Source organism: Barbus barbus (assembly GCF_936440315.1).
Source record: "Barbus barbus genome assembly, chromosome: 25".
Lineage (NCBI taxonomy): Eukaryota > Metazoa > Chordata > Actinopteri > Cypriniformes > Cyprinidae > Barbus > Barbus barbus.
Window position 1 is genome coordinate 8,459,887 of NC_136753.1, and position 72,089 is coordinate 8,531,975.

The window sequence follows — 72,089 nt, forward strand, 5'->3', positions numbered from 1 at the left end:
GAAAAAACAGTAACATGGCATTTATTTTGAAACAGTATTAAGAATTGCAAACTTATTGATATATGTCATACAGTATGAATGCCAAAGTAACATTCTCACATGCATATTTCTCACATTTACCTAGAAGTAGTTATATATATATATATATATATATATATATATATATATATATATATATACGGTGGCAACAATTATTAGAACCCTATATTTTCACCAGCTAAAAATGGTTTTAAGTCAGTTATTTCTATCTTTTGCTGTATGTGTCAGTCGGAAATATCGGTTTACATTTCCAAACATTAATTTTTCCATTAACTGTAATAACCCAGGGAGATTTTTGTTTGCACAATGAGTCTGACAACAGCCAGTGCTCCACACAGAGATCTGATCTCATCATCATCCAGCCTGTCTGGAATAACATGAAGAAACAGAACTCTGTTTCGCTTCTGTGTGGAGCACTGGCTGTTATCAGACTCCTTGTGTAAACACAAATCTCTGGATTATTATAATTAATGGTAAAATGAATGTTTGGTAATGTAAACTGATATTTCCTACTGACACACTATAGCAAAAAATAGAAATAACTGACTTAAAATAATTTTTTAGCTGTTGAAAATACTAGTGTTCTAATAATTTTTGCCACCGTGTATATATATTATAAGTGTTCTTATAATTTTGACCGCCACTGTAGGACTGTACTGGGGGTCCCATGGGCTGGTTGAGAGTCTGGGTGGGCTCCCACTGTTTTTTATGAAAAAGAAACAGAAACAATTCAGTTGGCAATACATGGCGATCTTGTATATTGCCTTTTGCTTTTCGGTCACGAACAGTGCTCGCCCAGGGCAGTCCAGCCCTGGCAGCGGTGACGTCATCGAGCGCTGGGCTGAGCAGCAGAGAGCGCGCGCGAGAGCGAGAGCGCTGCGGTGGAGTTCCTATAGGGCCTGCCTGCGAACGAAGCACTAGAGGACAACGAAAAGCACGCTGAACAGGATTTTCCATCGCCCTCTTCTGAATGCACACACACACCGAGGCTAATCGGGATAAAGGTCGTTTCCATCCGCATCCATTCGTGTCCCCCGAACTCTCCAGAGGCAACCTGTTAAGGTAAAGAACGGCGAGCGCGTAAACTTGGTGCGTGAGCGTGTGTGGCAGCTTCACGGGAGGTGTATTCGGTGTTTAGTTGTTCACTGTAATAGACGTTTCGAGGGAAAGTCTAACCGAGAAGCGAAAGCTTTTTTAAATCGCTTTAAGACTCTTAAAGTCACACACAGTGATTTTGTCTTGTGAATTTGCCGCTTACTGAATGAAGCTTTTGTGTGCCCACACCAGTACAATAGCAGCGAGGTCAGTAAGAATCGAGTCTTCGAATCTTTCTTTGCGAATTAGAGCGCGATGTGTTGTTATGGTACCGGAGCAAGCTGACTTTTTTGCTACATTGTTATTGTTTTTTCAGAGACATTGTGCAACACCACATGGCGGAGTTGAAAAGATTTTTTTTCTTGCAAAGAAGCATATATATATATATATATATATATATATATATATATATATATATATGACAATCAGCCCTAATAATTATGGTACAACAAATAAAACGTATAACATAGCTTATACATTATTATAAATGTTTTAATCATTTTTTTACTTAACCTGTTTGGTTGCAAAGGTTGCATACATTTTCAGCACAGACTAAACTATTTCAAATTAAATTATGTATTGAGTCTTACCAAACGATTTGTTATTTAGTTGTCAGCATCAATATTTTCATCAAAAATTGAGGACACCCCAAAATAAACATTCTGTAGTCATTCACACTGTCATTTCAGTCCTGTATGCATTGATCGTCCTGTTGATATGAATGCTCTTGCCTGGTGTTGTTGGTGTTTATGGACAAACCAAAAGGAACTGATCAGTAGGTCTTACAGTGAAGGTAGAAAAGTTTGAATATTGGATTACAGTATCGGTCCATAATCTCTATCTATCTCTCTCTTCAGTGTCTGTTACTCAGTCTCTACCCTCCTGTGATATTTCTGTGGAAAGGGAGCATCCCTGTCTCTCTCTGCAGCATTCTAGGCAGTGTGCTTGCCAGAGATAACAGAATTGGACCATTTCTCTGAATCCCGTAATTCTCTCATTTCCTAAGAACAGGTCAAGCATAATGAACTGGCACTATTTCCCTTGGTATTTTCACTTGTTGGCTGCAGTGGATAGTGGAAATCCGGTTGGTTTTACATGCATTATGTCAATATTACAGGATGAGTGTGCTAAATTGGTCAGCTATGTCTTTTTAGGTGATCTGATTTACCCTCTCTCACACCGCATCAGATGCCATTTTAGGATACTGCCAGCCAGAGAGATAAGATTTAAGCTGAATTTAGATTCATTCAGATGTTTAAACATGTTTTTTTTTTGGATCCCTTCAGCAAGAAACAGATCTTTATACTTACATAAAATGCATAGACATATTAGTTATCACTCTATATCTGCCTTTAAAATATCCTAATAGGATGATATTTAAATGCTTAATTTTGATTTTGCCAGTTTTTATTGTGGGGGTAAAACTTATAATGCAATGTGATACAATGCTGTTTGAGAGATGTACAAATAAACGTTCATCAAAAGTCTGATCATATTTGATACATTCTAACACAATTTTTCTAAAAAGTGATGTATGAATAATCAAGTTGCTAAATCTAAGTTACTTCAGTCGAGTAAGTATTCATCCTGAAATATTACGAACAACTAGGTTATTCTTGTTTACGTCATAAAAATTGGTCAAAATCAAGATTTCACAGCAAAAAAGTACCACAAGCTGAAGAGGAGTGTTTATAGAATTATACTAAAAGGTCTTTTACTTTCTTAAAAAGTTTAATCTATCAATCATATGACAGAAAGCATATAGTAGATTGTGTGCAACAAGTTTTTCATCAAACTTTTGATCATGTCGATAATTTATAGGCTTTACAAATTTGAGTGCATAGGTTTTATTTGATTTAACTGAACAAGCATTCACTGTCAGAATCCCCTTTGGTCAAAGGAGTGTGTGAAAATGGTTATGCTCTCCTGATGTGCTTATAGCTGTTTCTTTTCTCTGTTGGGGTCAGCTCTGCCAAAAATAACATCCTCTCTCCAGGGTTGAACTCTGGAATCTTGCCCCATTGGGAGTTAATTGCTGATCATGAAACAGCATTTCAGAGCCTATTGATCTCAGATTATAGTAATAAATCGGTCCACACACCATAGATGGTTCAATCCCTGAAAATTTTTGACCTGGAATTAAATTGCACAGTGCGGTAGAAAATGAATGATTTCAAGCATTAAGTGTACGTTGTAAACTGTGAATTTTGTCGTCATTAAGGAATTTTTCTTTACAGTCTTATCCTTTCCCCCATGCAGCGCAGGAACAGAGCAATTTGCAGCTCAGCATGGATGATGCATATTTTATTAACAGTCTGGGAAAATGTAGCATCTCAATATTTCATCAGTGCACAGCTTGTCATCGATGCCAGGAAAAATGATGAAGCCCTCCAAAAATAGGCTCTGTTAAAAGTTATCGTGAGGAGGACAAATTACACAAGTTGCGACTCCGTTTTTCTGACAGGGCATTATTAAAATTCTGGATCTCCAGAATAAGCCCCTGCTGAGAAGTGATCTTGGTAAAGACCTTGAGAAAGGTACCTAACTTTGGACACTTTTTGTGCTGCTCAAAATAATTGGAATAGAAAGACAGCATTAAGGATACAAAGAAGAAAAGGATTGTTGATGCTCTTTTTCTTATTTCAAACAGTCATCTCAGGTCATGCAAAATCGAGGACTGCGTAATGTGGCAGATTATACAATATCTGTGTGTTTTGACTTCATGTAATGTGCACAAACCTCCTTTGTTCCAACATGACTGACAGTGCAATGTATTTTATTAAACAGATAGTGAAGGTCTTAGGCCACTGTGCCACTTTTCCCACAATTTGTAAATATTTATACAACCCTGCATGGTGTGGACATTGTGCCCCTGCGCCCAACTGCCCATGTGATTAATCCTGCTCTGTAGCAAATATATCAAATGACAGGGGCTTAAAGGAATTCTGGGTTTAATAAAAGTTAAGCTCAATCGACAGCATTTGTTGCATGTTGATTTTGACTCGACTTGCTGTTTCTTTGGGGAAAAAACTGGAGGAACTTATGGCACGGCATTTTTGGAGGATTTAAAAGCAGAAATATGAAGTTTATTAAATTACCACTTACATCAGTTCTTCTGTTAAAACTAGTGCATCGTTTTAGGTGTAAAGATGTTTAACTCTGCAAATCATATGAAATAATATTTGATACAGGCTATGGCTCATATAGTATGATATATGAGAATATGGAGCTCATATTCAAGGAGAGGGGAAAAACATTACAAATTAATTAGGCCCAACCTAATTAATGAAGATTAATGAAGATATTTTTATATTTGTAATTCCGATAGATTGTAAAGTCAATGAGATCTTAACTGTATAGGAGACTACTTACACGGTTTTTTTTTTTTTAAATATCAGTTTTGACATGATATCTGTCTAAATGTCTTGTAAGATGATATTTAAATGCTTAATTTTTATTGTGGGGGGCAAAACATATAGCAATGCAGTACAATGATTGAGAGATCAAATGTATTTCAATAGCCTGATGTATCATAATTTGATATTTACATTTTAACATTCTAAAAACAATCATAACTGTTGTGGTACCTCAAGCTGCTGCTTAAATAACTTGCTGCTGGTTAACCAAACAACCACACGTCTTTAATGTGAGGAAGTGGTGATATTCTCTACAAATTATAGGATTTATGTGAGATTTTAAATCTCAGATAGAGACATACATGTAGTTGCCAGAATCATGGCCAAAATGCTTGATTTATGCATTGTGTATAGCTGTATAGGCTCTTATCTTCTGTTAAGAGGCAAGTGCAGATGCAGTGATTTCCTGTGTTTGAAGCGTGTCAAGCTTGTTTGAGACGGAACCCCTCTTATATGAAGCCATCATGACTACAAAAAGAACATTTTCTAAGTACAGGTAGATTTTTCCTTTCTCTTTGTCATTGACTCTTGAACCAACTCTTGAATCTTGAAAGTCCTGTTTCTAAGAGCAAGTCTGTCACATTATTGTGTCTTCATTAACTAAATAGCACTTTATATGCTGTACTATACAGCTTATGACGGAACAGAAGTTGTCTTTTTTTGTCATTTGGGTTTGTTTCCCATAAGTTCAAATGGTGTGTGGTGCATCAGTTTACAGGAACAGCAGTCTATCCAGCATGTCAACGTGCAGTGTGAGCTGAATAAATTGATTATTGGTGTATACATTAATAGAACTGTGTTTGTGAGTGAAATATGGCTACTGTTGTCATAGCTGTCAGTTTTCCTTGTAATAGGAGCTACGTGGTCTGTTTAGTTTAATAGACAAGACATTCTTCTGTTGTTTTATTTAATCTTACATTTACCATTCCTCATATTTCATAATAAGCTGTTGTAGAAGGAAGACAGACTACTGCAGAGAGATGTTTGAGGTCAGAGCAATTACAGAGAGAGCCGTTTTCATTGCATTATTGCTTACCTTCTCATTCTATTTCTTATTGTTCAGGAAATTTACAATGTAGATTTATTTTAGTTAGTCAGCTGTGTTTGCTTTCACAGTTAAGGCATTTTTTAATGGACCAAATTAGATACAATGTAATAAAAATTAATTATACCAATCATTATTTAGTACATAACAATGACAAATGTACTAGAAGTCACATGAACAAATTACAAGCTCATTGGTCTAAATGTTTGTGTGCTGTAATAAATTAAACTGAAAGGTTCATCAGTCCTCATTTACATGACATCTCATTTGTTTAGCTTAATGTTTTTCATCAGTTGATTTGGGCTTAATGATGAAAATGATAAATTAATTATTCTGCATTAGTGCAGACAATGTTGAATTGCTACAATTCTGCACATTTTTGCATGTTGACTATGTTTGTGCAAATTTAGAAGTATAGTGTGTTTTGGTTACATCAAGAGTTATCTCAATTTACAGACACATAGGTTATGATCTAAAGATGCATTTTCATTTTCAGTCTCTTTTTAGGGATGTCAGCACGGTTAGCCTGTTTTTACCTTTTATTGCAATGAGCTGGATGTTGGCAATCTAGAAATGTGTTTGTGTGACCACTCAGCGAGAGGTGGCTTAGAATATGACTTATCTTTTGGATATGAGGAGGACAAAATAAAGATATTTGAGCAAAGGGGTTGAAAAAGAGTTCCTGTCTGACCATAAAACAGCTTGTCAAACAAAATTACAGCTTGTCTACTTGATTGCTTCTCTCTCACTCGTTTCCCACTCCCTCTTGGGTGTAAAGTGTTGGCAGGCAGCTAACTGCTTAAATGACTTAAGTAAGCTAACCTTCGCTGCTTTCAGTGAAATGGGCAAGGACCTAATTTTTAATCTTATCCTCTCTTGGTAAAGTTTGATAATGTAGAGGAATGTGTGAAATACATTGTGAGTCTACAAGCATCAGTTCACCAATATTTCATGAGTTTCACTTAACACTTTGTCCCACTTTCTCTATGGGCATCGTCATATTTGTTTTTGTTCTTTAAAAGGGGAAATGTTTTCTTTTTTGATAAATGATTTCTATTCATCTTTTTCTATTCTGGCTCAACATGGCCTCTTTTCAAAGGAATCAAGTTCCCCCAGTGAAATATATCTGCTTTTCATAAATGGTCATTTAAACTAGGACAAGACCTAAATTTGGTCTGTTTAATACTACAGCTGATATAACATCTAGCTGCAGCAGGTTTGCAAACATAGCTGTCTAAAATAACAGCATAATTCATAATAATTAAAAAGTAGTGCAAAAGCTTCATTATTAAACATAGCAGTCCCTAACCAAAAACTTTGACCATTTTAATTTAATTTGTGATTTGGTAGTGGTAGTTCACTGCTGGATTATTTTGCTGCAGTTCATGTTTTTAAGGTAATAATAATTTGTACATATTTCCCACTTTAGGTTTGTGGAAAGTTTCCTCATAAAAGACACTGAGTACGGTCCTGTACCTTCTGTCTTCTTTTTTCTAAATCCAAAGAAAAATGAATGAGAAAAATGCTTCCAAAACCAAGACTTCTGAACAAGTTTGCAATCACTATTATGATCTGTAGTAATGGAAACCTATGTGGTCTCAAATGCCTAAACACTTGCTGGAGTCTTGATTCCTCAAAGTAGAGAGAATGAAGATGTGTAAATGAAGCAGGCAGTGATGGGCAGGAACCTTGATGGATGAGTGATGTTCTGATCATAGTGACTAGTTTCAGAATGTGGAAGCTAGTGGTTTAGCTAGTGGTTCTATTTTTACCTACTTGTGAAGTGTTAGACCAGACTAGAGTGAGAAGATTTCTTACCCAGTCTTGAATCATTCTTCTCTTCCTCTCTCTATCTCATTTCAGGCAGCTGATGTCTTCATCAGTTCACATTAAGAATTTACTAGATGTAAATTAGCAGTCTTTTTGCTCATAATACATCTTTTCATCCATTTGTTCCATTTTGTTCACTTATCATTGCGTGACTCATGCTGTATGGTTTTTTAAACGTTTACATGTGTATGTTGCACATTAAGTCTTTGCTGTGTGATCTCAGGCCAGTTGTTTATTTTTTTCCCTGTTCTAAATGGTTTATTTTCCAGTGGGTTTCTTGGCGAGTATCTCATCACTGTTAAGAACATAATGTAATAACCTGTTGAATGTGCCAATCTGAGTAAAAAGATCCATTTCAGCTTGAGAACAAACATGCTTAAACCTGCGCTCAACTGCTTCTCTGAGTTCCGGCATGACTTGTTCTTTTCCATTGTTCAGTTATTAGCTTTCTTTATAAGGAAACCGCGTGTCTTTTCTGATCACACAGGAAACAGAAGAGTGGGAGGAAGCCTGCAAACCATGTTTTGTCATCTGAATGTGTGTGCCACAAACACTTGTGTGTGTGTGGCACTTAAGCACTTCACTGAAATGGTGTGAGTGTGGGATCCATAAAGACATTGAATATATAACATTAATTAAATAGGCTACATTTGTGATGCTACTGCTACGAATAATTATAAAACTATGACAGAATGTGTATTTAGCGTAAATTGATCAGGCTAGCTAAATGAGTGCCAAGTTACTTAAAAATACTGATACATTGAAAGCATTTATAAATATCATAAGTTAAAAAAATAATAAATATCATAAAGTTTTCTTTTTGTCTTGTGGTCATTTTACTTAGACTGTCTGGGTGACAGATTTTTACTATCAGTCATTACATATTTTTGCAGGGTGGAAACATTTGTTTCCATTTATACATTTATACATGAAACTAGGTACTTTTCATTAAATGGTAATGTTATGTTAAAAGTTTAACATTTCCATTAGTTCTCACTACACATCGGACATTTTAGATTGCTTAAAAATGTGCTTTTGACATTTGGTTTAAATTTAGCTTGTTTTGGGGTCTTGGTACTGTACGTCAGGCTGATTTAGAAATATGCATTAGACAGCATAAAAAGGTTTTGTGATTTTTGGATGTTTGTTGCCCACCCCACCACTTTCAGTATCTGTTTGGATTATGTAAAAGCTCCAGGGCTTCAACTTGCTTTTTGGATGCAAATAAAGTGCATTGGCACAACCACTTGTTTCCGCTCTCATGTGCGGTACAAGCTCTCAGCTCAAGAAAAGTGCAAAACAATTATTGAACATTTCACTCCAAGATAGGCCCACAATCATCTGCACCTACCTAAATATTTGAGTGATTTACTGTTTAAAACAACATCTCCTTGTTGGGCTGTATGAACTGGTTGGGTAAATGTCAGCCCACAGTAGGGCTGGACAATAATTCAATATTAATATGTATCGCGATATATATAACTTTTTTCAATGACGTTAACGGTGATATGATTTTCCGATATTTCGATATACATTACCAGTGTTTCTCATACATTGATTTATTTGTGGCGTTTCACTTTGTTGAATAAACATGAGCACTACACGTTTCAAAATCAAAACGCGATTTATATGAATGTATCTCTGAAGGGAACCAACTGTCTTCAGAAAAGTTTACATTTTCATTTGATCTGATAAAGTCACGTTCATGAGCGGAGCTGCTTTTATTACAGCCGTTACCGGGGAAACCGCTAGTTCTGCCGCTTTCACAGCGCCTCCTGCTGGCAGAGAATCAGATTGCATTTTCAAGAATAAGCCCGTCTCAAGCAACATGCTTTTGTTGTTCAGTTTTTTTGTTTTGTTTTCTGCAGCAACTCAGAGCACTATTCATACTCTTTATTCTGGCTGAAGCACATTTGTTTCAATCTATAAGAACAATCAACCTACACTACCAGTCAAAAAATTTTGATTAGTAAGGTTTTAACGTGTTTTTCTTTTTTTAAGAATTCTCATCTGTTCACCAAGCCTGCCTTTATTTGATCAAAAGTACAGCAAAAACAGTACAATTTTGAAATATTTTTACTATTTAAAATAACTGTTTTCTGTTTGAATATATTTTAAAATGTAATTTATTGCTGTAATCAAAGCTGAATTTTCAGCATCATTATTCCAGTCTTCAGTGTCACATGATCCTTCAGAAATCATTCTAATATGCTGATTTGCTGATGATCAATATTTAAAACACTTAAGTACATATTTTTCAGGATTCTTTGAATAGAAAGACCCAAAGATCAGCATTTATATGAAATAAAAAGCTTTTGTTACATTTATACACTATTCCATTCAAAACCTTGGAGTCAGTATAATTTATTTTTATTTTGAAAGAAATGATAGAAAGGATGCTTTAAATTGATCAAAAGTGATTGATAAAGACATTTATAATGTTACAAAAGATTTGTATTTCAGATAAATGCTGTTTTTCTGAACATCAAAGAAACCTGAAAAAATTCTACTTAGCTGGTTTCAACATTATAATAAATGTTCTTTGAGCAGTATATTAGAATGATTTCTCATGTGACTGGAGTAATGATGCTAAAAATTCAGCTTTGAAATCACAGGAATAAATTACATTTTAAAATATTTTAAAATAGAAAACGGTTATTTTAAATGGCAAAAATATTTAAAAATGTTACTGTTTTTGCTGTATTTTGGATCAAATAAATGCAGGCTTGGTGAGCAGAAGAGAATTTTTTAAAAAACATTGAAAATCATACTGTTCAAAAACTTTTGACTGGTAATGTATATTAGCCTATAGTTTGAAGTCAAAGATATTAATATTAATAAGGTGAGTCTGAGATGTTTATTTGACAGTCATTTCACATTTCTTGTTTGTATGAAGGCTAAATACAAATAAAAGGTGAACATTATTTATTTGTGCGGTTTTTTAAATTTTTTAAAAATAAAATGTATAGTTTTATAAGAGGAGGTTTCGTAGACTTGTCAAATTAATTTTTCATGAGTTTGTAGGTACAGACATCTGTTGCAGCCATTCTTGGCAGTTTTTATGAGGCTTTTTTAAAATAGAGTTCATATCGATATCGGTATTATATCGTATCGACCGAAATGAAGAAATATATCGTGATATAAATCTTGGCCATATCGTCCAGCCCTAGCCCACAGTTTGTTTGAATATCTGGCTGTCTTTCAGTGTTTATGGTAAAAATCTGTAGGAAGGTGGCATTAGCTGAAATGGATGGCCGTGTGTTGCATGTGCCCTCTGACAGATCCTAAAACGTATTGTTCTTAGTCATCCTTCTGAGAGCTGTGACAACAGTCACGACATCTCTGACTCACACACTTAGAGTATCTGCATGAGTAAAGACTATATTCTTATGTACACATTCACGCTCAGTCTGTTTGTGTTCAGAAACTATTGCTTTTTAGTAGAGAGCTCTGGTGACCAGCAGTTAGAAGGCAACATGTTCTGCCCTGGGGCTGTTGGGCTGCTTTTGTCCCACTCTAGGCTGCAGCCATATGCAGTATATGATCTTGAGTCAGTTAAACATTTGGTGCTTTTTGAGAGGAGACCGAATAGAGGAAGTTGTGTGCAGCATGTGGGATTGTCTGTTGGTCCCTGAGGAACAAGAAAGTGATGCTAAAATTGACTGAAATCCCCATATCATTTTGCCACCTTAATCACCAAATATATTTCAAACACCTTATTTGAGTTGGGAATTGATGTTCTTCAAAAAAGCAGCAGACAGTTTTGAACCTTCAAAATGTCAAACGTGAGATAAACATTTCAACAAAGACAAGATTGCTCTCTTTCACGGTGTAGTTGCTGTAATGTTCACTTTAGCTTGTCTTTTATGCAAATGTGAAGGAAATATTGATTGATTCCCCCCTGAAGATACACCGAAATGGGTCGTATTTGTTCAAATGAGCAAATTTACTCCTCTACAAACTGTTGCCTAGAAGCTACCATTTGTGGTGTAGGCGCGAGACAGTCGGTTCCAATGCGTGAACACATTCTGTTGACAAAGCTGACATAAACAAAGAACAAGTGCCTAAAATCATTCAAATCTTTCATTTTTAATCACACTGCAAAATTGTGATATTTTGTATTGCTTTAATAGCAGGTTGGTTTTTTGACTCATTCATCCCAGTGATTTGAATATTTTGAATCAGTTCACAAAAAAAGAGTCAGATTCGGTCAATTTCTGCAGTTTGTATTGTTGCATCTGTAGGTGTATATGTTTTTATTGAGTCAATGAATCATAATCAAACAACAGTCAAAACAGATCACCCAAACAAGTCTCATTATTGATCATTAAAAACAGTGTGCTTAAAAAAAACTGCTGAGGCACTTTAAAAAAAAAGAGTGTTTAGGCAATCAAGTGTTTTTACAAGAACATGAATTTAATCCAACTGCAGAAGGAAAAGTTTATTTACTTGCAGCATTTTGATATTTTTTCACTTTTTTAATTCTTCCAAAGCATCTCTCTCTTTGTTGTGGATACTGTTTCACATGCTGAACCGAACAAACATTCTGATGGTCAATAGGTCACAATTTATTACGTTTGGTCAAGAACAACTATATCTCAAGCTGTTGCCACTCTATAAATGCAGAAAATCAGTCACATGTTTTCAAAATGGCAAGTTTTTTTGCAGAAAATAATTAACTGAATTGAATGATTCATTCCCTTAAAAGATTCTTTGACAAATGTTTGCAGGAAATGTAGATTTACTAACATCCTCATTCTTTGTTTTGCCCTCAAGTGAGGCATGTCACCCCAGTTTGATTCATTGGAATGTCATTGGATTTAGTTGTGTATTAAAAGCATTCAGTGGCAGATACAAATTAAGCGTTACCATCTCCATTTGGTGGGACTTTTCCACTGTAGTGATCAGAGAGAGAGAGGAGAGAGAGAAGGCAAGGTGCTCACTGGTTGGTCTGAAATGTTGAACATGAAGGGATCGTGTATTTTAATAATACACTCCTGAGGAACTTCACTTCAAAGCTGTGGAAGCTTGTGACTGGAATAGAAAGAGAGGTAAACCAGGCCCTGATGTCAAGAACGTTTTTACTTTACCATTATGTTTTTCTTCCACTTTCTTGCATGTCCCTGCTGTACCTCCTGCTTCCTCTCACACTATCAACAACTTCTCTCAAATTCAGAGTTGTGATTAATGCCGTACATCCTCAAAGGAGCCGATAGGATATAGGAAAAGAACTCTGAATGTTCACTTCTCACCAAAGCAAGTAAACCGTGTTTGTGCATCTTCACAAAGCGTTCATTTTTCCGTTCTTCCGGTGCCCTCCTGTGTGATTAACAAATAATAACATCACAATTACTGTTTTACTGGAAGCAAAAGATGCAAATCAAGTACAGAGTAAATAAATATTGTGTAAAATGAGTCCAGGCTTTATACTTTTGTATGTAGTGTTTCCAACAGATCTTTTTATAGTGAATGACAAACCTGTTTTTCAACTCATCGTTGACAGAAAAACAAACGGGATAGTTTGTGGAGTTTAATGTGCCGAGACATCTCTTTGTGTGTGTACAGAACACACAGGATCCAGGAAGAAATCCCCCCCCCCCCCCCCCCCCCCCATCGAGCCCTAAAAATTTAATTTTTCCATTTTTCCTCAAACTTTGTCTTTATTTGAAATAAATAAAAATAATCAGCAGTTTTGTTTCTTTATGTGTCACCTGAGGTTCAAGCAGTGGAATGCCTTCATATCAGTTAGCAATATCCCATGTCCTATGAATGCAGCGAAGCATTAGAGGCAGGGGACAAACAGAAAATTGATTCTCGACAGCTGTTTGTGACCTGAATGCCAAGTACAGCGTGGTCTCTGTTCCACATTGGTTCTTTTCCCTCTGGTGCAGTTGCTGAGATTGTGACAGATTTAAAGTGCTCTCTTCCTTCCCTCTCTCAGTGTTCTGGATGGTATTGGGGTGTCATTCAAATTTGTTAGCTTTTTAGTTTCCTGTTAGCACAACCTGCGTGATAGCTCAGGATGGGAACGACACTGGCGCCAAGACGCTGCAGCTGGACCTTATGGGATCTGTGGTTTGAACTACCAGATTGGCAGTCAAGTATTAAACTGGGGGAACAGATTTTACATCCCTTGTGCATTAAAACCGTGGGAAGTTGGAAAGGGAACAGTAGCAGAGAGAGACGGTGCAGTGAGACCGAGATGAAAAGGAAAAGACAGGGTGAGATAGAGAGACTGAGACAGATGTCAGTTTCTGTTGAAACCGAATAAAGCAGACTGAAACAGACTGGAAAATACCCTTTATTTTACAGCAATTTTAAATTCATCAAAGCTTAAATGCTTTTTTAAAGTTTCCTGGCTGTGAACTTCACTTTTTCAAATGCAATATTTAGTTTCACCTCTTAAGTCCTCATTGTAGTCCTGGATATTTCATTTTTTTGTGTGAAATCCTGTGCATGTCAGGCAATCAGATTTAGAATTTCTGCTTCAAAAAAGTATTTCCAGTTTGTTCTGCCATACGCATCAGATGGTTAGCGAGTGTGGTGCGGATGGTCTATGGCTGTGACGTATGAAAACCAAACCAAGGCAAGAAATAGACTCATAAACCTCAGAGTGTGATGTGTTGTCATATTAGGCTTGAAATGGAATAGGAAGTTTACAGCTCATTGCACTCTTTTACCCCAAAATGTACCGTTTTGTTCTTTAAATGCGATATTAAGCCTCGTCTGTCTTCACCCTCAGCTGTGATAATGTGTCAGGGCAAACCAGAGCCATTGTTTTTGTCGAAGATACAGATCTTGCCCGTGGTAATTTCTTCTCTTTTATCTGTTGTGTTTGTGTGAACAGGCTGCACTTGGTAGCTGAAATGATAGTGTTGACAGTGAAAATTGGAGAGCAAGGAAAATGCTTCTTGCTATCATTCTTTTCATTCATTCTACATGATGTAGAGTCACATTTTCCTCTCTGTGAACAAGGAAAACAGCAGTGCTGAGCCAAATATACTGGTTGATCTCTCTATTTCTCTACCCCATTTTGCTAGGATAGTTCACCCAAGAATGAAAATTGTTGCCATCATTTTCTATATGATTATTTTATTCCATGGGACAAGAAAGTAGATGTTTTAAAGAATGTTCATGCAGCTCTTTTATATACAGGACAGCCAACACCATGACCAAAGCGTAAGGTAATAAAAAATACATAACCCAAAATGCAACATTTATGCAAATTATTTTCGTCAACTACCAACGTGTTATGTGCATACATGCCCTTAGCAAGCACAAAGCAAATGTTACAGCACACCTGTCTGTGTGTGTTAAATAGACCACATCTGTCTCTCTCTTCTTGTACTTGAGACACCGCACAGATCGAGAAACTTCATGATTTATTCTTTATTTTTAGTTATGTTTAGTACTTAGTGCTTTAGTAATGGTACTCTTAGTAGTCCCAGTACTCCAGTGTTGTCTGACTGGCCGGCAGCTATTTTTTAACACAGCCATGTGTACTATATGCATGAATGATCAAATGTGCTGCTTGCAAAATTATTGATCAGAATTTCTATCTGGATGAGGTAATGTAATGTAAACACAGTTGGTTATGTCAGCCCGATCGGACCGAAAAATTCAAATGTTTCAAAATATACAATCTGTGCAGTAGTCCTTGCAATGTACATTCAACTTTGTACTAATATTCTGCTACTGTGTATTATGTTTTTTTAATTACTCAAACAACATTAAAAAGAACAACAACAACCACTGCTCTTGATTTAAGTTGAATTAATTGACTTAATTGATGTGTGAAGACTGTTTTCATTTATTTATTTGTTAATATTTGTTATAGTATAATATAAATCTGAACTAAAATATTAGACAGACACACACACATACACACACACACACACACATGCGTACACACTATATATGTGTGTGTGTGTGTGTGTATACTGCTCTACAGAGGCAAAAGACCTTAACTCGCGAGTGTGAAACATGACTTTAAAGTTTTTTTTACTTGTCCAGTAAAATTTATTATAGGTAGGAAACTGGAAATTTGGCAATTAGATGTTTTAGTAATGAAAATCATCTACATTAAAAAATTGTGAGCTCAGACTTGATTTTTACCCCTATTTTGAAGTTAATGTAGTCTGGCTTTGCATTATCTGCAAAAAGTGAGAAGTCACACCAAGGCAAAAAGCAGTAACTTCCACATTATCAATATTTGGTTGCTGATCACCATTTACTAAATCGTCATAGTAACACCTGTATAAAATATAGTGATCATGGGCTATCTCATATAGGCTATTGCATATAGTAATATTACTTTTTGCAACCAATTTATTTGTTATGCTTAGTAACGTAAAATAATTCTAGACATAGCATATATGCTTATATTGACTTAAATGAAATAGCCTAACCTAAAAGAATGACTTGTGGATTTATGTGAACGCCAGCAAGCATACATATATACATATGTGTGTGTGTATATATATGTGTGTGTATATATATATATATATATATATATATATATATATATATATATATATATATATATATATATATATATATATGTGTGTGTGTGTATATATATATATATATATATATATATATATATATATGTGTGTGTGTGTGTATATATATATATATATATATATATATATATATATATATATAATATATATATGTGTGTATATATATATATATATATATATACACACTACATTGCCAAAAGTATTGGGTCACCCCCTTATAATGAACAGGTTTGACTACTTTAGTAATTTCCATGAGTACTAATCTTAATGTTTAAGCATATAATGATATTCTAGGGAATTATGTGCTTCTAATTTTATAGCAACAGTTTGTACAGGACCCTTTTCTATTCTAGCATGACAGTGCCTCTGTGTATAAGGCAAGGTTCAAAAAGACATGATTGATTCAGTCAGTGTGGAAGAACTTGACTGGTCTACAGAAAGCTAAGTCCTATTCCCAGCTGAACACCTCTGGTGTGACTTTAAATGCAGACATTGAGCCAAAAACTCAACACCAAACACCAATGACTTGTATATGGGTACTGTCATTTTAGACACTTTCAAAACTGTTGCAACGGAGATGGAAATACAATTTTTAAATACGTGAATAATGCTTCCATCTTTGTTGCCACAGTTTTAGAAGTGCCTTCTTCTGTTCTAAAGAAGGGGGTGTCCCAATACTTTTGTCCATATAGTGTATATATTAATATATTAAATTAAGCATCTTTCTGTGTATTTCCTCTATTCCTCTCTCTCTCTTCTAAAGCAAAATTTGGTTGCTATTCAACACACACTCCACAGCGCATATGGGATTTTACTAATGGACGAGGACAGTTAATCTCTCCATCTCTTGTAGCTTAATCTAATTTTATTCTTCCATCTTTTAATTTGTCTTTCCATTATATATTTCACAGTTCAAGGTAAAGTGATTTATTGTGTGTTCAGCAGTTGTGCACTATAAAGGCATTGATACGAGAACAGGTGTTTAGAGGAAAATGAGCTGCCCAAGGTCCTTTATTGAAGAGCTTTGATTTCTGAAGCTCAGGGACTGGCACACCGTTTTGTTAGAGGAAATTCAAGTGCTCTTGAGTTGTCCAGCTCAGTTGATTTCATTTTCCAGCTGCCACTTTAAGGGACATCTGCTGAAAACGAGAACCAAAGCTCCCATAGCATCTCTTGATTTGCTACTGGATAAATTAGGAAGATACTAGCGTGATGCAACAGTGGTCCACAGATATGTCAGCAACCAAAAATATGTGACTGGAACAGCAATAATTTGCTCTTTAATAATTTTAGTCGCAATAGTTATGGTACAAACATTGTTAACAAACGTTAGGTTAAAAATTATTCAATGATTCAAACTTTGTTGCCTTCAACTTTTAAAGTCAACGTCCTTCTAAGGATGCTGCCCCTGAAATGGGACACAACTAATTTCCATAATTTCTAAGTTAGCAAGAAAAATTAACTCTAGCATTTTGCTAAATATTTTATTTTTCTATTGCTAAATAATAATTATTGTTATTATTATTATTATTTTTAATATTATTAATCAAAAAGCATGTATAATTAATTGAAATCATGAAACTTACACAATTTAACAGCAATTTATTAAAAGATTAACCATAATTACATTTTTAAGCCCCCCCCCCCTCTCAAATTCAGGTTTATTTTCACCAAATTTAGTTTTCCGTTAAATTTCTGGATTCCATTTCAATAAATTCTAATAATAAAAAAACATCTCTAAGTGATTTTATAAAATTAAGCACTTGAAGGAAAGACGACACAAACATCTACCCACAAATGCATTTCCTAGTAATGTTGACAGGGATTATTCAGTAGTTTCAGTTATGATTCACTGTGTCTGAAGAGTGTGTGTTAACTGTTGGTCATGGTACTTGTGTAATAATATCATTTGAAATCATGTGCTTAGACCTGCCCTTCCTAGTCAGTCATTAGTGCTATATTTAGTGATAATGGAGATTGATTTTTAACCACTCAACCTCAAAATGAATGCTTTTAAAATTGGATTTTGGATCCATAATCATGTTGCATAACCGGATTATGAATTTACACAATGTGGCTGTATGAGCTTAGCACCATGGTTAAGTAACAGGGATATAATGTTTCATTGTAAGCACTAAATGTCCTCTGTTTACCCTGACCCCATGTGTTAGGAAGGATTTTTTATGACTGACTCTAGTTTGACAGGTGAGTGTCAGAGTGAACAAAAAAATGTTTTCCTCTCTGCTCTCAAGGCGTGTTTCTCTTTCAACACCAAACAAGGAATGGAACGATCTAGGCGGAGACCTGCATGTTTATTAAAAAGGAGGGTTTATCCCTTGCTGTTTAAAACGTCAGGCAGTCACTGTAATTGTATCAGCCAGTGTTGACACATGTGACAGCTTTATCTGTGAGTTGACAAGTTTCCCTACTCCACTGGGGACAGGAGAGAGTTGAACGTGGAGATCTGGCAGCAGTTTTGGGGGATGACAGGACTGCTGTGTTTGTTTGCTCCTAAACTTCTAAAGTATCAGTTTATAGCCATACCTGAGGCTTGCTGCTTTTCGTAAACTGTCATTTCGTATCTGAATCTAAGAGTAGTTAAAAAGATTTGTGATTTGTGGCGATACGGGCGGCCTACTGTTTAAACACACTTGCCTTTCATCTATTTGTGCTTGCAGTATGAATAATGTTGCCTATGTGTCACAGATAAAGTGTGCAGGGGGCTGTTTAAAGATGAAGTGGCCAGTGTTTGTGTACAGTATCATGAAGAGTTCGCTGTCCCCTGCTGACTGGCACTCAGCCTGCATTTACGTTTGTGTGTGGCAGCTGTCAGGGTGATTTGACGGCAACATACTGAGTGTCCCTGGAGCAGGAAGCAGCACTGTCACAGCACCAACATAGTCCAATAAAGCCTCTTTCACTGTCACACTCCCTCACACTCTTACTCGCATACACAGGGAGGTTTCATGAGCGCTTGTTTTTAAAGGAACACTCCACTTTTTTTGAAAATAGGCTCATTTTACAACTCCCCTAGAGTTAAATAGTTGAGTTTTACCGTTTTTGAATCCATTCAGCCGTTTTCCGGGTCTGGCGGTAGCACCTTTAGCTTAGCTTAGCATAGATCATTGAATCTGATTAGACCGTTAGCATCTCACTCAAAAATGACCAAAGAGTTTAGATAATTTTCCTATTTAAAACTTGACTCTTCTCAATTTTTTCAATCTAAATTTATTTATAGAGCACCACTAAACACAACTGCCGTTGACCAGTGTGCTGTACAAAGAAAGTAACCACAAACAAAATTAAAAACAAAGACAGTTCACACATAAAACTACAAGACATAGGGCAGAACAGAAGCAAATCACGAAGGGATTCAGCTCCTGTCAGGACTCTAGCAGCCGCATTCTGAACCATCTGAAGGCGGTTTAAGGAGGATTGAGTTATCCCCAGATAAAGAGCGTTACAATAATCAAGCCTCGTGGTGATAAAGGCATGGATTACTCTTTCAAAATTATTAAAAGAAAGCAAGGACTTCATTTTAACCAGGGTTCGCAACTGATAAAAACTTGACTTCACAATTTGATTGACTTGTCTATCAAGCTTAAGAGCACTGTCCATCACCACACCCAAGTTTTTCACATATGGCTTTACATAAGGTGCCAGAACACCAAGGTTTAGGTTTGGTATACCGTGCGTATCTGAAGGGGTAAATACCACCATCTCTGTTTTGCTCTCATTAAGACTTAAAACATTTAGAGACATCCATGCTTTAACATCCATGAGGCAGGTAGTCACCAGGTCTAATCCATTCTTTTGTTTCAAAGGGATATAAATTTGAGTGTCATCTGCGTAACACTGATAGCTTATACCATACTTCTCAAAGATAGATCCGAGAGGAAGCATATACAAGGAAAAAAACATGGGAGCTAGAGTAGAGCCTTGAGGGACCCCACAGGTCAGAGGTACAGAGGACGAGTGAAATTTGCCAATATTTACTGAGAAACTTCAGTTCGTAAGATAAGACTGAAACCAATTTAAGGCTGAGCCTCTAATGCCCACTACCTGTTCTAAGCGGGACAGGAGAACATTGTGGTCTACAGTGTCAAAAGCAGCGCTCAAGTCTAAAAGTACCAGGGCTACGGAATCTCTTGCTTTTTTTTTTTAGCAAACATTATAGAAAAAGCGTTTTTTTCATCAACTACAACGTTTCTTGATAGATTACAAAATTTTTGATGCATTCCAATCAGGCTTTAGGAAATTTAATTCCACTGAGATGGCTCTTTTAAAAGTGTTCAATGATGTTCTTTTAGCTACTGACTCTGTAGTTACATCGTGTAAGACCGACGGAAAATGAAAAGTTGCAATTTTCTAGGCCGAAATGGCTAGGAACTATACTCTCATTCCAGCGTAATAATGAAGAAACTTTGCTTTGCTTCAGATATTTTCATTATCTCCATTACAGCCATGCCCCACCCCCGCACACGCCCCGCCCCCAATTACTCGAGTAATCGTTTTTTAAACCTATCGATGATCGAAATAATAAATTGCCAAAATTATATCCGTCATGTTTATTTAAATTTAATTGGGGATATTTAATTAATGCCGATCCATTTTGTTTATTTAGATTTTATATTATTCTAATATAGCTATTACAAACATTTTCAATAGGCTAATAATAATTAAAAAAAAAACATTTATATTAAGACTTTACCTCTGTAATAACGCCTCAGTCAGGTAAAATAAATGTTTTATTAGTTGCTTTTCACACATCGTCTGATACAAAACACTCAAAAAAAAGTCTCCATAGAGAGAGAGAGAGAGAGAGAGAGAGCCTATTTTCACAAAAGTGGAGTGTTCCTTTAAGACCACATGAAGTAGCTAAACAAGCACAGATTTCTGTCTTGTTTATGTGTTTCATTGAAAGAGGAAGTTTGGGCCAGTAGGCTTATATTGAAGTCATGGACCATGACTTAGCATGATTTGCTTCTTGTAGCATGATTTGATACTTAATAATCAGCAGAGAGAAGTGCATACTTATTCAAGACTGCATTCTGATCGTTGCAAAATTAATAACCTAGAAACTGGAATTATGCAGTGCTTCCATTTATGCAGCTTTCAACAAACGACGGTTAGAAACCTTTTGAGCTAAAACGTGAATCCAATAAATGCACGTCTAAGTGAATATATGATATGTTATTAAAATGCAGTCTGGTGATTTAAGAATACGAATGTTTGAGAAATGCTTTAGCATACAGCAGCGTATAGAAAAATACAAATCATTTTATTTTTCTCATTCTGTGCAAAGAATCAATCTAGCTTCAGAAGTGTTTTTTATGCTCTTTTAACAGCAGAAGATAGTTTAATGTAAATGGTCATGTGAACGTTAATTTATTTGCAATAAAAGAATCTTTAAATCAAGATAAATTTACAAAAGTAAAACTATGATATTTAGGTTATGTAACACTTTATGAAATCTATTGTGTATATACAGGCCACAAAAATGTTGATATAACTGATTTTTTTGTTTAAATGGATAATTGACCCAAAAAGGAAAATTGTAATTTACTTACTCTCAAATTTGTCAATTGTAGCATATTAGCTCAAAAGGGAAATGTATATAAATAATTACAGTTAGTTATGATTAATTACAATTATTTATATCAGCTGCAAGTAGTAACTGTAGCAGAATTAAATTGCCATCAATTAATCTGTTCGTCCAGCGAACATTCAGTGTAAGTTCATATCAACTCTAAGAAAGGATATTTTCGTGGTCACAGAAAATACTTTCCTAAGTATTAATGCATTAAAGCATGTAGTAAGGATCGAAATCGTAAAGGGACATTAATTTGCCAGGCAGAATCTCGTGTAATTTGTGCACAAAAGTTTCAGTAACTAAACACTAACACAAACTAGTCTAACAAATAAACAAACATACAATCACTCATACATGGGGAAAGGGCAAATGAGAGTTGATGGATGAAACCATCAGGAAACCAGAGAATGAAGCTATGTAAAGAGTCAGTTAACCACCTGAGTAAAACCATCAGCACCATTTATAACGAGGTCTATAGCTTATACTAAACCTCTGTTTAGTTTAGTTAAATGTACGGTACTTGCATTGCCTTTGGTCGTTGACGAGTGTCCGGATGCAGTCTCGGATGAAAGTCTTGATGGTTTCAAGGTTTTGGACTTGCGATCATCGTTCTTCCTGCTTTGAAGAGTGCTGCGTTCCAAAGATGTTCTGACAATATTGTGATTGGGAGTTTCTTCCCAGGTGAAATGTGAAGAAGAGTTAAGAGACATCAGCTGGGATCTGAGGATCTTTGGTTGAATGGAAATGGTCCAGAAGGGTTCTAGCTCACATCCTCATCTTCTCAGAATCTAAAAGATCCCCAGACTGCTGCAGGGCAGTGATGTGATTGCCTTTATCTTCTATCGAGTTCACACCTCTGGGGTGTCAAAGAGCCAATGGTGACTTTCACTTTTGGAGGGACACTTTATGACTCTTTGTCTCCAAGCATGGTAATTTGCATATGAACTGGATTGGATGTTGATATACAAACTATTGAAGATCCTTAGAACACTAATATGTTGCATAGGTATCAACATATGATATACACTCTTAATTAGATCATGCAAAGACGAATTGATATAGACCAAACATGGTATAAGTGAGGTGATATTCACTAGTGATCTATAAGCATGCATAAAACAGTTTACAACACAAAAGAACATATACAAGAACAGTATTAATAATATAATATACACAATGACCTGAAGGATATGTGTGTTCAGTCTAAGAAAGGTTTTACTATGAATTAATTACAGAAGAGTCCATTTTTATGGTATAATGTATTTCCTAAGATTCATAGATGGTGAGAGGGAGAACTCTCAACATGCCATTTGGTTATAACGTTTATCTGGTCTGGCTGAGGTGTTCTGGTTGCCATGGTAACCGGGGGCCTGGAGTCATTCACAGACATACTGGCACCCAGTATGCATATTGGGTGAGGGGTCTGTGATTATTTGTTAATCTAATAAATAATTGATTTGTTAAATCTAATGAAAAACTGTGTCTGATTGGTCCAAATGCTACACAATCATTTACCTTATATATGCGTGCTTGATGCTCAGGAGCCAGTGAGGTTTTTCTCCTTGTGTTATCAAGCATGCATGTTTGAGTTATGGATGTCTTTTTATGTGCGTTTTGAAGCTTGAATATGTTGATCATGTAGACTTTCTATGGATTGACAAAAATCCAATTAAAAATATCTTTTTTTTTTTCAAAGATGAACAAAAATCTTTGAAATGATATAAGAGTGAGTAAATGATGACATGATTTTCATTTTTGGGTGAACTAATGCTTTAAAGCTGTATTTCCTTGTCTCTTGTTTTCTCTTTCTTTTACTTGTAGCCATGTTGTGGGATATTATCTTTTTTTTTCTTTGATCAGCCTGCTTATGATGTGCTCTGCTCAGTAAGTTCACATGGATTTGCTTCATTCATTCATTCATATTCTGACACACAATTATTCACTTTCTTTAATTTCAATATGTCTCCTTTTTTCTCCTTCAGGGTATCTGCTGAATAATTTACTGTGTTTAAGATGGGGAGGTGAAAAGGGGAGGTTTTAAAAGCTGTTTGAGGGCCAAGGCGGTGTGTGTGTGTGTGTGTGTGTGTGAGAGAGAGAGAGAGAGAGAGAGAGAGAGAGACTCCCACATTTAGGGCTGTTTGTTCAGAAACCAACTTTACCTCCAGGCTAGCTGGGCTCTTGATCCGTTCTGTTTCTCCTGCGGTTGCTGCTCAGCATATAGAGATGCCTGTCCAGAGCAGCAGCCTATCTACATGGGTTTTCAGGAGTCCAGGATCTCTTTTAGCCTATTAAAAAGTTAATTAGCTTGACTCCTATCAGTCTGCTGTTTTTATGGCATGTACACAGTTTTTCTGTACTTTGCGTTTTGGGATAGATGAGGATTCTAAATTCTTCTTTTATTTATATTGCAGAAGGACTCCATGAAAGATGTCAGAGGAGGCGATTCTTATTGCCAAGTGGGACTATACGGCACAGCAAGACCAGGAACTTGACATTAGGAAAAATGAGCGCTTGTGGCTCCTGGATGATTCAAAAACATGGTGGCGAGTACGTAATTCATCCAACAGAATGGGCTACGTTCCTTCAAATTACGTCGAACGCAAGAACAGTCTAAAGAAAGGCTCTCTGGTGAAAAATCTCAAAGATACACTTGGTAAGAGACTTGTATATTTTTATTTATTTTAATAAAGGGTTATCCAATAATGTCAGGGTGATGGATGTTTAAAATTTTGTAATATCCACAAATTAAGTTTAAAGCACATGCTTAGAAATACTCTTGTTCACGTCAAATACTCTGGATTTATGGCAGTTTCTTTTGGTTTTGAAAAACTATTTTTGAACAATAGTTTCAATTTAAAGACTAAAAATTTTAAGTGAAAAGCTATTTTTTTTACAGCTTAAGTAAATGTGAGTGTACACATCTTAATCATTGTATTCCAAAATGCACTTCTATTCAAAAGTATGAAATTAATATTTTTATTCCGTAAGAATACATCAAATTGATCAAAAGTGACAGTAAACACATTTATAATGGTACACAAGATTTCTGGTTTAAAGAAACTATTCCAAAAAAAGTTAAGCAGGGCAACATTGAACCCATCAATATTGTTTAAAATAAAAAAAAATATCTTGGCACCAAATCAGCATATTAAAATATTGAAATATTTTACTCTGTGTTTTTTATGGTATTTTTGATCAAATAAACGCAGCTTTGGTGAGCACTTTTTCCGAAAACTTTAAAAGATCATACTGACCACAACCTTGACATGAAAAGGCTAATATTTTAAGAGATTTATTGACCTTGACATGCAGTCATGAGTGTCTGTAGGGGTTTGCATGACGGTATCATTTCCTGTTTTGTTTGTTTCTGTATATTGGTTCCACCACATGACTTATTCAAATACTAATAAGCGCTAAGGATTTTTATCTTAGAAATAAAAAGAGAGAATTTTTTCTTCCTTTTTTTTTTTTATTTTACATTAACTGTCTTATTCAGAATCCTATTCCGTTTCTCTGATATTTCTGACTTGTTCCCTATATTCATGTGAGAAATTCAAAGCCTTTATAAAAGCAAAAAAAAAAAACCTTCATCAAGGGTGTGTAAGCAGGAAGCACTAATTTAAAGGCTTTCGTTGTAAAACCTAATTAGTTTCCCAGCCGTTAATCTCACACAGGGGAGAGAGGTGAAGCGATCGATCAGCTGTGTCTAGGGGCATATTGAATGTGTGTATCAGCCTCAGCTCTCCTGGCTGAAGTGAGAATAATGTGTCTCAGAATTTTCAGTGCTGTTCAATGGGTCTGTGGTTCGCCACAGAGCTGTTCGGCTTTTTTTTAGGCTTTTGTCATGTGTTGATATCCAACAGGTGTCAACATCACTCATGATACTCCTCATGATTGCACACAGTGGTTTTGTTTTTATAGTAGCATGGTTGGTTATTGTTGTTATTGTGGTGGAGATTCTTCTGTGTCACATTTGCTTTAACCACCTAGGATGAACAAGCTAAAGGCAGTTGATATGCAGATGGTAGGAAATGAGTCGTGCTAATGGCAGTTGCGTCTTTTCCTCGACGTCCTGCTTAATCTTCATATTAACTACATGGTGGTTTAAGCAAGCACATTTCATGGGTAAATTAAATTGAAACGGAGAGACTATTGATTTAATTTGTTTTAAGGCTCATGTAAACTACTGGTCAGGTGTTTGGAATCATAAAGATTTTTTTTATATTTTACGTATTATATTTTTAAAATCTAAAATACAGTAAAAATAGCAGTAATAATTAGAAATATTATTACAAATTTAAAAAATGCTTTCTATTTTAATATAATTTAAAACGTGATTTTTATTCCTGTTTTCAGTCTTCATTATCATATGATCCTTCTGTAATCATTTTAATTTGATGCTTAATTTGGTGCTCAAGAAACATTTCTTATTATTTTTTTGGATTATTTAAGAAAGTTCAAAACAATAGCGTTTATTTAAAATATAAATATTAAATAAATATATTCACTGCTGTGAATGTAACACTTAGGGATGTAACGATTACCGGTTTGACGATAAATCATGATAAAATTCCCCGCGGTTAGTATTACCGTTTCATATTTTAATTATCATTGAAACCGTATTCGATTACCGTGATTTAAACAACTCGCGATAAATAAATACTGTCCGGCATAAAGCAGAGTTTTCAGTAACAGTCTCACGAGCGCACAGCAGCACAGTAGTTTCGTTCTGAGTGAAAATAGGGCGGAAAAGCTGGGAGGTTTTAAAAGAGTGCTAAGGGAATTATACAAATTAATATATCAATGAATTAATTATATGAATGTACCTCTGAAGGTTCGGACTGTCTTCAGAAACGATTTGATGGCATTTTGTTCTCATCTTTGCTCCATGTAATACCTAAAGGAAGTGTTCGCGGAGTTCACAGGAATCAGCTGTAATTCAGCTTTTCCGTATAAAGCGCCACCTGCTGTCAGAGAGTGGATTTACAGACACTTATTTACATTCAGTCTGTGTGCAGTTTCTGTCTGGCCAAAAAATTGACCAAATTTGCATGACCTGCTGTAAATTTTAACCGGTTGATGAAAAACAAACTTATGTACATTTAAACAATTCAGATATGCTATATAGAATTATTTATGGAGCAGATAAAATACATATAATCATTTATTAATTATCATTTTAATTTAACCCTTTTCTTTAAAGGCTGAAATGTGTGGTCTACCTTTATGTTAAACTTTTTCAAAGCTTTATTTGAACATTTACATTATTTATTTGAACATGCTATTAAACTGGTGTCAGTCAAGTTGTCATTTAAAATCCAGACCTCATTGGTAATGTTATTGTTTTAGTGATTATGCAAACAAAAAGTCATTTTATTTGCTGTTTGTTAATTTTTAAGTATGAAACTTGGTGAAGTGATTTGTTTCGGTACTTTTTGAACATCTCCAGCACATTTTAACAATACCGTGATAATACTGATAACCGTGATAATTTTGGTCACTATAATCGTGATGAGAAATTTTCATACCGTTACATCCCTAGTAACACTGTAATCATTGTTCACCGTTGTCTTCAGTTTAATGCATTTGTGCTAAATAAGTTCTTTTTTTTTTGGATTCAACAAAAATATTAATCAGCCAACCTGTTTTCAAAAATTTAAAATAGTACAATGTTGTCTTGAGCACCAAATCAGCAAATTAGAATAATTTCTGAAGGATTATATGACTCTGAAGACTGAAGTAATGGCTTCTGAAAATTCAGCTTTTTAAAAATGCAGCTACATTTTAAAATATATTAAAAAAGAACTGTTCTTTTAAATTGTAATAAAAAAAAAATAAAAAAAAATTACAGTATTTTTGATCAAATATATGCAATGTTTTAAAGACTTCATTAAAATCATTAAAAATCTTACTGATTCCAAACTTTTGATCAGTAGCGTATGGCTTGCATACACAGGTAGAATTCAGAGAGGTGAGGGATTTGGCAGCCATCAAGACATCTACACAAAGACAGAGATGTTTGTGGAGTGCAAAATCATTGCTTTCTGAGACAGAAAGAGCAATTAGGAGCATTCTCCACTCCATTTTGCTTTCCTGCTGACAACTATTTACAAGATGTCCACACACAAACAGACACACACACACACACACACACACACACAAACAAACATACTGCACCACCCCTTCCCTCTAAGGCTAAATGGGCCTCAGCTCTCTGCCCCTTTGACCTTAACCTCTCTAGAACATCCTTTCGTTATGAAGCACGTTCCATGCTACGCTTAATTACTGACACATGAATCCCTGCATGGAGTCGAAGACAGGAAATGGGAGGAAGGAGGGCGAGAACCTCTGCAGTGAGAGACTGCAGGCTGTTACTGTTTCTTGTACATTTAAGATCATAGTTAAATAGCAGTTTTGATGGCTCTTGGTTGGCTTTTCTTTTATTTGGTATTTGCAAACCCTCTCTGAACGAGAACATGAACTGTTTTAAATGACTCTTGTAGTAGAGCCTGTCCATCTTAAAACAATGCCACTCAGGACTTCATTGTATACAGTTCATATTTTTTATTTTGATTAGAGAGGTTCATGAAGCTGTAACATGGTAGAGATGGTGTGGTATAGTGGTTGAAGGTCTGGGTTAGTAATTAAAGTTATGGGTTCGAGCCTCACACAATATTGAGCAAGATACATAATCCCAGGTTATTGCTTGTTCTCAAAGAATGATAATAATAATGAAAAGATTCAAGATTTTTATTTGTCACATACACAATTATATACAATTCATCCACACCAATGAATGCTTTAGTTATATCATCTGCAGCTTTAAATGCACAAGTTTAAAGCAATTTTTTTAAGTAGATTCTGATTGACTGTGAATGTTTTTATTGTTCATCATTTTTTTTTTTTTTTAGGTTTTTGTCGTGTCTCTTTCAAATGAACTGTCTATTTAAAAAAGTGGTAATTAAATAAATAAAACCTTAAGGGTTTAGATTGGCAGGAAGATGAGTAAATAATTACTTTTTAAAATTCTGTCTCTACTCTCTACCCCTTCTACAAAAATACACTTGACACTTTGCCTCTTCTAATGCCTCTTTTACTTGGCACTGAAAGGGAGTCAAAAGCTGTCATGACTATACAGGCAGCCTCAATGCTTGGCCTCGGTGTCATGTTTTAAAAGCACATCCTCTGCCCCAGTCTATTGGCCTATCGATCCTGGGTGGACAGAGTGAGGACAGCTGTCTCACAGGCTCTTTGTTCTTTCAGTGTGCTTTGATAAATGTGCTCATCTGCCGTCTGTGAGGTGATACTCAGGTGTGTTTATGGGCTACATAAATTAGGTGTGTGTGCTCGTTTCTCTATTGCTCATTCTCTCTCTCACACACACACACATGGATGTGCTGGTGTATTGGTGTTTTTCACCTGCTTGCCTAATAATCTCATCTCTTCTCGTGTTTGAGGTCATTCAGTCAATGCCGCTCATGCATATAGCTCCTGCCTTCATCCCTGCACCCAATTTGCAGTTGTCAAGGTTACCTCCCCTCTGCTCATCCATTGTGACAAGGTTACCCTTTCTCTGGCAACCTTCATCTGTCTCGCTCTCCCTATTTTTTTGCTATTTTCCTCAAGTCTTTTTTTCTTATCAGTGTATAAAGATTGTATTTTCTCTGAATGAGAAAACATTGTGAGTTCTGTAGAGATTGGAAATTAAAGACAGAGAAAATTCTGTCATCACTATTCACCACCAACCTGTATGACTTACTTTATTCCATGTAGCACAAATAAAGAAAATATAAAGTAAAAGTAGTTCATTTGACTCATGTAATGGTATTCTAAGGCTGTATGATAATTGTATGCAAGGAACAGAGCGGAACTGTCTGTGAAGTTGTTCTCTGTAATCATTACTCGTTAGTCGTATTTATGTATATTCAAATAAGATATGTCAAGATGCGTTTCAGGAGATTTAACGTCAGTGATGAATGGTCACAGTACACATGACAACCAATGACATTTGATTTCATTGTTGTCGAACCTGGCGCAACATGTTAATGTCATATTTGAACGTTAGGTTAGATTTGTAGTTCTTAACTGGGGTCCGGTTTTATATATATATCACACTCAGGCTCCCACAAAAAAATCCAGGTTTTTCAAGACGGGGAAACGTTGTTCGTAAAAAGAAAATAAATAAATAATAATAATTAATAAATTAATTATATATATACATTTTTTTTTATTTAATTTTTTTTACGAACCAGGTTTCCCCGTCTTGAAAAACCTGGATTTTTTTTTGTGGGAGCCTGAGTGTGATAGACCTGGAAATATATAAATGCCATGCACATTTTTATAGTAAACATATATTTTTTGCCAAGCTCTAAAATTTTGAGTAGAAACTGTGAGTAAAAATACTTATGATTGTCCAGTAAATCATGAACAAGTGAAAAGGTCAGATTCAATGGCTAAAAAGAGGGGGAACCCTGAAGAACATTAATTTCTTTAAAAAAAAAAGTTATATTGAAAACTTTACATTACAGCATATGAACCAGAGGAGCCTACTCTATTAGCCTACATTGTTGGAGACAATGTGTGGCCTTGGAGTCAAAATCTGGTTTTGGTTTAATTTTAGTATGTTTGAAAAAGCTCTGTTTTCTTCCACATTCTTGATGAAATATGGTGCACTTGTCATAAATAACATCACAGTTACAAGTATTGTGAAAACAGCCTGAGGTGAAGGTTAATTTTCCCAGCCTGTGTTCTCTTCTGGTGCAAGAGAAGTTTGTTCTTTTCTACACTCCTGTTTGGACGTGTGTGATTGGTGGCTTGCCTCTCTTCCCCCTAAACACATTATGCATGACACAGTACCTTAACACTTGCCACTAATATTTGTAGAAAATTCTAGAAAGTTGTGCTGATCAAAACCATCTTGTGTGCCAAGTGTTAAATTTTTCTGGCGTTGCATAGAATAATTCACCTTTTTGGAAAAGCGTACCAGATGACGTGAGTTGAGAAAACAAGACATGCTGTTCTTTCAAGTTTGAATGTGTAGTAGCCAATGAAATCACAGACTGGCATATGAATGAAAGGCTTGATCATTGTTTTGCCTGTAAACAGCAGTAGAATGACTCAGTCTCCCCAACCAACCCTAAACAGATTAATGTTTGTTACCAGGAGTGTCATGATGATACATGATGTTTCGTCTAACTGAAACACCTTTCCAAATTTTTAACTTTGAGCTTGACACAGAGTATGTATTTGAGAGTATGGTTTCGCATAAATCACAGATGTTTCACACTGGTTTTAGTGCAACCCCACAATCCAGCTGTTAAGAGTTGCATCCTGCTGTCCTGAGAAACCGTTTCTGTGGAAAACGTTGACCTTAAAGCCTCAAAGCTGCTGTCTTTAGAGGATTCTCACTTCCTTTTTTTTCTTTTTTTGGGCCAGTAATTTCTCATGTCATAGTATGATAATAGAGAACATCACTATTTTAATGAAGCATTGGGATCATCATACCTAAGGAGAAAAACTTCCTGTTTGTTATTGGTGCTAATAAAGAAAGCCTGAACTGACCCTGGCTTCTCATAAAAGGGGAAAATTATGTAATATTTAAATGACTCATTAATCTAGTCACACAGTTATGACGGTCTGCAGGGATACTCTCTATGACATAATTTCCTGTTTTTTGGGGTTTTTTTTAGTAGCATATTGCATGTTGGTTACACCACACCACATGACCCTTTTTTAAGAAATAACAATGAAAAACTTTCATAAAATTAAAATTCACCCTATCTATATGAATATGTCATAACTTGATCTTCCAGTGAAATGACAGACTTCTCTGATGTATGCCAGACTTGGCCAAAGAAATGAGTCACCTTTTCTTACAAAATGTTCACAGGCTCACATTTAGCTGATCTGTCTCCATCCAGTCACACTGTAAAAAAAAAAAAAAAATAGTTGAGCTAACAGCTTCAGCAGATTTTTGAGTTTTCTCAACTTTTTGTTGTATAAACCTAAAACAACAAGTTGAGAAAACTCAAAAGTCTGCTGAAGCTGGTTGGCTTAAACATTTGAAGTTTGCGCAGCTTTTGATTTTTTTTTTTTACAGCACTGTAAAAAAAAAAAAAAAAAAAAATTTTTTTTTTTTTTTTTTTTTTTTTTAAGTGTAACAACTGACTGATAGAATCAAGTCTCCACCCTACGTTTTTTTTCTTTTTTTGATAGTCTGTTTCACTTGGATTTGTGTCACAATAAAATATTTTGTCTCATTTTAATGTGATATGTGACTTTATGGTTTTCATCGCTGGTACAACATAAATTGATTTACTAGAGGAACCATTTGCCAAACAACTGTTTTGATACGCCTACTGTTTTGAGTGTGTGTGTGTGCACATGCGTGATGGAAGAATGAAATTCCTCATCAGCGATAGCAGAGGTGGTCTGGCAATAGGGAAGACCAGACTGACTCTGCTTGCTTTCATGTGCCTTGTCGAGATAAGAGATAATTCACATAGTGCCCTCTTCTGGGTAGTGTGATTTATATAGTGTCATTACTAATCACCTAGACACTCATGCTTTATCTCTGAGTAACAAACTATCATCAACATGTAAAAAGTGGCGGTACGCAAGATAAAGTTAAGGTACGCTAAAGATTAAAATATAGAAGTGCTGGTACTGTGTATCGGTGAGTACTGGCCCACTTTGAGCACTGTTTATTGCTGTCATATGATCTTATTCACCTCCGTGACGGCTCAAAACGTGACATGTAATTGGAAAGAGTCTTGCCGAAAAGAAACAGATGAACATATTCAGAAATAGAGTGACTTTCCATAATAAAAGATTCATGTTTTTTGTGTGTGTGTGTGTGTGTGTGTGTGAGTGTGATGTTGTCAGATAATCTTTCTTACCATGATGGCTCAAACAGTGGCATGTAGTTGGAAAGAGACATGCAAAGAAAGAAACAGATGAACATATTCAGAAATACATAGATTTTCAGAACATCTTTCTTATGTTGTAACATCTTTCTTATGTTTGCCATTGTGATGACTCAGTAGTTGGAAAGACTCATGCAAAGAAATACACGAATATAATGATTTCCAAGAATGTAATAGTTTTTTTTATGTATTCATAAAACTTTTGAGATTTGACTTACCTTTTATTGCTGTCATATGCATTTTTTTTTTACCAAGTCTGCCATTGTGACAGCTCACATGGAAGGAATTATGCAAAGAAAGAAAAAGAGAAGAACATGTTCAGATTTACAGTAATTTTTCAGAAAAGAAAAATCAGTCAAGCTGCGCTTTAAGACAAATGAATAGTGTTTTGATGTATTACCATGTTTGTCATTGTGATGGCTCAAACATGTAGTTGGAAAGACTCATGCAAAGAAACAGAAGAATGTTCAGAAATGCAGTGAATTGCACCTTAAAACAATACAGTTTTCTCATTTATTCATATACAAAACATTCAGACTGGACTTGCCTCATATTTCTGTCAGATGATTTACTTTATGGGTATGGCAGGTCAAACCATGGCATAGTTGGAAACAGTCATGCAAATAAAAGAAACAGAAGAACATTCAAAAATGAGTTAATAAAGGTTTGTGATTAGGGGTGGGCGATATGGGAAAAATATCATATCACGATTTTTTATAGAAATATCACGATTCACGATTTTTATCACGATTCTTTGTTAGTTTTACTATTTTGGTTTTACAAGTTGTCTGAGCATTACAGCCAAACTAGAAAGACAAAGATGCATGGCAGATATTTAGGCCAAAGTGGGCGAAGATAAAAAATCTTTGTCATTATTTTATTTTTCTTATTAAAAAATAAGAACAAAGATACACATTACAAATACACATAATATACAAATAAAACAAACAGTGCTTTATTTTCAGGTACAATAGGTGTATTTAGCAGAGCATTCAATGAAATAGTGAGTGATTTTTCTCTTTTGCGTTTTGTTGTTTTGTTAACGTTAAATGAATAGTTCCCCCACAAATTAATATTCTGTCATCTGTCTGTCAATTCAATTGTCTGTCATAATGTTGTATTTTTATATCATCATTTACTCAAAAGTTGTTTTGGTCCCACTTTATATTAGGTGGCCTTAACTACTACGTACTTACATTTAAATTAATAATTTGATACAATGTACTTATTGTGCACATACATGTATTTACATTGTACTTATATTTTTAAAAATACCTATATGTAGTTACATCTGTAATTAATTTCTGTAATTACATTTATAATTACACTGTTGACCCATCCCTTACACCTTAACCCACCCTTAAACCTACCCAGACCACCAAACCTGTCCCTAACCTTACCCATATCCCACCTCAATAGCAGCAAAAGTGTTTTGCAATACAATATGAACCAAATAAGTACATTGTACTTACATAAAAAAATAAGTACATAGTAGTTAAGGCCACCTAATATAAAGTGTGACCGTTGTTTTAAACCGGAATGAGTTTCTTTCTTGTGCTGAACATAAATGCTATTTTGAAGAAGGTGGAAAACACAACAGTTGCTGGTCCTCAGTGACTTCCATAGGATTTTTCTTTCCTACTATCAAAGTCAATGTGGACCAGCAACTGTTTGGTTTTCCACTGAGTAAATAATGACAGAAATTAAATTTTAGGGTGAACTATCCCTTTAATGACAGTCGACAGCATGTTTAGTGTCCTGTCCCTTTAAGAGCTGCACGCATCTAATATACAGGCACGCATCCGTTTCTCTCTTAACTATTTACTTTCATTTTAGAGATAACCAACTCAGTCTGTATGTAAACCTTGTGTGTTTTGACAGTATTAGCGCAAAATATAACTTAGTTGAGTAATCAGGCGCTGTTAGACAGGCGTTTTAGTGCGCGTGCTTCAGGTGTATACGCTCAGAACAAGCGCACGTCAGACCAGCGCGCGAATGAAACATTTAACCAGCAAGGCTTGTGTGCAAATAATGTAGTTTTGCGATCGCGAATAAGTGCAGTGTCCTGTCAGAGTAACTCTACTGCTGTATGTCGTGTTGTACAGTATATAGAGACGGAGGCGCCAGAACTGTATTTGACAATGTGCGCGGTAGCGCGATACTACGATATTTCTTAAAAAGCAGATCGTGGAGACATTTTTATCGTCCACGATCAAAAATCGTCATATCGTACACCCCTATTTGTGATGTCACATGACATTTCTTACCATTTTTGCCACTGTGATGCCTCAAACCAAGCCATTTAGTTGGAAAATCTTATACAAAGAATGAAACGGAAGAAAGTGTTCAGAAAGAGTGATCGTTCCAGAATTAAAACAAAACAAAAAACAAAATCGTATTATTGTTTAACACAATTCAATACAGGTTTTTTCATGTTGTCCAAAGATCTTTCTTACCATATTTACCATTGTTGCACCTCAAACCATGGCATGTAGAAAGAAAGAGTAATGCAGAGAAAGGAAAAAAAGAACATGATCAGAAATACAGCAAAGTTTTTTTTTTTTTTTTTCTTTCATATGCAAAACATTAAGATTGGACTTGCCTTTTATTGCAGTCACATCTTTCTTATCATTGTCACGGCTCAACCCATGGCATACCATTGGAAAGGGTCATGCAAAGAGAGAAAAATAGAAGAATATGCTCAGAAATACAGTGATTTTTCCAGAATTAAAAGTTCATGCTGGAAATTTAACATCAGTTAAACTTTTAATGTATTCATATAAAACATTGAGATTTGAGTTACATTTTATTGCCGTCATATGACATTTTTCACCACATTTCCCATTTTGACGGCTGTAGAATATCAGAGACTGAATCGGACAAATTAAGATGCATCAGAACATTGAAAACTGAGGAGCTGGAATTCAGAGAGGCCCCAAGGAAGCAGGACGCCGTAAATCAGATTCCTAGCTCCAACTAGTCTGAAGCAAACAAACTAACCAACTCTTTCACAGAACAGCTTACAACCTTGAGACAAAAGAACACTTATTGATAATTACAATTCAGGAAGGAGACCGTCAAATTTGGGGCAAGTAATCAAGACAAAGAGATGGCTATCACGTGTTCCACAATTGAATTCACAAGCTTACTTAGACTGACTTCTCCCCCACATAGACAGACCAAACCAAAATTCCTTTGTCTAAAGAACATGCCTTCGTTCTCCATAGAACTATACAAAGACTTTCTTTTTCATATGCCCATAAAATCATCCTAAAAGGATATTTCTATGCAGAACCCCATATTATGTTTGTAACCCACATATTAGACTATCATGTTTTAATCAAATATTATGTATGTCTTTTAATCATCATTGAATAGCTGAAGGATTCAGATGCGTGTTTGGTATGTATGAGTTTGAAAAATCATGCTTTAAATGTTTCTCCCAATCAATTCTTTGTCAAATCCATCATAGTCTTGTTATGGAAATCATGTTCAAAAGTATACTTTTCAAGAGCCTGTAAAGTTCGGACCTCTGACTGAACAGATAACATGTTGGGTGGAGGAACAGAGCAACACCCCAAGCAAGGACAGTATCTAATTGGTCAAAAAGTCCAGATGGGACGGTCTGAAAGCTGAGTTTAAAAACTCAGGACACCATCAAACTCTCTCTTCTTAAAAATGCTCTCTTGGTCCTCTCCCTTCTCCTCTTCTTCTCTTTTGCCACCGCGTTTTGACGCTGCTCTTTGAGCGTGCTCTGGCCCACGTGCCAGCTGCTACCATAATGAGAAGAAAACCAACCTAGTCTCGTTACATCCTTTTATTCTTTTACTTTAATTTCTTTTTCGTTGTGAGTTTCGTGTACTCAGTTAAGTTTTGCCGCCACGCCTCGTCTCCGAGTTCAACTGGAGTCTGTGACCGCCTCAAAACTTCTACCAGCCACAACTCCATTGGCTTCCCAAGACCTCACTTCACAACTACTGAACTCTCAACCAATCAGACACTTTGGGGAACCCCCTTTCTGCAACGACTATGACAAAAGGGATTCCCTTAACACAGGCATAGCAAGCAACACCTCCAGGTTCTAATTGAATTGGTGTATTTAATATAAATTTTAGCCTCATTGAGAAACTCAAAGCGAGGGTTAAATAAGTGATTGATTGGTTGTTCAGGTCTATGCAATTGAACATATTGCTGTAAACTTGGGATTTCACATTTCCATTCTCTTAAACTCACCCTTTCCTTACTTTCTCTCTCTTTCTGCAACATGTGAATGTGTTAGATTAGTTTATGTATTAGGTTTATATAAATCAAATCTTATTTATATTGAAAAGAGAAGTATCTTGTGTTTTGTGCTCACAAGTTGACGTCTTAAACTGCCGATCTTGTTACTGTGCTATTTAATAGTGTTCACTATATTTTGGATTTTAATATCCAGTGTAGAGTTGATGTTATATGGCTTGGTCAATTAATCGCTGCCGCCTCAGTGATCAGCCGTGAAACAGTGAGTCTGTTCAAATTCCTTATAACATCATAAATGATTCCCTTTGAGCTAAATTAAACTATTTGCTTTATTAATATTAAGTTTTTTTTTTTTTTTATGCGTTACACGGCTCAAACCATGACACATAGATGGAAAGAGCCATGTAAAGAATGAAATGAAGAATGTATTCAGATGCTACACATTCAGATTTTTGTATTTTTACCTTTTATTGCTGTCTTTCTTGCCACTCTTACCGTTGATAGTTGTGACACAAAGAGAAAGAAACAAAGAACATGTGATCTTTTCAGAAAAATCCTTTTATGGAATTGAACAAGTCAATATTTTTTTTGCTGTATTAATGTATTTTTATATTTTACCTTAATGAATTAACATATCTTGTTTATCCTAGTCAAACACACAATCCAAAGTGACTACAATACTGCCGTTCAAGTCCATGACATCATAAAAGTATGAATTCTATTTGTGACTGTGACCTGTAACCATAGTGACAGTAAATGAAGAGTTCAGATGCAAAAGCCTTAGTACATCTGACGTTTTTTTTTTTTTTTTAAATTAGCATTTCTTTCTGAAGTGAAGTGAAGTGACATACTGCCAAGTATGGTGACCCATACTCGGAATTCGTGCTCTGCATTTAACCCATCCAACGTGCACACACACAGCAGTGAACACACACACACCGTGAACACACACCCGGAACAGTGGGCAGCCATTTATGCTGCGGCGCCCGGGGAGCAGTTGGGGGTTCGGTGCCTTGCTCAAGGGCACCTCAGTCATGGTATTGAGGGTGGAGAGAGCGCTGGACATTCACTCCCCCACCTACAATCCCTGCCGGCCGGCCACGTCCCCCCCCCCCCCCCCCCCCCCCCCCCCCCGGCTACTATATATAGATTTCTATGTAAGTGCTGGTACTTCAGAATGGGTTGAGGCTGGGATTTAGCGCATTTGACGTGAAAGTACTTGATGAACATATACTATGTGTGGAGAGCATTCACTCAGTATCATTATCTAATTTTTGACCAAGATGGCTTTTAGAGGCTTTTGCATTGGAACTTCAAATATCAAAGATGGTGACATCCAAAACTGCAAAGTCTTATCACATGATTTGACCTAACAATAGTTTAGTCGATGCACAGTTTCTTTAATTAATCAACTGCAGCCTTAATAAAGTAAAACATGGAGCATCTGAGTAAGCCATAAGTCTACAATACAAATATATAAATACTTGGACAATGTTATTTTTATTTCAGTTTGGGCATAAAAAAAATCCAGAGACTTTAAAGCTCCAATCATAGTTCTGAATTTGAAATAAAGCAAACTAAATTAGCTTTTCAGCATGTGAACTGTCAGCACGCGTCCCAAACACTTGTTGTTATACTTTTGAAAAGTAAGGGCTAATTAAATATATTTTCACAGAAAATGAAAAATACATATTTACAAGGTTCTTGTTAATGAACAGCAGCACGTGTTCATCGTGTGCTGTTCATGTGTCACGTTCAAACTGATTTACAGATATGAGCAGTTTGTATTTCAAGTGAATTTAATTCAGTGCTTGAAGTGGGGGAAAATGCCGGTACTTTCTTGTGCACCTGCTGGCATATGCAAATTCTCACATTTGAAATTTTGACAGTGGAAAAAAAATACTTGGAGATATTGCTGGTACAGCAGCAATGTATTTACTAAAGGAATCATTTGCTAAACAAACTAAAATAAGCTATTTTGTGTGTCTGTGTGTGCGCGCACATGCACAATAATGGAAACCCTTATCGGGGATAGCAGACATGTCTGGTGATAGTGTTGACCAGACCGACTCTGCATTCTTGTGCATTGTTGAGATGAGAGATAATTCACGTAGTGTGATTTATAGAGTGTCATTACTAATAACCCAGACTCTGATGCTTTATCTCTGAGTGGCAAAGTATTGCCAACATGGGAGAAGTGGCGGTACGCCAAAGATTAAGATATAAAAGTGCGTACAGGGCCCGCCAACTTTGAGTACTCCCTAAAAATATCAAAATGTATTCAAATTCAGAAATTAAAAACATACCAGATACTAGGTTTAATGTATCGAGTAATAGATTCAGACATGAGCCTCATGTCATTGACTCGTGTGTCTTTTAATAGAATATTTCCTTTCCTTTTTACAGGGCTGCTACTAACTCTCATGCATTCAGCGTGAGACTCACACAATTGACAGTTCTAAAGCCACATGTCCATTTTCACACACAGTGCCACTGACGTGATGTCTGTCTGTGTGAATTCTTGTTTATTATATTTATACATAGATAAGCAGTGTCAGATGAGGAAGAAGAGTACATATCGTAATTTTTTGTGGATCTGTAAGTTAATAAGTTCTAAAATTTTAAGTTTAAAGCTGGCAGGTTTTAATAATTAAAATGCATTTTAGAATCAATTTTGAGGAGAAATTAAGAATTTTGCTCCATTCTAGTCATTAGAAATGCACAATACCAGAGACATTTCCTCCTCATTTGAATGGAAACACACCATGTGTGTATGTACACAATCATCTGCGGCATTCCTGTCTCACAACACACACTTAGTACTGATAGTATATCATGCTGCTTTTCGCTCCTAAAACTAGGCCACCTCTATCTCTCTCCTCAGTTGAGCGGACACGTGAACACCTGCACTCTCTTTTTATTCTTTCATAGTATAGTGAGGAAGTTATTGTCATTTAGTATGCTCTGCAGGTGTGTATTGAGATGGAGGGGGGGAGCTTAGGGGTGGAGGTAGAGAGTGATTGTGTGTGTGTCTTGTTTACTGAGTGAGAAAGGCAGTGGGTGAGATGTGTGTGTGCAATCAGGTGTGTAGATCTTCTGCTGCAGGAAGGAAGCTGCTGGGTAAAGTTGTGTGTGATTATGTGTTAATGTTTGTGAACATGTAGATGTGTTTATTGACTGTTTAAATGTATTCTAGGTGGTTCATTATGTTCACTGTCTCTGCTCAGTGTCTCAGGTTGCAGTATCCAAAATGCCCAGATAAGCAATTGGTTCTGTGTGATGTAGGTGCAAGCACTGTAAACTTATTTGTCAACACAATATAAATATATATATATATATATATATATATATATATATATATATATATATATATATTAGGGATACACAATATTTTATATTTTTTTCCGTGTCGATAGTTTTCAAATCATTTGGCCGATATATTTTCCGATATGGCCAATAATTAGTAACAATATATTTCCTTTTTGTTTGGAAACAACACCAAGTCTCTCCTGTGCAGAAATTATAAGCAAAATATTTTTATTTTAATTTTGGTTAGTTTTAAACAAGAACTTATTTGTTAGAATAAAAAAAAAACATAATGAAGGTTTTTTGACAGCACATTGAAGCTTTGAAAATAACTATAAATATACTATATATCAATCGCTGCATTTTTGTTCCCCCCAGAAAGATGCAGTGTTAACCCTAATTAGTTTTTTTTTCTCTCTCTCTCAATTATTTCTTTGGTGTAATTATATTATATGTTTTCATATGCTTATAGTGCTTTGTCAATACTTTAATTTAATTTGTCATGCCAATAAAGCAACTTAAACTATAAAAAATATATATGTGGGTGGACTGTCTTTCTCTTTGAGAGAAATTTGAGAGAAATAAATCAAAATCTATTTTTAGGGCTGTCAAGGATTGTGAAATTTAGACAAAATGAAATGTCTTTTAATGTAATGATCTTTACATACATATTCACCAATTTTGATATGACCTTTTTATTCTGTTTTTTTAAAGACTGGTCAATCATGAGATTAATTGAAATGAATTATATTGACTGCTCTAGTTAAAGAAAATCAAGGAAGAAGAAACAGTCTATATATTGTCTTTGGAAAAAAAGTCTAAATGGTAACCTCACATGCTGTCACCTTATAAAAGGTTTCAGAAACAACATGGTTTAGAAACAACATTGTCTTAACACAGTATAAACTACAATTTAAAAGCTTGCTTTTTTTTTTTTTTTTTGAAGAAACTGATTCTTTTATTTAGCTAGAGTGCATTTAACTGATGCATAAATGGCATTTGTAATGGTATGATTAAATACTACTCTTCAAAATCTTGGAAAAAACTATATCTTTAACAAGCATAACTATTTTCAGTTGTGATGATAATAAAAATAAAAATAAATCTTCCTGAGCACCAAATCAGCATTCTGGAATGATTTCTAAAGGATCATGTGACACTAGACTGACTGGAGTAATGCCTGTTAAAAAATCAGTTTTTCCAACACAGAAAAAATCATTCTAAAATATATTAAATATAGAAAATAGCCATTATAAATTGCAGTAATATTTCACCGTATTACTGTTTTACTAAATTTTTGATCAAATAAATGCAGCCTTGTTGAGTATTAGAATCTTCTTTTGAAAACAACAAAAAATTTCTTACTGACCATGAGTTTATGAAAGGTAATGTATGTATAAGTTTGTGTGTGTATATAAATATATAATATTTGATGGTTGGCAGCAACAGGAGATGTGATGGATGAGGTTGAAGAATGTGACAAAGATAGAAAGGACAAATAGAGGACACGAGGAAATGTGGTGTGGCGCAGTAATGATATCACATGTCTTCTTTCAGCAGGAAATGATTAGTATTGATGAATTTACAGCGTTAATCAATATCCCTGCCCTTTCTCTTCAACTTCTAATTAGCAGAGCTCAGGGGCTTGAGTTTTACATAATGACTGTGTCTGATGTCTAATACCTCTCTTACTCTTTCTCAGGCCTGGGAAAAACTAAACGCAAAACGAGCACACGGGAAGCCTCTCCAACACCCAGCACAGATGAGTACTCCTCTAACGGGGGTGGAGCAGAACGAATATATGACCAGAACACTCCAGCGGTGGTGAAGTTTGCCTACAATGCGGAGCGGGAGGATGAGCTCAGCCTAGTGAAGGGAGCCCAGCTGATGGTGATGGAGAAATGCAGTGACGGCTGGTGGAGGGGCAGCTATAACGGACAGGTGGGCTGGTTCCCTTCCAATTACGTCCAGGAGGAAGAGGTGGAGGACACGTCAGCCGACCTTCCCGCTGTCTTCTCCTCAAGGCTGGGCCTCAGTAACGGTCAGGGCCCCAGAGTCCTTCACACTGTTCAGACGCTCTACCCCTTCAGTTCCGTCACGGATGAGGAGCTGAACTTTGAGAAGGGCGAGATGATGGAGGTGCTGGAGAAGCCAGAGAATGACCCAGAATGGTGGAGGTGTAAGAACTGCCGTGGGCAGGTGGGTCTGGTGCCAAAGAACTATGTGGTTGTGCTCAATGATGGTCCATTAGCCTCGGGCTCCCATTCCCAGCAGAACAGCCATACGGGACCCTCCCACACGGGGAAATTCGCCGGAAAGGACTGGTACTATGGCAGCGTGACACGGCACCAGGCTGAGTGTGCGCTGAACGAGAGTGGGGTGGAGGGAGACTTCCTTGTGCGAGACAGCGAGTCCTCTGTGAGTCAAGTCTTTATCTGGATCTAATTGAAATGTAGTGACCAAATAACTGCTTTCAATAGCTGTGAATAGTCACTGAGTGCTGTCCAGTGCTGTGTCCATGGTGTCATCTGCAGGGCTATTATTGGTATCTAAATCTATTAAAACATTTTTGTTAAATTAAACAAAGCTAAAAATATAAATATAAAGCCTGTGACAACAAGCCGACAACAATGAACTAGCACCTGCATCAGAGCCAAAACGTTCACTTGAACACTGTACATATTCTTATTCTTGTTATTATTATTGTTATTATTATTATAGTATAAGTGAAAAAAAAATTGCGGGTATTTCTTCCACTCAAACCCGTTCCAGAACGGTAATAATACAGGTAGAAGGCAAAAATGGCAAAATACTGATTCTGTTCAGGCTAATTTTTTAATTTGTTTATTGGTTTTGTTTTTTAAGTCCTGGGTCTGACTAGTACAGATGATGAGGAACACACTGCAAAAAGTTGGCAGACGTTTAACAGCCTGCCATTAGCAAACAGACAAACATCAGCTTGGTGTTTTAGGGCTTTTAGATGGAAAATTAGAATATAAAATATAGAATATCTTTCATTTGAAGCACTAAATTTATTAACTGGAAATAAAATAAATAAAAACTAAAATTGAAAAAAATAATTAATTAAAAACATAAAATTACTGCATGCAACTGCATTTTATTTATTCAAAAATTAATTAATTCATTCAAAATATTAATAAGACCTACAATAGTATATAAATAATACTAAAAGAACACTGGTCATTTGACGTAATTGTAAATGTAAGTTATAGTTTAGTTTGCCTTCCCTGGGATTTAGGTGCCATGAAAGTGGCTCGGCTTTTACCAGTGTTTATCGCCAGAAACGACTAACCTACTCAGGGACAGGTTAGGCTCTAGGTTGGAGATCTCACACTGAAATTAGACCAATCATTTGTAAGCAGTGTGACACTTCTAATGCAATGAAGTCATTCCCATGGTTCCTCTTCAGGAACTCGAGCTGCGTCAGGAGACGCTTTGGGGAACGCCTACACTGTAACCGGCTCTGAATACCAATGAAATCTGTCCAATGCATAGGAGGGACGTCACGGGCGAGGTGACGTAATGACCAGCTGGTATAAAAGCATGTGCGGTGCAACCGGTGTCAGACGGCGCTCGTGGGGTTCGCAACGGGATCTAGCAGAGGGATCGGAGACTAGCGAGTCTCTATCTCCATCTTCACCTGCTGGATCCCGCGACCGCTCCCCGAGTCCGGAAGCACGCCTCGTGCTGTTGCCAAGTTGAGACTCGACTGGCCGGCCGAGTGTTCGGTGGAACCGCGGAGAGGCAAACTGGATGAGCGTTTCCTGCGGTTTCAGACCTCACCTCCACATTGGAGCCTGCCGTTTTTACCCGACCTCCACACTGAGGTGTCGAGGTCGTGGGGAGAACCTTTTTCGGCCCGCCTCTTCGCCGCCTCGTCTGGTTTCTATAGCAATGTGACGGGGCAAGGGAGCACGGTTATGGGGCGATGCCACGTGTGGAGCAGACGCTTGCGGGCTATCTGTCTCCTGACGCGGCGTCGTCCCTGAAAGCTCCGACCTTGCGCACATCGACTTGGCTGTGGTGTTGAACGCTCTCTGTAGGCTTCCCTTCGAGTCTATTGAGGAGATCTCAGATCGGCATCTCACCCTGAAGACCGTGTTTCTTCTGGCGATCAATTCTCTGAAGAGAGTTGGGGACTTGCAGGCCCTTTCTGTGGCCCCTACCCATTTGGACTTTGCGCCTGGCATGGCCAAAGCCTTTCTATACCCTCGTGCAGGGTATGTCCCCAAGGTTCCTTCTGTCACACCACAGCCTGTTGTGCTGCAGGCCTTTCGGGAGCCTGACCAGCTGAGGCTAAATAGTATGTGTCCAGTGCGAGCACTGGACGCATACGTCCACAGAGCTGCCTTGTGGCGGAAGGCGGTCCAGCTGCTTATTTGCTTTGGTCCCCCTAAGAGAGGTTTTCCTGCTTCCAAGCAGACCCTCAGTCGGTGGATTGTGGATGCCATTCAGATGACTTATGAGTCTTCTGATCTCCCCTCGCCCATGGGAGTCAGGGCTCATTCCACGAGGAGTGTGGCGGCCTCCAAGGCCTTTCTCGCAGGTGTCCCTATCCAGGACATCTGCAACGCTGCGGGATGGTCCACGCCCCTGACCTTTGTCAGATTTTATGGCCTGGACATGAGAGCCACTCCAGGCTCTTCCGTTCTCTTGCCCTAGCTGTGCTCCGTATGGATACACACAGGGCAGGGACTTGGAAGTCTGGAGCCGTGGGCATCTCGTTCCCCAAAGCGTCTCCTGAAGCAGCTCGAGTTCCTGAAGAGGAACATCTTAGGTTACGTATGTAACCCCAGTTACACGAAGGAACGAGACGCTGCGTCGTGAGGCCACACTTCCGGCATCCCTGCCAGCACTTGCTTGATTCTAGAAGCTGACGCCGGTTGCACCGCACGTTCTTTTATACCAGCTGGTCATGACGTCACCTCGCCCGTGATGTCCCTCCCATGCATTGGACAGATTTCATTGGTTTTCAGAGCCGGTTACGCTGTAGGCGTTCCCCAAAGCATCTCCTGACGCAGCGTCTCGTTCCTTCGCGGAACTGGGGTTACATACGTAACCTAAGATGTTTCTTTTGTTCCAAATTAAAGGTCACTTGATAGTTAATAGAGTTTTAAAGACAAAATCACCTAGCTTTCAGTCATTTATTTGAATTGTTTAAATTATATATTATTTATTAGACATTAGATAACATTACACCTTTTTGTGGACAACTTTTTCTTAAAATATAAGGTACTTTGGTTAGATTGGGTTGTAAAATGTCTTGTGGTGTGACCAAAAAATGTAAACATTTGCAAATAAATTATAGTGATTTGTACATTCCTGTATATTTAATGTATAAGGAAAATGTTTTATTACTTTTTACATGACATTTTAGATCCATTAAATGTTTAGCTTTTTTGAAAGTTCTTTTTTAACTATATAAAACAAGTAGTAAATTTTTAAAAGCTTGATAAATTTACTTAAATTTCTTTATCGTGGACAATATATGTCTATGAAATAAATATGCTTTTCAGTCTAGAGTAGTTGTTATCAATCTGTTACTACATATTTGGGATATCTGGAATCTAGGGCTTATGGTGCCACCTGTAGGCTGAAGTTCACTAAACGAACATTCTGTTTCTTTCTCTCTCCTTCTCTCCAGCCGAGTGATTTCTCAGTGTCTCTGAAAGCAGTCGGGAAGAACAAACACTTCAAAGTGCAGCTGTCGAATGCAGTTTACTGTATCGGACAACGCCGCTTCAATACTATGGATGAACTGTTAGAGCACTACAAAAAGGCTCCTATCTTCACTAGTGAACATGGAGAGAAGCTTTACCTTATCAAACCCCTCCAGTGACCTTCCACACACAAATGAGCCTTACAACCAGACCTGACTGGACCAGACCAGATCGGACCTCACACTGAGCCAAGTGATCTGCAACTCCTACTTACCGCTCATTTCTCATTTCTTTAACAAAATCGCAGGATTTAACATTATGATGTTGTTTCCGCCTATGTGTCCTTTCTGTTCCTGTGTCTCCGTGTTGCTTTAGCTCTTCTTTTCACCTGGAGTGGTTCACCTAAATGATTATCACCTTTTCCAAGTGATAATTGAAGCACCTTCCCATGGCCTTGATCGACAGCTCATTTTCTGTTCACACTTAGTCGACATCGAGATACAAGAAAGCCAACAGATGCGGCCTTCATCTGATACAGACTTGGACTTCGACAGTCGGCACAGGGCAAGCGCACAATACAGATGCAGTGGAATTAGAGGAAACTGTATATACAGTACATAGGATTTGCCAAAGAGAGAGTTGGTTACAGGTACTTGTCGCCCCCTGCTGGATGAACTGAGAAATGCCAACAGGAGGGTCTTATAAGATGAATGTTTTGTAGATGCTTAACCAAATGTGCCAGCTTCACATTCAAGCACTGCTCATCTAATATATATATAAGTGAACTATATCCACCTCATTCAAATTCACACATCTGTATCAGCATTAAAGTGTTGGCAAAGACCTCCATATTACAGCAAAACACTGTTAAGAGTTGCTTTTCTAATGGGCACCATTCGAAAAGAATGGTTTGGTCTCTTTACATATGGGTCCATACAGCTGTTAGTTTCTGAGCTTTTATAAAAGTATGGTACAACTGAATGTTACTGAGCATTGTTATTTAAAACCATGTTTATTTAACGTGAGAAGAAAAGCTGCGGAGAAGGACAATGTAGTGAGCTCCACATCTATGATATCTGTGCAAAACGTTGAAATACTTTTGTTTAATTAAACATTTTGCAAGAGGATTGGCAAAGTTGTGTGCTTTTTATTGTCTCTTGGTAATGTATAGTTCAACAGGGGGTCAGTAATTTTTTTAAATGTTTTTGAAATCTTTCACTAAGGCTGGATTTATTTGATCAAAACATACAGTAAAAATGTGGTGTAAAATATTGTCACAATTTAAAATAATTCTTCTAAAAGCTACATTTTCAGCAGGCATTACTCAAGTCTTCAGTGTCACATGATCCTTTAGAAATAATTATAATGTGTTGATTTGGTACTTAATAATAAAAAAATAATGTTTCTTATGTTAAACATTTCACGTGAGTGTAGTCTCCAAAAAAGTCATTGTGTTTGCATGAACTGCTCACTAGAGGGCGCTGAAGTATTTTGCCGTATTAAACTTTATGCTATAAACGGTTTATCAAAGGTTGGCAATATTTTGGAACCTAGGGACACCCACTCAGACTCTCAGCCAGGACCTCTAATATGAAAATGCTCGCAGACATTTCATTAATAATATTAACAAGCATTATTATATTATAATCTAGTTATTATCATTTGCCATGTGGGCAATTTATTGTGTTGCCTGCCTGAAAAATAGCCAAATTTAGAAATATTTTGAAGCATGTGGAACATTTTATAAAAAAATTTAAGCAATGGCTGTTATATATCAGTTATAGCACACAAAGCCATGTACTTTCTCTGTTTCTCTCACTCTTAAGGAGATGCATAAATATATATGATTTGAATCTAATTCGTTTAAATTTTCCAGTTTCAGTGGACAAATGTTTGACTACTAACCTCACAGAAAATAATAAAATGAGAACATTACAAAAAACACACACAGCTACAGTATAGTAAACATTTCTTGATCAAAATATCAGCCCTGTTTTTTTCTGTTTGGTGACCTAAAGGGACATATTATTTTAACAGGTCACTATATAATGTAATATTTTTGAGTTATACGTTTTATTTTTTAAAATAATACAGCTATGTCATAATTATTCAACCTGTATTCAACATTACTGTTTTTTTAGTCACTTATTTGTATGGTGGGGAACAAAATGGTCTTAAAACACAATTAAACCTTTAGAAACTACTAGAAAACAGAATTAGCTTGAGCTGTTACATACAATTAGCCCATGCATGTGCTGAAGTTGAATAGCAAATATGACAAGTTAACACAAAAGCTAGAGAAGCTTTAGTGAAGAAATAGCTTTATTACTTTAGAAAGTCTAAGGCTACATGAAGATCTCATTAAAGAAGTCAATAAAATTTACTAGAGCCATAGCTGGCAGCCTTATTCCTTAGCTTAAAATGTGTTTTTAACGAGCCCCTGCCCCTTTGAGGTGCGATGCTAAAGAGTCCTTGCTGTCTGCGATCTCAGGAATCTCAAGAAATGTGATGCCTTTGGTGCAAAGACTAAAGATAACGAAAAATGGACTTTCCTGCAGGACAATCATCCCAAAGTATACATCCAAATCTGCCTTACATGCTTGGTTCAGGGATCGGTTGTAGAATGTTCTTGAGTGACCCGTTAAGTTTCCAGATTTAATTCTCAATGAATATATTTTGTTGAATTATCAGTGATCTGAAAGCTTTTTCAGGCGAGGAATGGGCCAAGGTTGCAGTAGAGAGGTGACAGAAGCTTCTTAGCACCCCCAAGCAGTGTTTATTGGTGGTTTTAAACAATAAAAGATTATGCACCGATTTTGACTTTTGGGAGTTGAATAATTTTGAATTTCTTCTTTCATCAACTTTACATTCTTAGTTACTCAAATGTGTGTTAATAAACTTTCTCTAGTGTACTAATGCCTAACCCAAAATTTTGATTCTCTGCAGCTAAACGTCTTGCAGGTCAAGGGGGGGCGAATATTTTTGATTGCAGCTGTATACAAATCTGTCCTGGAATGTTACAATGTGTTAGTTTGGAGATATTTCCACATTAAATGTTTCTTTGAAACTGACACACATACAGACAACATTATATTCTATTAAAAAAAGGTGGAAACCCTGAGAAAGGTTTCTCTGAGATCTCTTCAGTCTGTGAATTTTTGGACAGTAAGGCTTCTACTTTAACAAGGGATTCTTTCAGCTGTGGGAATGTGAGAATCTCAAAGAAATGAAGGGTATGACATATGAAAGGTCCATGTGAAAGGTAAACATCACCATTCCAGCCTTGACTTGGTGTTCTACTTTAAGGTCTGTGCACCAAGACACACCACAGTCTCCAGGAACATCTGCTGCAGGTAATCTTAGGCAGGGAAATGATGCAAGATTCATTTCCATGCTTTAATACAATCTCTTTTTTTTTCTTTTCAAAATATTTTATGTTTGAATCTCTTTGAAGTTTGACAATGGGTAGAAAAATGACTGTAGAGCCTTATATTGAGTCTGTTGTAATATTACTTTCAGTGGGTGACCATGTTTCGTCTGTGTTTCTCACTCTTCCTGTGTCTGGTTTGGCTTGGACTGCTCTGTCTCTCTGGTAAGAAAAGCTGACAGTTTTTGGATGTATACATCACCTTTCAAAGTTCGGGGTCAGTGTGATGTCTTTTTATGTATATATTATTATCTTATGTTCACTAAGGCTGCATTTATTTGATCAAAATTACAGTAAAACAGCAATACTGTTTCTTTGTTACAATTTAAAATCATTACTCCAGTCTTTAGTGTCACGTGGCCCTTCAGAAATCATTTTAATAGGCTGATTTGGTGTTCAAGAAACATTTCCTACTATTATCAGTGTTGAAATAGTTCATATTTTTAAAACTGCTTAATATTTTTTCAGGATTCACTCATAAATAGTTAAAGCAATACATTTTTCAAGCAATGCAAAGGTCTTTACTGTCATTTTTCATCAATTTAATGCATTCTTGCTGAATAAAAGTTTATATTTATTTTCTTAAAAATTCTTATGGACCACAAACTTTTGAATAATAGTGTATGGAATTTTATTTTATTTTGACTTTTTTTATACATCACATCTTCACCATTACTCACCTTGTATTGTATGTTTCAGTGTGCATTGATATTTTGGTAATAATTTCTATGAAGCCTGCATTTATAATGTATTTTATGGGTATTCTTAAGACATTATAATGTAATTCTCATATCTTGCTGTTTTCTCATAATTTGATTTTGTTTAAGATCAGCACAATATATTACTATCTTTATAGTGGTCAGGAGTGGTTGTTCATATTTGAGTGTTTTCTAAAAGGCTAATATTAATTTCAGTTTGAATTGATATTACAATAAAATAATTCAGTTACACTTTATATTAAGTAACTATATGGTGTCTTTATGTATTGGTGTAAAAATAACCATAATGAATTGTTAGGTACTTATTTTGTTTCTATTGAAACTTTTGCTGCTGTTGAGGTGGGATACTGGTAAGTGTTGCTATACAATTTATCATGAGATGATACAAGTTACAAGTTTTTGTAAGGCATTATGCATGTATTATAATGCATTAAAATACTCTTATAAAGCATTATAAACAGGCTTCATAGAAAGTGTTAGTGAAATTTTGTTTTTCGCTTTTAAGAGCTGTTACATTCAGTTCCAAATTTTTATGTGATAGCTCTTGTGAACTAGATAAGAATTTATCAGAAATAATGTAAAAACAGCTAAAGGCTACCAGATTTGAGGTACCTTTTAGCTGAAATATTCTGGCTTTGTCAAACATGCTGAAACTTCTGAAAGAAAACTGGCAGAACATTGAGAACAGACGATAGCTCAACTGTTCCTCTCAAACATGGGACTGCTTACAGAAACAGACAGCTCTGCTTTTTTAAACCTGTGCGCGCGCACATCTGTGTGTGCATTGTGCAAGTTTAATAGTCAGCTGCTGTGAATACAGAATCTGTAATGTACAAGGGTGACAGATGAATGGAAGCTTATGAATAATGTGATATCCTTGGCATTAAATCATGACCTTAAGAATCACTCTATATATCAACTATTATTCTCTATGCAGTTATCATTTAGTTTAAATATTCAGTATTCAGGATAAAATTACTTAATTGATTTTTCTTCAGAAGTGGTGCATGAATGAAATAATTAGTTTTAAGGTCAGTGCAGTAATTTAGAAAGTCATGCTGCTACTGTCCATTTTCCTACCAGATGTGCCACATTCTATTCAAGCTTTACACATTACTTAGTAATTGCATCTCATTCGCATTTATTGGTTTCTAGCCTTAAAAGAGTTGCATCCACTGTTGGGGAAAGTTACTTTTAAAAAACAATGAAGCACAATTGTTAGTTTATCTAAAGTCATTTTTGCTTATTAGTATGGTTGAACTGCATCATCAAAGGTCAGCAGCAAAGACATCGGTTAATAAAATGGGATTAGATACATTTGTGTTGTTTAACATATTTAATTATTGCAGGTTTGCGTCATATTCTGAGTTTGCATTTCACTGTTTTAATTCATTTTGATGAATACTAAATCTGTTTTTTGCGTGTGGGATGAATTAATGCACATTCACATTTAGTCTAGAACTACTGTAACAGCATGTTCACAGCGCACTGTCAGTCAATAAATGGGGAAAAAGTAACTGGCGGTACTTAAAAAGTAACTTCGATATTTTCTTGTAAATTAAAAAGTAATGCGTTACTTTACTCGTTACTTTGAAAAAGTAATATTATTACGTAACTCACGTTACTTCTACCCAACACTGGTTACATCTATACTATTTTACATATATATTTTTATATTTATTCAATTATATTAAATGTCCTTCTATTTATTTTCCTTACAGAGGCAGTGGAAAAGCAAGGTGAGTTTTAAATTCTCTTTATAAATTATATCACTTGTATCCTCTAAAGTGCACTGGGGTTATACAATGTCCTAAAATATGATCATTTGGGGGGGGGGGATTAATAGTTGTACTGTATAATCTTTATTCCATAGTTGCTGAAAGTCTATCGATTTAATCATATTAAACAAAACTAAAAATCTAAAAGTTATTTCCTTCAAGAAAAAAAATTATTTTTGTATGTGTGATAATTCTAAGAATTCTAATTAGTTATTTATTTTATTTTTTTGGTTTGTTTGAAATTTGGAAAATCTTTTTTCCCATTGTACCCGATACTAAACTGTATGATTTAGAACTGAAGATTGATGTACTGTATAAGGATCTGTTCTTGTGTTGACCTCTTTTTTGCCTTTCTGCTTGGCTTGCAGCTGAATCAAGGGAAAAAAGGAGTGTGCCTAACTGGGCACTGACATCTTCAGACTTTTTCGCCTGGATTGAAGAGCTGCGTTCTCACGCTGGCTATGACAAGATTGAGGAATTGGCCAGAACCTTCTGGGCTCACTTCCCTTCCGCCAGCCGCCTGGGTTACGACCCTCCCGCTCCAGAAGAATAATGCCATCTGAGTTGGAGTCTGTGTTGTGAAGATCATTTGGCCCTTTCATTATGGCACAACTCTTGGAAAAGGAGACAAACAGTCTTTATTTAGCGTAACTTGATTTGAACCAGGGCAAGATACTCTGAGAGGTCGTTTTATTTTTTTGGTTAAAAGTTACGTAAAACCCCTTATGTAATGGCATCCAAAATCCGGTAAAAGTATATTGCTCAGACTCTTTTATATACAAAATACTTGCTCCTGATTATTCTTTAAAATAAATGCACACTCTGGATTTGTACTTGCTACAAAATAAATTAAGTATAACAATATAAATGTATGCTACACTCAGGTATGGTAGAAGGCCATATAACTATTGTTGAGCAAGACAACTGAGCATGCAGGTGTGCTGTTATGAGTGGGAATGCAGTCCAGGTGCACAGAGATAACCTCTGAATGAGGGTCAACCCCCTCGGGACAGGTACAGTGCATGCAGGAACACGGGTTGACTGTAAAAAAATCACTCCAGTATGCTATCATAAGTGTAAGCTTTTAGAAAATACAAAGAAATATAAACACATATCATAAAAACAAATGTTTCAGTGATTCTCTTTTTCATTTTAACTTTATTTGGTTTGTTTAGATATTATTTTGTTTTGTTGGTAACATTTTACAATAAGGCTCAATCCATTTACAATAGTTTTAAAAAGGCTGAACATGTATTAATTAACAATCTATCAGTTAACATCTTGTGCAGTGAAAAGCTGTGTTTGTAATAAACAAAGCCATCCATATATCTGTGGATTTTGATGTGAGAGGAAAACAGATGGTGGACTTTTTCACTGGAGGAAGCGTTATTATAGATTATTAGCTGATATTTTGGCTAGAAGCAAATGTGTAAAGTTTACATGGCTTAATTATGGATTTGTTTCTTTTAAACATGTAACTTTTCACTTATAAGCATGTAGTAGTATATGCAGATATTAATGCTAATAAACATTATTGTAAATTGTAAAAAGTGATGCTTCGAAGGATAGAGATTTTAATTCTCATTCCTATATTTTACAAGGAAGATCAGAAAAATCTGATTCATTAACTCGCTTAAACTTCATAATTTGAAATCTACTCAGTTCCACTAACTTTATTAAATGACTAACATCTGGTGCATTGTGTGACATGAGAACGCAGGTTTCATATACAACAGATATCTGTGGGGAGAAAATAGTTCCGTATTTTAGATTCACATGTATAAATATACAATCATATGGCTACTGCCTTACAGTTACTGTATGTTTGGGTCCCTGTGAAATAGCCATAAGCCTTAGCTGATGTCCTACAGCGTGCATGCACTTCAAAGCTGTGGCAGGAAATTGATTTAGAAAGAAAAAGAAAGATGTTTATTACATCTGGAAAACCATCTCCCTCTTAAGTTGTTTTGCTGCTTCTGCCTTCAAATATACCCTCTAGAAAAACAGGAAAGTAAAATGAGCATAAAATAGGCTTACTAAACTTGCAGCATAAATTAAATATTCTACAGTCTGTTTGCTATGACCGGGCAATGTCAATTTAGAATCCAGCTAGTGATTGCTGAATATTCCTGAGATTAATAAATAATACTGTTTACTGCTTATGATAATCGTCCTTACAGCAAGGTGTCGATAGACTAACTTTATGATGAAAACCCTTTTTGATCACAAAGTTGGGTTTAATTTAAACCTTGAGAGCATGAACCAACCATACAAATAACCGAAACACATGAACCCAAGCACACATCAAACATCACGCACACTGTGGTATTTGTATAGGGGGTTTTCAGTTGGCCTCCTGTACACATTCCTCCACACACAAGCGCTAACAGGTCGCCTGTAGGAATGTTTGCCTGTTGGTCCAGGATGGCGTCTTGCCGTTCATCTCACCCCTGACCAAATACTTTCCCAGCACTCAGTGAAGCCCAGTGGATAGAACAACAGCATGTCACTCCACAGCCTCTGTGTTCAAGCCGTCCTTCTCATAAGCATCCTGTCTCTCTGCTCACCCTCAGGTATGATTTCTATACCATTTTTGGGCTTTCAGATACCACAAGTGGTTTCATTAGTTAATGAGGCTGTAGTAAATTTACAAGCCTTGTAAATAGGATTTTATGAAGTTTGACATAAAATGTAAAGGCCTGAAACTCTAAAATATGAGACTTTTAACTCAGCTTTAAAGTGTTTCAAGGCATGTGTTACAGTGACTCATGGTTTCAGCTTGATAAAAAAAGAAAGAAAATTCATTTATATTTTAAAATATTTTAAAATATTATTTATTATCATTAGTTTAATTTATGCAGTAAAAATATAAATGAATTGCACTGCACACGGAACATATTTTATTTTAAATCAAAGTAACTATTGCAACATTTCACTGTTCATAATATGAAATGTTTTACAGTGTATTATTTAGAAAATGTGTTTTCTTTTAAAATTGAAAATTTTCAAAATGTAAAAGTATTCTTTTTGAACTGTAACGTCATCTTACCTACACATCCAGAAACATTAACACAGCGACAAGCTGCAATTATTCGATTTAAAGCATGTGTGGAAAACCAAAACAGCAAAAAATAAATAATAAAATTAAATTAAATAAAGAAAAAAAAACAGATGCTGTAAATACTGTACACGCAGTTGTTTAGGTAGCACATTTTTGCATATGGCTCTGCTTGCATTACAAATGTAGCAAATTTGGTTTGTTTCTGATTTGAGATTGTTTCCGTTATGCTCATTTGTATAGACACAGCATCATATAGACACCCCACACATATGATTTAAGTTTTGTGGCCATTGTCAAGTCACAAAAGAATATACTAGCTGTTGAGTTTTGATTGGTTGTTGGCAGGTTTTTTTTAATTTTTCTATTATATTTATTTATTTTGCTTGATAATATTAGGGCATGTCAGAACTTGTACCAGAATGTGCGTAATAAATTTATTTTTGACTTTTGATAAAACTGTTTTAGATTTTTTTTAGTAGCACCCCCTGTAGGCAAAATTTGAAATAATTGTGACTGTACTTGTATGTGTACCAAATGTCCTGAAGTTTGGACTTCGGAAGATGTAGGTCAATTAATCATTGTGGGCAACATTTCAAAATTTGAATGCTTAATTTGTGTGTGTGTGTGTCTGTGTGTGTGTGTGTGTGTGTGTGTGTGTGTGTGTGAGTGTGTGTGTGTGTGTGTGTGAGAGAGAGAGAGCATTTGGGACCATCCCACAACATTTGATAAATGAAATGAATAAATGAAATAGATATTACAGAGAACATTATCTGTTTGCTTATTTTAGGTGGTTCATCTGGGAGTAGAATACAGAGGATCCTCATGAAACGAGATGGTGAGATGATGTCAGCCTCAATATAATTGTTATGAAAGATTTTAGTGATGTATGGTTTATAACTCTCTCTTTCTACCGTCAATATTCCACCTAAGGAACCATCATACCAATACTTTAGTCACTATACATCAGCTTCTGACCTCCAAAGCTGACAGAGATTGATGGCTGATATGTTCCAAGGGAAAATAGCATGGATGATTATAAACAAATGACATCACTGATATTTATAACATGGAGGTGTGGAAGCTTTGGGCTATAGATCAGTTCACAGTCTCTGTGTGTTATCATCAGAGCGAGATAATTGGGCAGCGGTTCTGTCCCTTTCGGCTATTATCATCCTCTGTGGTTAAAACACATGTTTCTCTTTTACACTGATCTGGGGCCTGCTCTTCTGGTCTGTTGAAATAGTAAAAATAGTTTTGAATTACATAGGAAGCATCTACAATCTCTGACTATGGCCTTGAATTTTTTCCTGTTCTCTTTCCACAGCAAAGGAGCTGGAAGCCAGGCCTAAAGTACAAATCGCAGTATCGCAGTCCAAGGCTAAAGAGTTTCTGTCAGTTTTTCACAGGTCTAAGAGAAACGTATGGGACCGGAGCCGTCCTGATGTCCAGCAGTGGATCCAGCAGTTCATGTACATGGGCTACGATGAAGCAGTGAGTAAAACAGTGATCACACAAATTGCATCAATTACTGTATGTGAAATCATTATAACACATCTAGAAAGTGCATTTGCACTCACACTGACTGGGTTATCATGCAATCTTCCTCATCTTTTTATTTTTAAGTGCATGAATGAATTATATTTTGATATAACCAGGTCAACTAGTTTTCAGCAAAATCAAATGAAGCTGAGCCTATATATATATATATATATATATAGTTATGTATAGTTATAATGAGGACAAGGCTAAAGCTAGAGTGCTTTGAAAACAACAGACAACGGTGTCCTGCTGGACACAGCTGCTCTTATGTGCATTAGACTTCTGCGAAAAGGCCTGTTCACACCAAAGGAATGTACGGTGTGAAAATCCAGTGCGAAGATTTAATGCATTTGTTGAGGTTTTTGGTCACATGCACAGTGCAACTGCTGTTGTTACATAAAACTATGACTGGGACTCACGAATGGCCTATTTTGCTACAAGACAATGAATAGGAGAGGACGATTTTAGAACCAGCGATGTGAGAAAAATGTGTTCTCCCCTGAAATCAGGTCTCCATCAACTATCAGTTAATAGTTATTCTAAAAGCACAAAAATTACATTAATATAAAGGGGCTATATGTAAGATTTTTTTTTTGATGTATTAATCACCTTTTTATTGCTAATGTGTGAAATACAGAGTTCTGGCATGAAACTCTAGATGGCGCAGTCCGATAGGTCTAACTCAATGTGACCTAATGACATCATTATCACATGTCACAGCTGATTGGTTCTCTTCTGTATCAGTAGCCAATTTGCAGCATACTTCAGAAACCCTCCACCTTCCCCAGCTCCACCTGTATATATCTGCTACGAGGTGATTCATATATGCTATATGGGGGTTATTTCATGTGTGTTAAATTTGCAGCAGCAGTATGTTGTTGATGTATTGGCAGAAGCAAGTCTCGATACTTGCTCTGCCACAGCAGCAGCAGCATAGCAGATCTGTTCTGCCAAGAACAAATACATCAACATTGTCATGTACTTTACCATGCCAATCCCCCTGAGAGTTGTCATGACAGAACTGAAAAAAATAAACCTTCCCCGAAGTTTCTGTTTAAGAGTGCTCTCCAGCTTCCAGTATGAATGAAACATACATTACATCTGTTTATAGGGCTCTTTATAGGGTTCCATAATGTTCTCGCCATCCTATTGTGGGTAAATGTAGGAAAACAAATTGAGCATAGCGTTAGTTCTGGCAGGTCACGTTAGTCAAGCTCACATCAGCTGACTCTCAGCTTATCCCCATCTACCTATAGGAATACAACACCTATCTAAGCATCCATATATAAGGTCATACGTATTATCAGCAGTTTTCGCATTGCTCAATAGCAAATTACCCTCCTACATCCCCAACTCCTCCTTTGTCAGTCAGCATCCAGCCTTCTGAATCAGATCAATTCAAAATGTGTACATTAAATTACTGAACTTTTAACAAATCTGCAATACTTTTGTTGGTTCTGTTCTGTTACCCTGGGGGTTATCGCTTGCTGAATTAAATAAATCTCTTGTCTCTGTACTCTTGTATTTGTCGTTGTTTGATGAACACCATAGCAATTACTAAAATCTGAATGGCTGTTTGAAAACATGTAATTACTTTTACTCCCTTTCTTCTCCATAACAGGCAAATGTCAGAATGGGGTAACTGGGGTATTTCTGTTTTCTATGCACTCTACTCTCAGAACTTTTATTTGCATTTTCATTCAGCGTCCGCCGATTTTAGACATTGATCTGAACAGGCATATCCATGTGAAAAACCACTTTATGCACTGAACATTCTTGTTGGTGGCCTGAACACAATAAGATCATTTTTGAAAAACATACTTTTTAAAATATATATATATATAATACAATTACAATTGTTCCTCACAAAAACTATCATATTAATTCATAAAACCTGTAATTAAGTCTTGTGGACTATTTCGATGGTACCTTTATGGTGCTTTTGTGTTCTATCTGAAGCGTCAGTCCATATTCTTTGCAAATGAATGGAAAAATAAATTATAAGTAACATTACAAATATTATAGTACATATACAGTCATTACCAATAGGCCTACTTAAATTTCTTCATTTGGGTTTGATGAGTAAATAATGAAAGAATTAAAAATTAAATCTCATTTTTGGGTGAACTATCACTTTAACACTGTAACTCTAGTTAGTTATTTATTTATTTACAATTTATTTAATCAAAACCTGTCTGTTTTCCCCCCTGAGACTGAATCTGAACTCCTGATATGATCCGTTGTCTCATTTCACCATTATGTATTTCCAGAGACTGGAGACTGATCTCTCCTATTGGATGGACCAGGCCAGATCAAATGACCAGGGCCGGCAGCATCATCATGATGAGAATGCCCCTATGAGCCAACAGGACCCCAGTTCCTATAGACACGGGGCTAATGTCAATTATGATTACTATTAAAACTCCTAGAACCTAACATATGCTGTGAAATCTGGAGACTATTGCCTGACTTTTAAATCACTCTATTGCTCTAAGCCAGGGGTGGGGAACGTTGATCCTGGATGGCCACTCTCCTGCAGAGTTTAGCTCCAACCCTGAAAAACTCTGGAAAAAAAACCTAACTGCATCCTAAAGACCTTGATTAGCTGCTTCAGGTGTGTTTGATTAGGGTTGGAGCTAAGCTCTGCAGGGACACTGGCCCTCCAGGATCAATGTTCCCCACCCCTGCTCTAAGCCAATGGTACATACCACAGAATGTATAGCAGGGGGTTTCAAACCTATCCAGAAGGACCCCCTGCCCTGCACATTTTGTATGTCTCCCTCATCTAACATGCCCGATTCCACTCATCAGCTCATTAGTAGAGACTGCAAGAACTAAATTGTGTGTGTCTGATTAGGGAGGCATACAAAATGTGCAGGGCAGGGGGTCTTCCAGGACAGGTTTGAAAACCACTGACCTATAGTATCTCCCGTAGATGCTGTGTCATTTATTTTTGTAATATGTAAGTATGATTATGCAATTTCTTTAGGGGAAACAAATCAAAATAGAGAGATGAATGAATGCACACTGAATAAAAATAAGAGTGCTTTTTTCCTGTTTGTATTCTATGGTTGTATTACATCCTGAATGTATAGTAAATATAATGGTAGTTTGAAGTGGCTGTAACATGAAGTGGATGTAACATGTATTGTGACTCTGACACACTTGCACATATTTGCGTAAGCATATACAAAAAGGACATGAATATTGATAAACATGACTCATTTAACCACGTAATGAATGGGCTCCGATTAGCAGAGGTAGTGATTTCATGACTCAATTCATACGAAGACCACAACATCTGAGACTAAGGGCAATAGAAACCTCATTTGCAAAGTACTAATGAATAGAGGACAGTAGGCAAAACCTTTTGTTCTCCAGAATTCAGTTAATCAGAATTTTTATAAATAACATGTTCTAAATACTGTATTTAAACCAGACAATAGTTATGTCCTAATTTTGGGGCTGCATCCTTTGAAGGTTGCAGTCCAAGAACGAATGCAGCGGCACAATGAAGGCTGTCCTAATTAAAAAACTCCTTCAAATTCAGCCTCAAAACACCTCGTGCATTACTTGGGTAGACTATCTCAAGATTTCAAAATTTATTTTGAGGTGGTGATGACAGGAGTTTTTAGTTTTTTTTGAGTGAAAATGCTGCATTACACTTTTAATTAAGCATTGGATTTCAACTTGCTCAAATATCTAACTATCCAAAAAAACTGTCCATTTGGAATATCAGAGTGGTTCACGGTCATATAGTTGATATTTTAGACACAATATTATTACAGCTATTTGTTTTTGCTCTGACAGTTTCCAAATAATGTCAAGGCAGAATAAACAATTGAGCAACACACAGTAATCAGGTTTCCATTTGGATTGGCCAGTGTCATGAAATTGGTTGAGTAAATGATTCAATGACTCACTTACAATACAATGACAGTTACTTTTGGCCACCTGCTAGCTTATCTGTGTAACCTGCAAACAGGGTCACTGAATAATACCCAACTGTAGTAAAACAGTATGTAGTATAATGTAGCCCATAATGTAGCTACTATAACAAACAAACCACTAAGACATACACTTCTGTTCAAAAGTTTGGGGTCAGTATTATGTATTTATTTAGTTGAATTTAGTGTTGCTTTCGTCAACGAAAATGATGACTAAATATCGTCATCAACGAACCTTTATCACGTGACAAAAACGAGACGAGACGCAACGTAAATGCTGGTCATGTGACGATGACTATAATTAAAGACTAAATGTGGTTTACAAAATAAAAACTATGCTAAAATGTCTCTTCATTTTCGTTGACCTAAACGAGACGAAATAACGTTATAACATTTTGTTTCGTCTCGTTTAGTCGCGTTATTATTATTATGCAGTATTATTGTAGTATTTCTGTTTCCTGTGTCTCACTTCAGGGGCTGCATCAGGTTGCAATGCGCAGACGCAGGCGACGTCACTTCCTCAATCCCCACTCGCAGCATTGGGCGAATTCCAAATGGCTTTTTTGCGCCCTTGAAGGGCACTTCGGGAAGAGGACGCCATTTGTAGGGACATTCCAAACGAAAGTGAACAACTTAATCCCTTCACGAAGGGCCCTTCCAGAAGTCCATTAGCGAAGGGAACATGCGATTATCACTTCACAGAAGTGATTTCCGTTTGTGATCATGTGATCTTCACTTAGGAGATCGAGTCGAGATGCTCAGGCCCTAGCCCGGCCCGTGTCCAAGAGCTTGACAGAATTACCAGCCCGAGTCCATGCCGAGCCTGTCTTTTTTCCTCTTCCTCTCAAATCAGATTATACTGTTTCAGCTATTAAAATAGTTCAGTTTTGTATGTAATGGCAAAGTGATTATATTTCGTTTCGTTTTTTGTTTTGTTTTTTTAATTAAGTTAATTTAGAAAAACGCTTGGAGCATTTTATTGTTTGTTAAATAAGTTTTTTTCTTTCTTAAAGTAACGACCGAGCGGCCAGTGGCAGACCTGAAACTGATCATAGCCATGTTTGATCAATTTAGCCTTCTCAAATCATCACGACTTGCCTAAAATAAAATCTATAGATATACTAAAACAGTTCAAGCATATAACAATGTTTAAACATTAAACCTAGATAAATGTGCGCTGCATCCTAGTTTGTGCGGAGAGTGGAAGCTAAAGCGCAGGACATGGAGGCACCAACGCAATCAATAGCATTTTTTTCAATGGAAACAACTTACGCCATAATTTTTGCTCATAAAAGTAAGACTAATACATAATTCGGAACGGTAAAAGGTCCACTTTTACGCACTCACAATATCAACAAAACTTTTTATAAAATATATCAAATAATTTTATAAAATAAAGAAAACAATGATGCGCTTTCTGCCGTCTCGTCTTGAACAGGAGCGCTTCACAAAAATGAACCGAAAGTCAGCGAATAGACAGACATGATAAATATATCTATAGAAAGCTTTAAATTACTACTTAACGAAATAAATCAAATCGAAAAACAAAAACTCTTTTATTATAATCCGTGAAGATGCACTTCTCTCTAAAGGCGCATCTAATGAGGAGATGGCGAGTCAGGATCATCATCTTCATCTTTGCAACACTGACAGAGAAAACACTAGTTTATTAGTAAATAATTCAAATATCTCCTTACTATTCTGACCGAAACTTGACTAGACTAAAAAGAGTATGAACGTGACTAAAACTAATAAAAACTAAAATGACAGCTTCACACAAAGACTAGACTAAAAGTAAAACAGGTCGCCAAAAACAACACTAGTTGAACTTACTTTCATTTTGCAAGAATGCATTAAATTGATCAAAAATGAGAACATTTATAATGTTACGAAAGATTCATTTTTCGAAGAACACTTGAAAAATGTATCATGGTTGCCACAATAATATTAAGCAATAAAGCTGATTTTACACTTTTACAGTTTTAAATTTTTTCTTCACAATTCATATGTAAACTCACCTGGCACACTGGTCAAAATATAATATAAAGACCTCTGTTTTATGATCAAGAAGAATAACCAAGAACAGACCATATTAATTTTGTAGGCCAGACGACAAGCTTAGGGGGCTTTGAAAGTTACTTTTGTTCGGATTTGTTGAAGTCTGGTTGGTATGTTACTTAAGGGTAAAAATCAAGGCCCATAGTTTCATTCTGTCGGGGAATAGACAATGAAACAATGTCTGAATCAGCGTTTTTTTTCATCTTGGTTTTCACCACTTATCACAAAAGAGAAGATTAAACTGTGGAAAAGTATTACAGATGTTTTAAACGAGAGAATGTTTACATTTTCTATGTTGCAGACGGTGACTGCACTGGAGTTCCACACTTATTATCATTATTATGCAATCAACAAAGAACTGATACGACCATTGAAAAACAGCAGACAAAATAAATTTGTATCATAAAAACCATCTGTTATCTGCCCCATCTGTTATTACAGTAATTATCATAGTAATTAGGTCTTTCAGTCCTTTATCATGTGTGCTTCAGAAGAACATATGCACAGGAAACTGTGTTTTTGTGGTAGATCATTTTTATGCTTGAAAGTGTGTGTGTGTGTGTGTGTGTGTGTGAGTGTGCAGTGACATCTGTGTGTGTAAACTTCAGCGTTGAAGTACAAGACTACAGTGGATCAGAGCCCTGGTTTAGTTGTCATCCTGATGTTATTGCTTCACAATCCTTCATTTATATCCAGCTCTCTAAACTAATACTGTAGGTTTCAGTCTTTAGCGCTGAGAGATTTGTTATATAACACTGCTACAAATACCAGTGCATTTGAAGATCAAACATACCTGTGGAAACCTTATTCTAATGCTATTCTTGACGATATTTCAAACAATAATTCTGCTCAGGCGCTATTATTATATCCAGACGTACTCTGTTCTGTACTCTTTTGACCATGTTTAACATTCATCTTTATTGTATGTCTTCATTTCATTTGGTATTATCTTTTATTCTCTATTTATCCTTCTCTTTACCTTTGTGCCACGTTTGAGTCATCACTCCATCCCTCCACAAACAGTTGACTCTGACTTTGAGCACGGCTTTATCGATTTCCCTTTGAGGTGTCAAGATTTTATGCTACAAAATGAATCTAATGTGTTTTGCATGTAAAAATACACCATACCATGGCATCATGGTTTTGTGGCTGAGAAATTCACCCTTTAATTCTTCTGACAGCATCCATTAGTCTGATGAGCTGGAAGATACCTCGTCTATAGTCTTGGCCCTTGAGATATCTCCTGTTTCATGATCTTAAAAGTGATAATGTGCTCAATAATTCATTGTGGTCATTATTAGAGTGATGGAATTATGGTCTTTAGCATAACGCAGGCTATTCTAACATTCAACAGAGAAATTATAATTGCAGAGAATTGATAATAGCCCAAAGGCATTGCTAGCTGTTCTCTGCATAGTGCTGGAATCAATTACTGTCAACTCACATCTACAGAATGCTTGATCTGCTCAAAGACTTTGTAGGCATTAATGGACCTGAGCAGATTGTATTAATAGTCCCAATTGAGGCGTGTCTTCCATCAAGTTGACTTCAGTTAGCTTGACTCAAAAGAAATTAAGAAAAAAAAGCAACATGGCCATTTTTTTTTACCATGTTACTTGATAGTGGTTTTAAAAACAAAAATAATTTAGACAGTCTGTTCACACTAGGGGCAAATAGCCAGTCTTGTCTATTTTAACACCTGTTGAAACACCCGCGGAGAGTGAAAATGATGATGGAAAATGATTGTTTTTACAAATATTGGACAAAAAAATATTGGAATGTTGGAATCTTTAATATCTGCACGCAAAGGAAAAAAGAGGTAGGCCTAAGCAGAAAAATTGGTAAACTATAGACAATTGGTTTATTTGGTGGTTTCTGAAGAAATGGGAGAAAAAAAAATACAGATACCACTAACTGACACAACTCCAATTAAAATTGTACAATTTAAAGAAATTTCACATATAAACCATATACTGTATAAATATGTTTACCACCCTGTGATAAGTTTATATATATATATATATATATATTGTTTTTACATCATGTTATCTTCCTACAGCTTTCGATCTCCTGCAGCTGACTGAACTGAATCACACTAAAATTATTCTCTGCACATCCTATAGAGCAAAGTGAGAGATCCTGTGGTCTGGTTCAATTTTAAAGCACTCCTTGCCTCTTCTCACATGCTGAGATCAGAGGAATGTCTGACACCCAGGCTGAGAGGTGTCTCTGGAGCCCAGCAAAGTTCTGCTTGACATTGGCAAAGAAATGCATTATACTATACGTTATGTTAGAGATAATATACATCCAGCCGGTTATCGCAGAATAAAGCCAGACAGGTTTATCAGCAGCCAATAACAACTGGCTGGATGTACATTATCCTGCTTATTATTACATGGCTGCTTGCAACAAAAGTAAATAATTAGACACGAAGTATTGGTCTGAGTTTAAATATTTGAACACAAAGCTTCTGTGAAGAAGTTGCTAGCAAGTGGCAAACTAGATTGACATTTAAGGGATACGGTGCAATCATAGCAATTATTACACACACATAACATTTCACCACACAAATAATAATGGCAATAAAAGTATTGATTTAAGATTAAACATTTTAACACTGTTGAATTATTGATTTAATAAAATAAGTCAGTGCTTCTGATTTTAGAGGTTGTGTGATGGTTTCATTGCATCTAGTAGGCAAAACTAAATTAATTTAAATTAGTATGAGACTTTTTAAATGTAAATTCATGGAAAAGTTCTCTAATTTAATCAAGTTGTGAATGCAGTACCCCAGGAAACATTGACATCAAACTTCCCCCAAATTCTAGAGTGAAGAATAGCAGCCCCTCTCAGTAATGCACAAGCTGTGTTTTAGATCCCCCACTGACGCTAAGCATGCCAGCATGCCGTCATTTCTGACATTTAGACAGGAGCAATTCATGGAAAGGTAACATTTGATAGAAGCACACTGGCATGTCCCTCAGGGAGCTTGTCGCAGGTGAACATGTAGTAAACTCCTTCTGACTTTCACATCTCTCATGCTCTGATAATGTCAGTGACAGTGTGTATCAAGCACTTCCCATGTCCTTAATAAAATGATTTTGTTTACTAAAAACAAACAGACAAACAAATATATATCTCCATAAATTTAGAAAAGTAGTTTTCTTTCTTTTATTGTTTTCTGTCAACGCATAGTTACAACTGTAGAATGAATTGAATGGCTCTTGACATGAAAATAATATTAATAATATTATTATTATTATTATTATGCTCTGTGTAGTTTAGAAAAGACTGCACCCATAATGTATGAACTTGTTGAAGGTTTTATTTGCAAATCAACAGGCATTAATACTGATCCTGGTGTTTCAACTCTTCTGGGAAGTATTTCTAGTAGATGTTGGAGCATAGCTCCATTCAGACACAAGAGCAGCCACGATGTCCCCACTTTTCAAAACGCTTATAAATCATACAGAGTGAGTTTTTTTGGGGGAAAGTAGAAATGCACAGTCTCCTGTGAGGGCTAAGTTTAGGTGTAGGGCAATAGCACATACAGTTTGTGCAGTATAAAAACCATTACGCCTATGGGATGTCCCCACTTTTCACAAAAACAAACGTGTGTGTGTGTGTGTGTGTGTGTGTTGTAGTATTTTCATACCGGTATAGGGGATTAAAACCTACTATTCACATCCATATTTCTCAAAGCAAGTCCATAATAGACAATTCTATTACCTTTCTGTTGAGTTTATGTTAAATGAAGTTTCAGATCTCTCCTCCCGGTGACCATGCCAGTTCAGCCAAATTCTGACCACTTGAAGCTCGAAATAAGGATTTATTCAGGTTCTGATAACTAGTTATTTAATAATTGCTCAGAGACTGGATTTAAAAGTTTAACGAATCACCAATACAATGGTTTAGTTTTATTTAAAAACAATAACTCATAAGCAAATAACAAAATATCAAACAAGAAGTCTACACCACGGAAATGCCGGCCATGTCCATCTCTTCTTCCAGCCTTTTATAGCCTTGCCATCATCTGTGTCATTCTCTCACACAACTTCTTTCCTCTCCTCCTGTCTGTGTCTGCCCCTTCCTCTCGTGCAGACAGGAAATGCAACCTTTACCATAGATGCTTCTCAAGGCAAGGCAGTTAAAAGTTCAAACAAAAGACTACAACATCTCAAGAGAGCAAGCATGCCTATTGCTATTTTAAACTATTAGAAAATTGCAACACGTTACATATCACATACGCATTCGTGGATGTATGTGTCTAGACCACACACCTCATACGCCTAGCAGGTGTGAACAACACCTTACGCTTTGGTTTTTAACTAGAAGTTCCATTTTGCATCTACAATGCAAAATGTATCCTCTGGTCAGTAACTGTTCTTTTACAAAGCAAGCATAATAACCACATAGCGTTAATAAATTCAAAGCAATTCATATCTGTGCTCTTTAAATACAGCACATACTTATAACTTAACATTTTGACACTTACACTTCTGTGATAAAAGTTTGGAGTTCCATTGTTTCTAAATCATTTGTTAACATTTGTAACTCAGCTGAAAAACCATACAAATTAATCATCTCTCTCATCAAGAGATCGTGAAAATCAATTTCTATTTTGTCTGACCTTTTTGTTTGGTTAGCAGAGGATTGATCAGGAAATTGCATATCATTAAAGCCAACTAATCCTTCAGTGTGTGTGATTTCTTGACAAATCAAGCAGATGCGTCTCCAAAAAATTTGTCCTCAAATATAAAGGCAAATTTCTGTATTTTTTTCAAGGTACATTTATATTGACATATAAGCCATTTAGCAGACATTCTTATTCAGAGCACCTTACAAAAACTGCTTTAGTTTCACATTCAGGAGACTGTTATGATCAGCATGTATGCAGTTCAAGTCAAGTCAAGTCAAGTCACCTTTATTTATATAGCGCTTTTAACAATACAGATTGTGTCAAAGCACTTAACAGCATCAAATTGGAGGATAGAGTGTCAGTAATGTATAATAATAAGATTAAACATTAAATTTTCAGTTAAAGGCATTTCATTATTGAATTTAGAGATGTCATTGTCTAGCTCAGTTTAGTTTAAATAGTATCTGTGAAATCAAATTGACGATAATCGCTAGAAATTAAGGGTCCCCAACTGAGCAAGCCAGAGACGACAGCAGCAAGGAACCAAAACTCCCTCTGTGACAGAATGGAGAAGAAAAAAAAACCTTGGGAGAAACCAGGCTCAGTCGGGGGGCCAGTTCTCCTCTTATTGTTTACTTATTGTTTTAATTAAAATTTTAAATGTATAAATGTATTATATTTCTATTTTTATATTGTTGCAATTTCTAACACTAATAGTATTAGCTAGTTGGGTATTTTATTATATTTTTAGTTATGTGTTTTATTTTAAGTTTTATTGTATTTTAAGTTGAGGTCTTCACTGGGGATATGTCCCTGGGGCTCATCCAGGTGTCCGGCCTCCGCCGATGATCAGGGCCACATACATCATCTCCAGGCGCCAATCCACCATCTGATCCGGACACGGACTGAGAAACAGAACAGAAACAGACAAATATTAGCGTAGATGCCATTCTTCTTATGATGTAACGAGTACATCATGTGTTATGGGGAGTGTACCTGGTTCCGGTTGATCTAATGCAGCCTAACAATCCTTTAACGGATTTGAATAACAGAAGTGTATTAGTGTGTTATGTGTAAGCCAGGTTAAAGAAATGTGTCTTTAATCTAGATTTAAACTGACAGAGTGTCAACCTCCCGAACAGTATTAGGTAGATTGTTCCAGAGTTTGGGTGCTAAATAGGAAAAGGATCTGCCACCCGCAGTCGATTTTGATATTCTAGGTATTATCAAATGGCCAGAGTTTTGAGAACGCAGCAGACATGGAGGACTATAATGTGATACGAGTTCGCTCAAGTACTGAGGAGCTAAGCCATTCAGGGCTTTATAAGTAATTAACAATATTTTAAAATCTATACGATGTTTGATAGGGAGCCAATGCAGTGTTGACAGAACCGGGCTAATATGGTCATACTTCCTGGTTCTAGTAAGGACTCTAGCTGCTGCATTTTGGACCAACTGTAATTTGTTGATCAACCGTGCAGAACAACCACCCAATAAAGCATTACAATAGTCTAACCTTGAGGTCATAAACGCATGAATTAGTATTTCTGAATTTGACTTTGAGAGCATAGGTCGCAATTTAGATATGTTTTTGAGATGGAAAAACGCAGTTATACAGATGCTAGAAACATGGCTTTCAAATGAAAGATTGCTATCAAACAACACACCTAGGTTCCTAACTGATGAAGAAGAATTGACAGAGCAGCCGTCAAGTGTTAGATAGTGTTCTAGGTTATTACATGTGGGGTTTTCAGGTCTGATAATTAACACCTCTGTTTTTTCAGAATTTAGCAGTAAGAAGTTACTCGTCATCCAGTTTTTTATATTGACTATGCATTCCGTTAGTTTCTCAATTTGTTGTGTTTCACTGGGAAGTGAAAAAATATAGAGCTGAGTATCTGTCGGGATTTAGTTCTAGTTTTGTTTTCTCTTTTGATTTAGATTTTCTTTTGTCTGTCTTGAGTCGTCGTGCTGTCTTGAGTCTTGTCTTGTTTGTTATTGTGTTTTGCCCTGTCCTGCCCTTTACCCAGATTCCCTGGCCTCTGACCTCTACTACCTGGAAGCAGCTCTCCACTCTCACGAGTCAGGTCTTTGGTTCTGTGAGTCCCTACCTGGCGGCTAGACTGGTGCGACTTCTGAGATTCACTTCAAGCTACAGGGTCCCTGTCTTCCTGCCTTCCTCTGGAGCTGCTGCCTCCGTGTTTGAGTCCGATGCCACCTTGGACAGGCTCAGTGGTCATCCCTCCTGCCTGTATTGTGTTGTCTGCCCTGCCCCTCTGTTTGGACTGAGTCACTTCTCACTCTCCCTGCTGTTTCTAGTCAACGTCTTGTCAATAAACCACCATTGTCCGCTCATTTGCATCTGGGTCCCATTTCTTGCAGATCCCTGACAGTATCATCAGCATAACAGTGAAAGCTAACACCATGTCTCCTGATAATATCTCCCAAGGGTAACATGTAAAGCGTGAAAAGTAACGGCCCTAGTACTGAGCCTTGAGGTACTCCATACTGTACTTGTGATCGATATGATACCTCTTCATTCACTGCTACGAACTGATGGCGTTCAGATTAGTACGGTTTTAACCATGCTAATGCACTTCCACTTATGCCAACAAAAGTGTTCTAGTCTATTTAAAATAATGTTGTGGTCGATAGTGTCGAACGCAGTGCTAAGATCCAGTAGAACTAATGAAGAGATACAACCACGAACAGATGATAGAAGGTCATTTGTAACTCTAATGAGAGCAGTCTCAGTACTATGATACGGTCTAAATCCTGACTGGAATTCCTCACAAATACAATTTTTCTCTAAAAAGGAATATAATTGCGAGGATACTGCCTTTTCTAGTATCTTTGACAGAAAAGGGAGATTTGAGATCGGTCTGTAATTAACTAGATCTTTGGGGTCAAGTTGTGTTTTTTTAATGAGAAGCTTAATAACAGCCAATTTGAAGGTTTTGTGGACATATCCTAATGACAGTGATGAATTAATAATAGCCAAAAGAGGATCTATGACTTCTGGAAACAGCTCTTTTAGTAGTTTAGATGGAATAGGGTTTAACATACATGTTGTTGGTTTAGATGATTTAACAAATTTATACAATTCTTCCTCTCCTATAGTAGAGAATGAGTGGAATTGTTCCTCAGGTGATCTATTGTGCGCTATCTGATGTGATACTGTAGCTGATGGCTGCATGGTTACAATTTTATCTCTGATAGAATCGATCTTGGAAGTAAAGTAGTTCATAAAGTCATTACTGCTGTGCTCTTGGGAAATGCCAACACCCGTTGAAGCTTTATTTGTTAATTTAGTGACTGTATTGAATAAATACTGGGGGTTATGTTTGTTTTCTTCTAGAAGAGACGAAAAGTAATCAGATCTAGCAGTTTTTAATGCTTTTCTGTAGGATAGGGTACTTTCCCACCAGGCTATACGAAATACCTCTAGTTTTGTTTTCCTCCATCTGCTCTCCATTTTCCGGGCTGTTCTCTTTAAGGTGCGAGTGTGCTCATTATACCATGGAGTCGGACTGTTTTCTTTGATCTTCCTTAAGCGTAAAGGAGCAACTGTATCTAAAGTGCTAGAAAAGAGAGAGTCCATAGTTTCTGTTACATCATCAAGTTTTTCTGCGCTGTTGGATATGCTGAGGAATTTAGATACATCAGGAAGCAGTCTTTTGTGGTAGAGGTGATGGTTCTACCATACTTGTAACAAGGAGTAGAATTTATAGTTTTAGCTATATGGAGTTTACACAAGACTAGATAATGATCTGAGATATCATTGCTTTGCTGCAGAATTTCAACACTACTAACATCAATTCCATGTGCCCTCACATTCTTACTATCCTCAACTAAAGTTTGGATGCGTGTCACTAATTCTGAAACCTTCCCTGTCAGCCTAACTATTTCCCTGTATTTATCACATGTGAATCCCTCATCGCCGACAGACAGAGATAAACTATACAGTACATGTGACATGAAGTGCAAACAACAATAGCAGGAGAAGAAGCCATTACTCACTATGACTGATGAATGATACCGACTGAACTTACCACTTACCACTGTTGTTTGATGAACTCGTGAAAAATGGAGCGAGAAAAAAGAAAACGTATATAGGCGTGAAGAGAAACGCGAATGGAACCGGTTTTAAAAAGGGAACGATCAAATTAAATCTAAAGTATGATTTCGACAATGAGTAGGTCCGGAAACGTGTTGTCTAACCCCAATAGAGTTCAGAATGTCTATGAATGCTGATCCTAATGCATCTTTTTCATTATCGACATGGATATTAAAATCGCCAACAATTAAGACTTTATCTGCAGCCAGTACTAACTCAGATAGAAAATCAGTAAATTCTTTAATAAAGTCGGTGTGGTGCCCTGGTGGCCTGTATACAGTAGCCAGTACAAACACCACAGGGGATTTATCACTAACACGTGTTTCTCTAGTCTAGATAATGTTATACGCAGCACCATAACTTCAAACGAGTTATACTTAAAGCCTGCCCTCCGAGCAATACTGAGAATATTGCTATAAATTGTAGCAACACCTCCCCCTTTACCTTTTGGACGTGGTTCATTTTTATAGCAGTAATCTTGGGGGGTGGACTCAAAGTAATGTATTCATCTGGTTTTAGCCATGTTTCTGTCAAACAGAGCAAATCTAGATTATTATCATTGATCAAATCATTTACAAAAAGTGCTTTTGTAGAAAGGGACCTGATATTTAGTAAGCCAAGCTTTATCAATTGTTTCTCTGTATTGTAAACATTTTTTATTTGTTGAACATCAGTTAAATTGTTACTCTTAATTTGGTTTGGACGTTTTCTGTATTTTCTAGTTCGGGGAACAGACACAGTCTCTATGGTGTGATATCTAGGTGAAAGAGTCTCTATGTGCTGAGAATTAACTGACTTCTGTGACGTGAGGCGGCTAGCAGACGGTCGGTTTAGCCAGTCTGTCTGCTTCCTGACCTGGGCCCCAGTTAGTCAAGTACGAACTCTAAGACTATGTGCCATAATTCTAGAGAGAAGAGCGGCACCATCCCAGGAGGGATGAACACCATCTCTTTTCGACAGGTCAGGTCTGTCCCAAAAACTCATCCAATTGTCTATAAAGTCTATCTTATTCTGCGGGCACCACTTAGACATCCAGCCATTGAGTGACGACAGTCTGCTATGAATCTCATCGCCACGGTAAGCAGGGAGCGGACCAGAGCATATTACAGTGTC

The 72,089-nt window shown here is 36.4% G+C and overlaps 3 protein-coding genes across 5 annotated transcripts; all 3 read left to right on the forward strand.

Annotated features, from left to right (window-relative positions):
• The first annotated feature begins 890 nt into the window (after positions 1-890).
• On the forward strand, positions 891-46,823 carry nck2b (NCK adaptor protein 2b). 3 transcript variants are annotated; one of them, XM_079377713.1, is made up of 4 exons: positions 891-1,101; positions 23,952-24,193; positions 41,713-42,428; positions 45,676-46,823. In XM_079377713.1, the coding sequence occupies exons 2-4, from the start codon at positions 23,968-23,970 to the stop codon at positions 45,868-45,870; spliced, it is 1,137 nt and encodes a 378-aa protein (XP_079233839.1). In that variant the 5' UTR covers positions 891-1,101; positions 23,952-23,967; the 3' UTR covers positions 45,871-46,823. The 3 variants fall into 3 exon arrangements, with proteins under 3 accessions (XP_079233839.1, XP_079233840.1, XP_079233841.1); XM_079377714.1 differs by lacking the exon at positions 891-1,101 and adding an exon at positions 23,698-23,874; XM_079377715.1 differs by lacking the exon at positions 891-1,101 and adding an exon at positions 23,698-23,835.
• A 2,396-nt stretch (positions 46,824-49,219) lies between these two features.
• Positions 49,220-52,168, forward strand: LOC306844744 (otospiralin-like; the record flags this gene model as incomplete). The annotated part of the gene is made up of 3 exons (XM_079377108.1): positions 49,220-49,283; positions 51,559-51,576; positions 51,984-52,168. 3 exons carry the CDS (start codon positions 49,220-49,222, stop codon positions 52,166-52,168), a joined length of 267 nt encoding a protein of 88 aa, XP_079233234.1.
• Positions 52,169-54,118: 1,950 nt separating this feature from the next.
• Positions 54,119-58,635, forward strand: ecrg4b (ECRG4 augurin precursor b; the record flags this gene model as incomplete). The annotated part of the gene is made up of 4 exons (XM_079376808.1): positions 54,119-54,188; positions 55,464-55,511; positions 56,001-56,167; positions 58,486-58,635. The coding sequence occupies 4 exons, from the start codon at positions 54,119-54,121 to the stop codon at positions 58,633-58,635; spliced, it is 435 nt and encodes a 144-aa protein (XP_079232934.1).
• Positions 58,636-72,089: the final 13,454 nt, after the last annotated feature.

What these genes read in the sequence shown, in the direction of transcription:
- nck2b (XM_079377713.1), top strand. Translation starts at nt 23,968, where the DNA reads ATGTCAGAGGAGGCGATTCTTATTGCCAAGTGGGACTATACGGCACAG. An exon ending in AAATCTCAAAGATACACTTG is followed by an intron (nt 24,194 to 41,712) that starts GTAAGAGACTTG and finishes ACTCTTTCTCAG; the next exon opens with GCCTGGGAAAAACTAAACGC. An exon ending in TGCGAGACAGCGAGTCCTCT is followed by an intron (nt 42,429 to 45,675) that starts GTGAGTCAAGTC and finishes CCTTCTCTCCAG; the next exon opens with CCGAGTGATTTCTCAGTGTC.